The 60,607-nt window shown below is 40.5% G+C and overlaps 2 protein-coding genes across 7 annotated transcripts; both read right to left on the minus strand.

Moving 5' to 3' along the window:
• Positions 1–242: 242 nt before the first annotated feature.
• slc25a34 (solute carrier family 25 member 34) lies at positions 243–33,159 on the minus strand. Of its 2 annotated transcripts, none has more exons than XM_061932259.2 (6): positions 32,987–33,159; positions 23,881–24,534; positions 23,747–23,812; positions 8,829–8,981; positions 8,608–8,742; positions 243–1,070 (listed from the first exon to the last, which is right to left on the minus strand). In XM_061932259.2, the coding sequence occupies exons 2-6, from the start codon at positions 24,310–24,312 to the stop codon at positions 882–884; spliced, it is 975 nt and encodes a 324-aa protein (XP_061788243.1). In that variant the 5' UTR covers positions 24,313–24,534; positions 32,987–33,159; the 3' UTR covers positions 243–881. The 2 variants fall into 2 exon arrangements, with proteins under 2 accessions (XP_061788243.1, XP_072768735.1); XM_072912634.1 differs by lacking the exon at positions 32,987–33,159 and adding an exon at positions 25,935–26,088.
• An 802-nt stretch (positions 33,160–33,961) lies between these two features.
• fbxo42 (F-box protein 42) lies at positions 33,962–60,200 on the minus strand. Of its 5 annotated transcripts, none has more exons than XM_061932516.2 (10): positions 59,956–60,200; positions 57,184–57,469; positions 56,994–57,110; positions 46,404–46,553; positions 45,051–45,204; positions 44,858–44,977; positions 44,637–44,733; positions 44,502–44,558; positions 36,505–36,621; positions 33,962–35,502 (listed from the first exon to the last, which is right to left on the minus strand). In XM_061932516.2, exons 2-10 carry the CDS (start codon positions 57,458–57,460, stop codon positions 34,450–34,452), a joined length of 2,142 nt encoding a protein of 713 aa, XP_061788500.2. In that variant the 5' UTR covers positions 57,461–57,469; positions 59,956–60,200; the 3' UTR covers positions 33,962–34,449. The 5 variants fall into 5 exon arrangements, with proteins under 5 accessions (XP_061788500.2, XP_061788501.2, XP_061788499.2 ...); XM_061932517.2 differs by lacking the exon at positions 59,956–60,200 and adding an exon at positions 59,779–59,944 and having other exon boundaries at positions 46,419–46,553; XM_061932515.2 differs by lacking the exon at positions 59,956–60,200 and adding an exon at positions 59,779–59,944 and having other exon boundaries at positions 44,858–44,968.
• Positions 60,201–60,607: the final 407 nt, after the last annotated feature.

A 60,607-nucleotide genomic window follows, 5' to 3' on the forward strand; every position in this document is an offset into this window, starting at 1 on the left:
GTGGCCAAACATCATTTAAATTAAACAAGTTGCAGTTTTTGCTTTTCTTTACCTAATTTGAGTTCAATCTGCTCAAACAATTCCAAAAAATAAAAAAGGGAATAATAGATATTGTTACACTGTCGAATATTGTTGAATTACTCACTAAAAAGTCTGTTTGCCTAAAATCTTTGAGTGTTTAAATCGATTAAAATCATGATCAACGAACGAAAGGCATTATGACAAAAACCTCTCACAAAATGTCAAAGTAAAAAGTATCAGTATCGGTATCGGCAATACTGTCCCTTTATTCACTTGGTATCAGATCAATACCAAAATGTGCAGTATCGCCAGGACATATTCTTAGTCACGTGACAACCACTTCAAAATCTTTCTTATAGTCACTTTGGCACTAAATACAGTAAGTTCATAGCAAGTACCAAACTGTATCGGACTGATTGTAGGATACAGGTTGCCTACTGTACTGGTTCTAGTTTCAATGGCGCCCTGTGCCAGACCCCTCTTTGAACTCAGATTGAAACTCTTCTAACTTTTGTGACTTGCTTTGCTATCCGGCCCGCACAGGGCGCCAAATAAGCGCAGAATACCAATAAATATGAACTTTTCTTACCCCTCATCCTTGCGGCGCCCCCTAAATAATGCTACCAATGTGGTCCATATCTAAAACTGCCGTTGGAAAAAAAAAGGTACAAAATATAACTTTGTCATCATCCAGGCAGACGTTATTGCCACTGAATACATCATAACTTGACTTAATATCATCACACTTCATGCATTTTACAGGAGCTTCTCAAAGCCGAGCAGCATCATTAATTAGTTGGTCGAGAAAGTTTTTTCTTCCTTAAAAAGTACGCAATATTGATGTTGTGTTTGGGTCCCGTTCAGCCCGACCCCGGGCCCTGCTGTTCCTTTACGGTCTGTTCCCTCAATACGTCCCAGAAGAGCATGCTGAGAACTGTGTGAGGAGCCAAGCGGAGGAAGACCGGACCCATGCCTTTGTATAGACCCAGCAGGCCTTCAGCCTGGCACACCTTCAGCATGCAGTCCCAAAAGCCCCGGTAGAGGCGGCCCTGAGAGGAGCAGAGTGGACAAACACATTTTTGGAGCAAGGTGTGAGAACACAGAAGGGTACAGATGATACTGAAAGAGTGATGATAACCACAGAACCGTAAAAGGAAACAAAGTATTAGAGCCTATGTGTCAAAGTCAAGGCCCGCGGGCCCGAATGAATGATCTATGGCCCCCGGGATGATATTTGATTAGTATTAGAACCGGACCGCAGGCCACAGCCGCCTGCTGCTGTTTTGCACGCACCAATACTCCATAATTTTTATGACTTGATGGGGTGCCTGGGACCCCATCAAGTCCTAAAAATGGGGTCCCACAGTAAATTTTTGGGGTCCCGCTTTTTTGTAAGCGTTTTGAAAACAAATGATAAATGTATGCATTATCCTGTTATATCTCACATTCTATATTGTGTTTTGGAAAAAGGTTGCCATAAACGTTCATTAAAAAAAATGCTTTATACATTTGTAAATGTATTCAGTTATAAACATTCATTCACTTTCTTCTTTCCTTCATGGATCTAAACTTTACCGCTGCCGGTTATTTTTTTCTATATTTTTATTGTAATATTTTCAGAACATGTTTGTTCTATTTTTGGCCAAAGTAAGACAAAGAAAACAATCTGAGGTGGTCTTTATTTTTTAGTTTTAATGCCATGGTTTTAACAGTCCGGCCCGCGTGTGCACAGATTTTCCTCCACGCGGCCCCTGAGCTAAAATCAGTTTGACACCCCTGCATTAGAGGCAACCAAGGGCGTAGCACCAAATCCTGGCCCCTTTAAGGCCTCCCAATCCCACCCTAAACTCAACATTGTATGTTTACATGCACTAGAAAAAAATTTAGATTAAAAAAAAAAAAACATGTATAAGCTTTAATGACGTTTTAGACAAAAAAAAATTGGGATTCATAAACACTATATTGCCAAAAGTATTTGGCCACCTGCCTTTACTCACATATGAACTTGAAGTGCCATCCCATGGAATTGTCCAAAATGTTTTGGTATCCTGGAGCATTCAAAGTTCCTATCACTGGAACTAAGGGGCCAAGCCCAACTCCTGAAAAACAACCCCACACCATAATTCCTCCTCCACCAAATTTCACATTCGGCACAATGCAGTCCCAAATGTAGCGTTCTCCTGGCAACCTCCAAACACAGACTCGTCCATCAGATTGCCAGATAGAAAAGCGTGATTCATTACTCCAGAGAACGCGTCTCCACTGCTCTAGAGTCCAGTGGCGACGTGCTTTACACCACTGCATCCCACGCTTTGCATTGGACTTGGTGATGTATGGCTTAGATGCAGCTGCTCGGCCATGGAAACCCATTCCATGAAGCTCTCTGCGTACTGTACGTGGGATAATTGGAAGGTCACATGAAGTTTGGAGCTCTGTAGCAACTGACTGTGCGCTTCAGCATCCACTCACCCCTCTCTGTCAGTTTACGTGGCCTAACACTTGGTGGCTGACTTGCTGTTGTTCTCAAACTCTTCACTTTTCTTATAATAAAGTTGACTTTGGAATATTTAGGAGTAAGGAAATTTCACGACTGGATCTGTTGCACAGGTGGCATCCTATGACAGTTCCACGCTGGAAATCACTGAGAGCGGCCCATTCTTTCACAAATGTTTGTAGAAACAGACTCCATGCCTAAGTGCTTGATTTTATACATCGGGCCAAATGATTAGGACACCTGATTCTCATCATTTGGATGGGTGGCCAAATACTTTTGGCAATATCATGTATTTAGATGAGAAAATATATTAGCTCATCCAGGATGTCGTTGTGGCTTGTGCTGCCCTTTGAGACACTTGTGATTAAGGGCTATATACTTTGATTGATTGATTGATTGATTGATCCTTGAGCTACTACCTTATGGTGGTAGAGGATGTTGCATGTCCCAATGATCCTAGGAGCTATGTTGTCTGGGGCTTCTATATGCCCTCGGTCGGGTCTCCAATGACAAACAGGTCGTCAACCAGACCAAACGCAGCTCAAAGACTTCTATGAATAGACAGTATCGAGAACTGAGGTTTCCCTCACAGAGGTCCCCTTCTAGAGCCAGTTCTGGTTCCCCTGGTTCCCTAAATGGAGAACCGGAGAGGGCTGCTCAGGTGATTCCCTTGTTCTGCTGGGGGACTTCAAAGCCCACGTTGGCAGCGACACTGAAACCTGGAGAGGTGTGATTGGGAAGAACCCGAGTGGTATTGTGTTTTGTTATTGGACTTTAGTGCTTGTCACAGATTGTCCATGACAAACACCATATTCAAACATAAGGGTGTCCATATGTGCACTTGGCACCAGGACACCCTCGACCTCAGTTCCATGATCGACTCTGTAGTTGTGTCATCGGATTTGCAGTCTCATGTTTTGGATAATCGAGAGAAGAGCGGGGCGGAGCTTTTTACCGATCACCACCTGGTGGTGAGTCGGCTCCAATGGTGTGGGAGGATGCCGGACAGACCTGGCAGGCCCAAACGCATGGTGAGGGTCTGCTGGGAATGTCTGGCAGAGTTCTCTGTTTCAATTCCCACCTCCGGAAAAACTTTGAAAATGTCACGAGAGAGGATAATGAGTCTGAGTGGACCATGTTCCGTACCTCTATTGTCAAGGCGGCCGATCGGAGCTGTGGCCGCAAGGTGGTTAGTGCCTGTTGTGGCGGTAATCCTAGAACCTGCTGGTGGTGTTTGAGCGCTTCCGACCGGTAGGAGACCACGGGGAAGACCTAGGACACGGTGGAGAGACTATGTCTATCTGGCCTCGGGATCCCCCGCAAGAAGCAGGACAAAATAGCTGGGGAGAGGGAAGTCTGGGCTTCTCTGCTTAGGCTGCTGCCCTCGCGACCTGACACCACTGTGTTTAAAGTGTAATTCTCGGAACACAGCTCTTTTTATGGCAAATTGTAGAAACCAAATAAACAAAAAAAAATTAAAAGAAAAATAACAAACATTAACGCTAAAACAAAGGAAAAACTAACATTAATAAAAGTAATAATATTAATATTAATAATAATAATGATATTTTTTTGTTTGTTTAAAAAAGTGTTAACAAATTCAATATAAAGCGGACAGAATATTAATTGAATTAATCATATAACCAGTCATCATTCACTTAAATATGATTATAAATCTGTTGAGTTTTCCTTCACTTCACAGTTTAAAAAAGAGATTAGCTGATACAAGGATTATCATCAGTGGTTAATTCGAATTATAATATATCAATATGATTATATTACAAAACCCAAAACCAGTGAAGTTGGCACGTTGTGTAAATGGTAAATAAAAACAGAATACAATGATTTGCAAATCCTTTTCAACCTATATTCAATTGAATAGACTGCAAAGACAAGATATTTAACGTTGGAACTGGAAAAGTTTGCTATTTTTTGCAAATATTAGCTCATTTGGAATTTGATGCCTGCAACATGTTTCAAAAAAGCTGGCACAAGTGACAAAAAAGACTGGGAAAGTTGAGGAATGCTCATCAAACACTTATTTGGAACATCCCACAGGTGAACAGGCTAATTGGGAACAGGTGGGTGCCATGATTGGGTATAAAAGCAACTTCCATGAAATGCTCAGTCATTCACAAACAAGGATGGGGCGAGGGTCACCACTTTGTGAACAAATGCGTGAGCAAATTGTCGAACAGTTTAAGAAAAACATTTCTCAAGCAGCTATTGCAAGGAATTTAGGGATTTCACCATCTACGGTCCGTAATATCATCAAAAGGTTCAGAGAATCTGGAGAAATCTCTGCACGTAAGCAGCATGCCCGTGAACTTCGATCCCTCAGGCGGTACTGCATCAAAAAGCGACATCAGTGTATAAAGGATATCACCACATGGGCTCAGGAACACTTCAGAAAACCACTGTCAGTAACTACAGTTTATTGCTACATCTGTAAGTGCAAGTTAAAACTCTACTACGCAATGCGAAAGCCATTTATCAACAACATCCAGAAACGCAACCGGCTTCGCTGGGCCTGAGCTCATCTAAGATGGACTTGTGCAAAGTGTAAAAGTGTTCTGTGGTCTGACAAGTCCACATTTCAAATTGTTTTTGGAAATTCTGGACGTTGTGTCCTCCGGAACAAAGAGGAAAAGAACCATCCGGATTGTTATAGGCGCAAAGTTCAAAAGCCAGCATGTGCAATGGTATGGGTGCCCAAGGCATGGGTAACTTACACATCTGTGAAGGCACTATTAATGCTGAAAGGTACATACAGGTTTTGGAGCAACATATGTTGCCATCCAAGCAACATTATCATGGATGCCCCTGCTTATTTCAGCAAGACAATGCCAAGCCACGTGTTACAACAGCGTGGCTTCGTAGTAAAAGAGTGCGGGTACTAGACTGGCCTGCCTGTAGTCCAGACCTGTCTCCCATTGAAAATGTGTAGTGCAATATGAAGCCTTCCCCATACTTGAACAACTTAAGCTGTACATCAAGCAAGAATGGGAAAGAATTCACCCTGAAAAGCTTCAAAAATGTGTTTCCTCAGTTCCCAAACGTTTACTGAGTGTTGTTAAAAGGAAAGGCCATGTAACACAGTGGTAAAAATGCCCCTGTGACAACTTTTTTGCAATGTGTTGCTGTCATTAAATTCTAAGTTAATGATTATTTGCAACAAAAAAAAAAACGTTTCTGAATTTGAACATAAAATATATCTTGTCTTTGCAGTCTATTCAATTGAATAACTGTTTCTATTTACGATTTACACAACGTGCCAACTTCACTGGTTTTGGGTTTTGTATTATTAGCGCATATCCTCTGCGATGAGGTGGCGACTTGTCCAGGGTGTACCCCGCCTTCCGCCCGAATGCAGCTGAGATAGGCTCTAGCGCCCCCCGCGACCCCGAACGGGACAAGCGGTAGAAAATTGATGGATGGATGGAGTGCATATCCTGGGGGTTAAAGGTGCTGTTTGCAGCTTCCTCACAGTTACATTTATCAAAGCAAAAACTACAACAATAACACCACAGGCTGGCTTAGGTTACCATTAGTGGTTTAACAGAACATATTTGTTTGACAATTGTAAAAAAAATTTAACAATTAAAAAGTTTATGTTATAAGTTTTTTTACCGGCCCGAATAAAATGATTGGTGTTTACGGCGGTCACTCACCCGGTCTCCTCAACACGCGCAGAGAGCGCATGCACACAAAATTGGCAATCATGTTGTTGTTATGAGAGAACATACTGTGTATTCAATGACAGCTAACGCTAGCTATCCAAACTGTTATTAGCTAACAACCCTTAAAGCTAATGCGCATGCATGTGTTACTTAAGTACATATTTACGTCATTATGTATGAGAAGCCGTAAGAGGGCGGGACATTGGAAAGCTGGCACCCTCTAGGCCAGGGGTGTCAAACTCATTTTAGTGGGGGGGCCACATGGAGAAAAATCTACTCCCAAGTGGGCCGGACTGGTAAAATCACGGCACGATAACTTAAAAATAAAGACAACTTCAGATTGTTTTCTTTGTTTAAAAATAGAACAAGCACATTCTGAAAATGTACAAATCATAATGTTGTTGTGGTTTTTTACACTTAAATGTTGCGGTTAATAGTATTCTATCTTTATTTGTCATTATTTATACTTTCTGAATAAATTATGTGATAATGTTCATCAGTCAACTCATTGGTGTTTATTTTCAATCTATCAAGATAAAAAAAAAATAATATCAAAATAAAATTACAGCATGTTATTTACATAGTTTGCTCAATTTCCTTGACTGGTGCACCAACATGTGGTTTATTTTATTTTACATATGTAGCATAATCTACAAAGATACAAAGAATTGCTATTGCAACATCTAGTGGACACATTTAGAACAGCTGTTTCTTTCATTCAAAAATGTTGGCTCATTTTTATACTTAGCAAACTCATCCCGCGGGCTGGATAAAACCTGTTCGCGGGCCGTACGTTTGACACCCCTGCTCTAGGCATCTGTGTGAATGTTGCAAAAAGCCACTTTCAGCCTTCCACTGTCTTTAAAACCTGGTGATGCCTCTGCTTTTAACTTTAATAGAGGGTCCTTGGACGCACTACAGTTACGTGCAATGAGATGCAAAAGTGAAACTTGTACATAACTTTCTCCTATAGGTAGTCTAAGACATTATTAATTTGATTCAGGAAACTATATGATTTTTATATTAACATTTATAATGTAGTTGTTTTTTTTTATAACTTGACAGAAACATTTAAAAAAAAAAAAAAAAAAAAGCTTAATTACGTTTGGGGTCCCAGCAATGTTCCCTCTAATTGTTCATGTGTGTGAGCAAACGCAAAAACTCCCTGAGCATTCAGTGGAGCACATGTGAGCAACATCAGACGTGCACACTGTGGCTACACCAGCACCACACCTGTCCCAAACCTGACTAAATAACAAGTTCAAACTCCATCCATCCATCCATTTTCTACCGCTTGTCCCTTTTGGGGTCGCGGGGGGTGCTGCATTCAGGCGGAAGGCGGTGTACACCCTGGACAAGTCCCCACCTCATCGCAGGGCCAACACAGATAGACAGACAACATTCTCTTATTATTATAATCAAATGACAGCAGTCATTTCCATGAGATGATTTTCTAATATAAGTGTTTAGGCCCACTTACAATGACAATAACAAAAAATATTGTTTTTCATGAACTGTGTACTTGTATTGTTTGTCTGGGTGGAGGTCCTGCTTTGGAAATAACTTGTACCCCTTTCAGACATTGCATTTAGTTCCCATTAAAACATTCACATGTTGTAAGCAGGGGGAGCATATGTACATTCCTGCAACTTCCTGTTTGTAAAAAATATATTTTTATTAGTATTTATTTAATATACTAACAGCATTTCATGATTAATATTTATAAATTAAGATTCCTAATAAATGACACTAGAATAAGCACACATTTGATTGGTAAATCATAGTGTAACGACCTGGAATGACACTTTATGTGTGGTGTTGGAGTTGTCCGACTTTTTGTGTGGCTGTAAACGCATCACTGGCTAAGTGCCATATGTGCATGTGTTGGCGCAAGTGAGAAAGAGCGAGCGGCTGCTGTTGATATAACAAAGTTGCTTTTGGTCTAGTTTGTACTGCAGAAAATGACCACTTTTGCTAGATATAATTTTTTTTACTAATATTTTGGTGATGTGTTTATGGCCGACAATAAAGAGTTTTGCTCAGTAAAGTGATGGATGGAATTCATGTCCTCAAAGCGTCTCGACAGACGTTACAATATTTGAACAATGATGACGAAAACTGTTTTCTCTGTCGTGTCCGTGTGTCGAAAATTGTTATGCGCTTATTTTTTTATTTGATTTTGTGCGTAGCATAGATTTGCCGTGCGCAAAGGACACTTGAGTAGTGCGCAATTGCACAGGCGCGCACCTTAGAGGGAACGTTGGGTCCCAGAACAACATCCCCACTTTCCCCTTCCCTGCACTCTCCCTGTTCTGGCTGCTCAGCACAATATGGCTGAAGCGGCATAAAGTAAGTCACTGATCAATTAGGCAATTTCTTTTTACGCATGAATGTTGACGCAGCACAACCCACCTCGTGAAACTCATCCACCGGCTGATTGTAGAGTCGCGTGCTGATGACGTCAAAGGGTGTCATGGCGACGGCCACGGCGACCCCGCTGATGCTGGCCGCCATCAAAGCCGTGAGCCAGCTGCCAGGGCCGAACCACTGCAAGGACGAAGGGAGAGATATTAGCTAGCAGCCGCTCAATCACGTGCGCTCCAAAAATGGCAGCCGTTGAGCCCGCCGCCCACCTGTGAATGTGTGACCCACTCCTTGGCCGAGGTGAAGGTTGCCAGTTGAGCAGCTGAGCCGACGGCGACTCGAGGCACGGCTCCGTTCACACCCCTCCAGAGTCCGAGTAAACCCTCTTTTCTGTATATGGTGACAAAGGCACTGGACGCTCCCTGCAATGTGCAAAGAGAGGATCTTTGATGTGCATATTTTTATTTATTGCAGAACGTCTTAAAAAGTAGAATATCATCAAGGATCTTTGGCTAGTGTTGTTGCTGTAGGTCGGGGGTCAGCAACCCACGGCTCTTTAGCGCCGCCCTAGTGGCTGCCTGGAGCATTTTTAAAAAAGGATTGAAAATGAAAAAAGATGGGGGAAAATATTTTTTTGGTTTTGGTATGTTTTTTGTTTGAGGACAAACATGACACAAATCTTCCCAATTGTTAGATAGCCCACTGTTTAATATGTTTGTGTGTATGCTTCACTGATGAGACTATTTGGTGAACATCGTTTTGTCCTACTAATTTCGGCGGTTCCTGAACTCACCATAGTGTGGACCGTGATGCAATAGTTTGTTACATGTAAAATCTTCCACTCCTTTGTCTCATTTTGTCCACCAAAAGTTTCATGCTGTGCGTTAATGCACAAAGGTGTGCTTTGTTGATGTTATTGACTTATTGGAGTGCTAATCAGGCATATTTGGTCACTGCATGACTACAAGCTAATCAATGCTATCATGCTATTTAGGCTAGCTGTATGTACATATTGCATCATTATACCTCATTTGTAGGTATATTTGAGCTAATTTAATATCCTTTACTTTTATCTTCTTTGTATATAATTTAGTTTTGCACGTCTCATGTCACATTATCTGTATGTAATATTGGCTGCATTTCTGATAAATGTTTGTGTGCCAAGTTGTTCCAGACCACAGCAAACATTACTTAGCTTGCCAAAGATTGTAATAAATCTATTAGAAGAAGACAGCCTGTTGTTTCCTTTAACTTGGACACACATATCTACACCTTTGGCCATTAAAAGCCAGTAATTTCCAGGATTTACTAACGGTTTCTAATGTTGTAAAAATGTGTAGAATAAATATTAAATTTCAACATTTCTGTCAATGAAGATTTGCTTCAGCCTGCAACACATAGTCATTTTGATAGTAGGCTATTATAGCTAATATAGACACATACATCATGTGTTGCTTTCATTATAAGACATATATACAGCTTTTCATTTTTTGCGGCTCCAGACAGATTTGTTTTTTGTATTTTTGGCCTTACAGCATATGGCTCTTTCAACGTTTTTGGTTGCTGACCCTTGCTGTATGTACTTAAAGACAGCAGAGTGCTCCTGCCATATAGATAATCTTTGTTTCGGGTTTTTGCAGTGTATTCCTTTAAAAAAAGCAATGCGTTACTGACCAATGGATGATCTTCGACCAGCGCTGTTGCAGTATACACATGAAAAAATCAGAGCCCTTTGACTAGCACTTTTTCCGTAAACACCTAAAAACCAACTCACTTTTGTCTGTAGGACCTTTTACTAGATTTTGTTTTAGCGTGTGTGCTTAAAAACAGCCTAGCGTTTCCATCATATGGTCTTTGAATGGCATTTTGCAGTAGAGTCCATAATTAACAACCGCCGTCTTGTATAGAAGATCTTTGACTAGCACTTTTGCAGTATGCACTTAAAAGCAGGCGACCCCTCCTGTCATACTGAGGATCTTTGACAAACGTTTTTGCAGTAGATTCCTAAAAAGAGCAAAGCACTCTTCTTATCCAGAAGATTGTTGTCTAACATTTTTGCAGTACAACCGAAAAACAGCAGGGTACTTATGTCGTATGAAGGATCTTTGGCTAGTTTTCTTGCATTAGATACCTAAAAACAGAAAAGTACTCATCTTATTTAGAAGATCTTTGACTAACATTTTTGCATTAGGCCTTAATAAGCAGCAGAGCGCTTCTGTTAAATAGAGAATATTTGCAGAATATTCTTTAAAAAATGAAATCATGCCTCTTATATAGAAGGGTAAGCACTTTTGCAGGAGTCACTTAAAAACAGCAGACCACTTTTGTCATATAGAGCAGTGTTTTTCAACCTTTTTTGAGCCAAGGCACATTTTTTTCATTGAAAAAATACGGAGGCACACCACCAGCAGAAACGTTGAAAAATGAAACTCTACCAGGTTTGTTTTTTTTAGTTTGTTGTTTTGCTGTGTGTAGTGCTTTAGTTCCTGTCTTGCGCTGTTATTTTGGTGGCTTTTCCTGTTTTGTTGGTGTTTTCCTGTAGCAGTTTCACGTCTTCCTTTGAGTGCTATTGAGGGGCGGTATGGCGTGGTGGGTAGAGCGGCCGTGCCAGAAACCTGAGGGTTGCAGGTTCCCTCCCTGCCTCTTGACATCCAAATCGCTGCCGTTGTGTCCTTGGGCAGGACATATGCTATGATGATGATAGGTGGTGGTCGGAGGGGCTGTAGGCGCAAACTGGCAGCCTCGCTTCCGTCAGTCTACCCCAGGGCAGCTGTGGCTACAAATGTAGCTTACCACCACCATGTGTGAATGAATGATGGGTTCTCACTTCTCTGTGAGCGCTTTGTGTATCTAATAATAGAATAGTGTGATATAAAATCTAATACATTATTATTATTATTGCCTGACCTGCTTTGTATTGGCAATCAAGACTATTTCAGTTGTGCGGACGCTTTCCTTCTTTGTGGGGACATTGTTGATTGTCATGTCATGTACGGACACACACTGTAAGTTTTTGCTGTCATCCAACATTCTGTTTTTGTTTACTTTGTAGCCAGTTCTGTTTTACTTACGTTTTGCATAGCCATCCCTATGCTTCAGTGCCTTTTCCTAGCGGGACTTGCCTTTTGTTCATTTTTGTTTTAAGCCTTACATACCTTTTTACCTGCATGCTGTCTCCCGCTGTGCTCTGCATATTGGGATCTCGACAAACCATCCTTGACGCGTCCCGACTTCTACAAAGCAATTAACTACCTGCTGCCACCTACTGAAGTACTACATGGTTACCCTGCCAAGCTCTATACGGCACAGACACTAGACAACGGCACATTATTTGCAGATTATAATTATTGATTTGCAAAATTCAATACATTTTGGATTTTGGACCAATTAGGTGAAGTTGCATAATTTCCCACGGCACACCAGACAATATCTCACGGCACACTAGTGTGCCGCGGCACAGTGGTTGAAAAACACTGATATAGAGGATCTTTCATTCGTCTTCCTGAGGTAAATTCTTAAAAGCATCAAAACACTTCTCATACATAAAAGGCTTTTGGCGAGTGCTTTTGCAGTATGCACTTAAAAACAGCAGCTCATGCTAGTTATAGATCATTGACAAGATTTGTTAGGGTAAGTCCTTAAAAAGAGCCTACCGTATAGTCTCACAGTTGTATAGTCTTTCAATGATATTCCCAGAAACCAGCAAAACACTCCTCTTATATAGACAATGTTTTACAAACATTTTTGCAGTAAGCCTTTAAAAACAGCACAGCGCTCCATTCATATAGTAGATCTTTGACTAGTGTTCTTGCAGTAGATTCCTAAAAACAGCAAATCACTGCTCTTACATAGAAGAGTTTTGACTAGCGCTTTTGCCATATGCACTTAGCTACTCACTCGTGTCATATACAGTATTTAAATCATCTTGTAGAGTAGGCCCTTAAAGACAGCAGAATGCTTCCGTCATATAGAGGATCTTTGACTCGTGTTCTTGCAGAAGATTTAATAAAAACTGCAAAGCACTCCTTTTATATAAAATCATTTTGACCAGTGCTTTTGCAGTATAAATGTGAAAACATGAAATTACTCCAGTTATATAGAGGATCTTTGATTAACGTTTTCGTAGTACATTCCTAAAAACAGCAAAGCACTCTCTATAGAAGATTTTTTACTAACATTTTTGCAATACGCACTTATATACGGCACAGCGCTTTCATCATATTATGAAGAATCTTTGACCAGTGTTCTTGCTGTACATTCCTAAAAACAGCAAAGCATTCATTTTATATAGAAGGATTTTTACTAGCACTTTTGCAGCATATCCTTAAAAACAGCAACTCACTCTTGTCATATACATAGATCATTAACACGATTTTATTGAAAATAGGTCTTTAAAAAGAGCATAGCGTTCGGTTATGCACTAGTAATGTATTGTGTACAGAGAGAAATACTAGTATAAATATAGTAGTAGTGTAGTGTGTACATAAAGCTATAGTAGTAGTGTATTGTGTACAGAGAGAAATACTAGTATAAATATAGTAGTAGTGTAGTGTGTACATAAAGCTATAGTAGTAGTGTATTGTGTACAGAGATAAATACTAGTATAAATATAGTAGTAGTGTAGTGTGTACATAAAGCTATAGTAGTAGTGTATTGTGTACATAAAGTTATAGTAGTAGTGTTTTGTGTAAATATAGATATAGTAGTAATGTATTGTGTACAGAGAAAAATACAAGTCTGGATATAGAAGTAGTGTATTGTGTACAGAGATACTGAAAATACTAGTATAGACATACTAGTAGTGTATAGTGTACATAATAGTAGTGTATTGTGTACATACTAGTAGTGTATTGTGTACATATAGATACCGTTTAATAGTAGTATACTGTGCACATAGATATACTAACAGTATTGTGTACAGAGAGAAATACTGGTATATATATAATAGTAGTGTAGTGTGTACATAAAGCTATAGTAGTAGTGTATTGTGTACATATAGATATAATAGTAATGTATTGTGTACAGAGTGAAATACTGGTAAAGATATAGTAGTAGTGTATTGTGTACAGAGATACTGTAAATACTAGTATAGACATACTAGTAGTGTATCATGTACATAGCAGTAGTGTAGTGTGTACAATTTAGATATAGTGTTGGGGAATGTGTACATACATACAGTATATAGTAGTAGTGTACTGTGTACAGAGTGAAATACTAGTATAGATATAGTAGTAGTGTATTGTGTACATATAGATATAGTAGTAGTCTATCGTGTACAGAGAGAAATATTAGTATAGATATAGTAATAGTGTATTGTGTACATATAGATATAGTAGTAGTGTATTGTGTACAGAGAGGCATACTAGTAGTGTATTGTGTACATATAGACACAGTTTAATAGTAGTATATTGTGTACATAGATATACTAATAGTGTATTGTGTACAGAGAGAAATACTAGTATAGATATAATAGTAGTGTAGCGTATACATAAAGCTATAGTAGTAGTGTATTGTGTACATATAGATATAGTAGTAATGTATTGGTGTACAGAGTGAAATACTGGTAAAGATATAGTAGTAGTGTATTGTGTACAGAGATACTGTAAATACTAGTATAGACATAGCAGTAGTGTAGTGTGTACAATTTAGATATAGTGTTGGGGAATGTGTACATACATACTGTATATAGTAGTAGTGTATTGTGTACAGAGTGAAATACTAGTATAGATATAGTAGTAGTGTATTGTGTACATATAGATATAGTAGTAGTCTATCGTGTACAGGGAGAAATACAAGTATAGCCGAAGTAGTAGTGTATTGTGTACAGATAGACATACTAGTAGTGTATTGTGTACGTATAGATACAGTTTAATAGTAGTATATTGTGTTCATATATATACTAATAGTGTATTGTGTACAGAGAGAAATATTAGTATAGATATAATAGTAGTATAGTGTGTACACATACCTGCCAACTTTTGAAATCAGAAAAACCTAGTAGCCAGGGTCCAAGGGCCGCAGCAGGCCCCGGTAGGTCCAGGACAAAGTCCTGGTGGGGGGTTCCTTCGCCCCCCGACGCAAAATGATTATTAGCATTCAGACAGGTTAAAATGTTGCTAAAACCATCACTTTTCTATCAGTCACAGTGACTTTTCAAAACAAAAATATTACAGCAAAAATCATATGGGTTGATTGACATGTTTATTCTGTAAGCTAACTTCAATAGTTTGAAATTATTTTGACAGTTAATGCCAGTTATCCTGTCAATCTTTCACAAGACTTCAATTTGTTAATTGAAAGTATAAACAGTATAAACACTTTTTACAGTAAACAAATGGTAAAACAGTACTAAACAATTCCATAAAAAAAAAATTGGTGTCATTATTAACTTTCTGTCCAAGCTTGTATAATCTACTGCCTTGTTCAATTGTAAAAAATATTCTGTGCCTAAAATTCACATTTCTATCACAATTATCATACTGTAAACATGGTAAGCTAACTTCATTAAAATTAATAGTCCTGTCAATAGCATGGAATTACAATTCAAATGTAGTTTTTTTGTAAGCCTTTCAAAAGAATTCAAAATATGAAAAAATAATGAAAATTAATTTAAGCCATCAGACACTTGAAAAGTGGCACATCACATCTCTAATGTAATCATTTTAACTTTTCAACAGAAATAGCACTGCAAAAATATTAAGGACATACTTCTGTATTTTGGTAGTTATGCTGTCAACATTTAACAAGATTTCTTCAACTTGGACTTGAAAGCATAAATAGTATAAACACTTTTAACAGTATAACAGTACTAAACAATTCCAATAGATAACATTGGTGTCATTACCTTTTTGTTTGCTCAATTATTGCCTCCGTAAATAAAACTTCGGCATTTATCACATCCAAAGAATCTGTTTGGGCGACGAAAAACGTTGAAAGTTTTCCACTTGTATCGCTAGCAACGGCATTAGACTTGTGTTTTTTTGTCCCAACGTGGTCTTTTACATCGCTAATTCCTCCGTGTCCGATCGAAAAATCTTGTCTGCACAAGGTGCAATTCGCGTAGTTTTCACCCTTTTTGGAACGGATAATTATTCCCGGATAGGCTTTTGAATATTCTTCACGGAATGACTGCAGTTTTCTTTTCGGTTTAAGACTCGTATGCGATTTTTCTCCGGCTGATTCCATGATCGTTCGCTCGTTTGGAAACAATAGCAACTGGTGCCTCGTGCTTGGCAGCGGTGCTATAAATAGCCTCGCGCATGTGTAACAGGTACGTTAGCTATTATAGTAGACGTTCTCAATATTTGGGCTAATCAGAAGTCTAGATTACGACTCGGAGAGAGTAGGACAGACACAATTAAATGCTTTAAATTATACTGGTGTTATTTAAATATGTACAGTGCAACAAATAGTGGACATACATTGATAGGAATGGCCATTCAAAACAAAAGAAAAAAACAGCAAGGGTTCAGGTAATTCATAACAGGTAGTATCAAAAGTTCTTAAAAGGTCATATGAGACTGATCGCAGTCCATACGCGCATTCAGAGTTCATACAGCCACACGGTTTGGGGTTGTGGGTATGGCAGTTTGTAGTGAGAGTTCAGTTTATGGGCAGGGTGTGTATGAGGTAGTGCAAAGGGCCGCAGAGCAATGAGGTGCGAGGCAAGGGGTTCGGCTATAAGCCGCCTACCGGCCCGACCAGAGCAGGTGGAGTTCAGGGGTTGAGAGGTGGAGATCCTTGGGCTCAGGCGAGGCCTATCTACAGCTCGCCATCCAAGACTTAGGGACCTGGCCTGCGTAAGCACAGGACCCGAAGTTCAATCAATGTGCGCACATAACATCAACATTAAGTCATCTATCGTTCGACCTTCAATAAATAAGTTACACTTATTATTATCATTATTAGCTATAATACTGCTAACATTAACAATATTTAAACAATCCCATGCATGTATAAAATAAACACGACAGTACACAGTGTTGTCATTATGACGGGAGTAACATTAACAATAACAGTGACGTCACTATGACGGGTGTAACCGCACACCAGCGGCAGTATTCATTCATTGTCTTTACCATAGCATAAAAAGTGCAAATGGCCTTAAAACGCCACAACACTCAGTTACCATATGTAAATACTCAAAATAAAGACTCGACATAAATATAAACTCAATAGGATCAGAAACATTGGAGGAAACGGGATTAAAACCCGATGCTAACCGCCCATAGGAAATACATGGGTACGGCTAGTCGCTACTATTAGCAAACAGATTCACTTACCAACTCGGCTTAATATCTTATCATCGACACACTCTCTCGTCGCAACACGTCCCTGATGTTCGGCACCTACAATTAGTTGTAAAATGTTGGACGGTTGTTTTTACAATATGCAAGCAAACGACAACTTTAAAACCAGTGTTGGGTTAGTTACTGAAAAACAGTAACTAGTTACAGTTACTAGTTACTTTATTTCAAAAGTAACTCAGTTACTAACTCAGTTACTTACACCAAAAAGTAATGCGTTACTGTGAAAAGTAACTATTTAGTTACTTCTTCTACTTTTTTTTTTTAATGCTCCCATTAATGCCCTTTTAGCCTTCATTTTAGTACTGTTATTGCACTGGAGAATAATACAATCTGTTGATCAACTTGACATACATTTGCATCACTGAACTCTGCTAAGCAATGTGCTCTACATACAACACACAAAGACAAAGATATGTTTCAAAGGGCCAATTTATTTCAGGCCAGAACAAATTGACAAAACTATTTTAAATAGCTGCAAAATAACATACATAAGTAACAAACAGCATAATAACACTAACACTAACACTAACACTAACCACGTTAAACCCAGATTCCGAACTAATAAAGGTCTTAACTCATTCTCTTTCTATGCCACTTCAATATGGAATGCACTCCCAACAGGTGTAAAAGAAAGGGCATCTCTATCCTCCTTCAAAACCGCACTAAAAGAACATCTCCAGGCAACTACAACCCTAAACTAACACCCTCCCTTCCACATAATACCTCTTCGGATTGTAAATAATCAAATGTAGACACTTTTTCTTATACTTTCTGATCTCTCTCTCTGTGTCCACTACTTGCTGTACATATCCTACCAAGTCAGTCCTACACTGTTCCAATGTCCATTTCTCTGATAATGCAATTGATGATGACTGAAGTGTTGATACCAACCAAACCTAACCCCCCCCCTCCATATCCCACACCCCGGATTGTAAATAATGTAAATAATTCAATGTATATACCCTGATGATTATCTTGTGTGATGACTGTATTATGATGTTAGTATATATTTGATAGTATATATCTGTATCTGGACCCCGACTTAAACAAGTTAAAAAACTTATTTGGGTGTTACCATTTAGTGGTCAATTGTACGGAATATGTACTGTACTGTGCAATCTACTAATAAAAGTTTCAATCAATCAATCAATCAATCAACAACATAGCTGTAAAGCTGGCTTCACCTAAGGAAGGCACACGTGACATACACAGAGCCTAACCAGGCAGATTTGAATTGTTGTTTTGGGCAGTAGACGGGATCTTTGATCCAAGACACAACTTACATTTAACTAAAATGTTCTTTTCTTTGTGCTCGACAAAAGAAAAGAAGTGAGAATATCTCATACTTGCCAACCCTCCCGAATTTCACTGCCTCTCCCTGGGACAACCATTCTCCAAATTTCTGCCGATTTCCAGCCGGACTTAAGGGACGCCCCCTCCCGGTCTGTGCGGATCTGAGTGGGGACAGCCTGTCGTCACGTCCGCTTGGCCAACCAAAAAGTAACCACAGAACATTATACCGTATAGGCGTATAGTGTTCTGTGGTTACTTGTTGGCCAACGGTTGTATTGCGCACCCCCCTCCCCTCCCCTCCCCTCCCCTCCCCTTCCCACACTCAGACACACAGTCACACAGAGAGCGCAGAGGAAGAATCAGAAGCACGTCACTGCTTCGCTGGAATAAAACACACTCAGCTCCTCAGTTTCTAGCCGATAGTACATAAAAAGTAACGTAAAATAACGCAGTAACGCATCATGTAGTAACGGTAACTGAGTTATTGAATATAAAAAAATAACGCGTTAGATTACTAGTTACCGCCGAAACTAACGGCGTTACAGTAACGCGTTACAAAGTATCGCGTTAGTCCCAACACTGTTTAAAACATACCGGCTTCATATGTCCCCAGGCTTAGCCACCGCACCTGGCAGCCATCTCGGAATGCTGGATTTTATAGAGCGTGATTGGCTGCAGCGGGTCACGTGAGCGCGTGTGTTAAACTCGCGAGATTAAACGTGGAAACGGCGCAGGTAATATGAGGAGATGTCATGAGAGGAAATATGGCTTATTTCCCACCCGTGTTACACATGGCATTCGGAATGGCTCGATAGGAAGTTACGAGAAGCAGTGTCGATTGTCATTGTTGTTACGCGATTTCGTGAATAAAACTTTAAAAAAAAAAAAAATTTTTAATTAATGAAAAACCGTATTTTTTATCACTGCAACCGTAACCCGGAATAGGTTGATGAAAACTGTACTAATTACGGGAAAACCGGAGTAGTTGGCAGGTATGTGTACATAAAGCTCTAGTAGTAGTGTATTGTGTACAGAGATACTGTAAATACTAATATAGACATACTAGTAGTGCATTGTGTAGTAGTATAGTAGTAGTAGTAGTAGTAGTAGTAGTGTGTATGTTATTAATAGTGTTGGGGAATGTGTACATACTGTATAGATATAGTAGTAGAGTATCGTGTACAGTCAGACCTGGGCATTCCGCGGCCCGCGGGCCACATCCAGCCCTTTGTACGTCTCTGTCCGGCCCGCGTGAGGCCAATCATAAATTACAAAATACATTTTAAAAAGTATCTATCTCGAGTGTGCAATACAACAGTGCTGCTTTTGTTTTGAAAAGCGTTATTTGTATTACTTCCGTGTGGATGTATGCTCGTGCGCGATTGTGAGTGAATGTGAACAGCGGCAATCACAAATTACAAAATACATTTAAAAAAACATCTATGTCGTGCGTGCAATACAACTGTGCTGCTTTTATTTTGAAAAGTGTTATTTAAGGGCGTAAGTCCGTGTGTAACCTGTGAGTGAAGGTGCACAGCGACAAGTGATGCCCGGTTATCCCCGAGACGCTAAAAAAAGAAAAATTGATGACGAATGGCGTGTTTTCAACAAGACATGGACTGCCAAGTATTTCTTAACAGAAATTAAAGGTAAAGCTGTGTGCTTAATTTGTGGTACACAGGTTGCTGTGTTTAAAGAATATAGTGTAACGACCTGCTGACGTTGATGTTGTGTTCTTGAGTTGCGGAAATGAGGAGTGAGGATAGACATGCGTGTGGAAGGAATGAGATAAGTTGAGCTGTGTTAGTATAGGTTGCTCAATAAAAGTTTAAAAAGAGTGTCAGACTTGGTGTGCACTTCTTCTGGACGCTACAATTGGTGTCAGAAGTAAAACTTTGCGCATACTGCCGCTGCTTGTGTGAGCATACTGCGCTGCTTGTGTGCTCAGCCTGCTACGTCATCGGAAGGTACGTGCCACGGTGTTTCCTAACGACTTTGTCAAGATTGAACGAGGGGAAGGACATTGAGTGGGGACTTAAGGTGCCGGCAGCGACTGCAGATGTCTGTGTGAATCCCGGACGTGAGGAGCTCGTCGCAAAGAGAGAGAGAGAGGGAGGAAGAAGAGAGGCAGCGTCTACAGGTGCAGCGCACGCTGCTTGGCATGGGGGAATTCCGCCCTCAATGAAGACTCCCAGGTTTGATGGCAAGGCGAACTGGGAGGCATTTCATCCCACTTCTGACACCAATTGTAGCGTCCAGAAGACGTGCACACCAAGTCTTACGCTCTTTTTAAACTTTTATTGCGCAACCTATACTAACACAGCTCAACTTATCTCGTTCTTTCTACACACACGTCTATCCTCACTCCTCATTTCCGCAACAGCAACACTTCCTCCTTCTTTGCCAATCACCTTACAGACGTGATACGTTCACAACAAAGAGGATGCAGGATAAAGTGACAGAAATTGACATTTTTGCATTGTATTATACACCAGGAAGTGTTGTGTAAGAAAGTGTTAAAAATAAAACCATCAAAAGCCATCTGCTTTTGTATAAAGATAAGTTAGGTTAAATGAAAATACTATTATTATTATTATTTATCTTACGGTATATCAAAAATAATTTGAGCAAAATTTTATTGAAATATTGTCGGTGTGGCCCTCCAGCAGTGCTCGGGTTGCTCATGCGGCCCCGGTAAAAATTAATTGCCCACCCCTGGTGTACAGGGTGAAATACTAGTATAAATATAGTAGTAGTGTATTGTGTACATATACAAACCCTGTTTCCATATGAGTTGGGAAATTGTGTTAGATGTAAATATAAACGGAATACAATGATTTGCAAATCCTTTTCAACCCACATTCAATTGAATGCACTACAAAGACAAGATATTTGATGTTCAAACTCATAAACTTTATTTTTTTTTTTTGCAAATAATAATTAACTTAGAATTTCATGGCTGCAACATGTGCCAAAGTAATTGGGAAAGGGCATGTTCACCACTGTGTTACATGGCCTTTCCATTTAACAACACTCAGTAAACGTTTGGGAACTGAGGAGACACATTTTTTAAGCTTCTCAGGTGGAATTCTTTCCCATTCTTGCTTGATGTACAGCTTAAGTTGGTCAACAGTCCGTGGGTCTCCGTTGTGGTATTTTAGGCTTCATAATGCGCCACACATGTTCAATGGGAGACAGGTCTGGACTACAGGCAGGCCAGTCTAGTACCCGCACTCTTTTACTATGAAGCCACGTTGATGTAACACGTGGCTTGGCATTGTCTAGCTGAAATAACCACTGGCATCCATGGTAACGTTGCTTGGATGGCAACATATGTTGCTCCAAAACCTGTATGTACATTTCAGCATTAATGGCGCCTTCACAGATGTGTAAGTTACCCATGTCTTGGGCACTAATACACCCCCATACCATCACAGATGCTGGCTTTTCAACTTTGCGCCTATAACAATCCGGATGGTTCTTTTCCTCTTTGGTCCGGAGGACACAACGTCCACAATTTCCAAAAACTATTTGAAATGTGGACTCGTCAGACCACAGAACACTTTTCCACTTTGTATCAGTCCATCTTAGATGAACTCAGGCCCAGCGAAGCCGACGGCGTCTCTGGGTGTTGTTGATAAACGGTTTTTGCCTTGCATAGGAGAGTTTTAACTTGCACTTACAGATGTAGCGACCAACTGTAGTTACGGTACTGACAGTGGGTTTCTGAAGTGTTCCTGAGCCCATGTGGTGATATCCTTTACACACTGATGTCGCTTGTTGATGCAGTACAGCCTGAGGGATCGAAGGTCACGGGCTTAGCTGCTTACATGCAGTGATTTCTCCAGATTCTCTGAACCCTTTGATGATATTACGGACTGTAGATGGTGAAATCCCTAAATTCCTTGCAATAGCTGGTTGAGAAAGGTTTTTCTTAAACTGTTCAACAATTTGCTCACGCATTTGTTGACAAAGTGGTGACCCTCGCCCCATCCTTGTTTGTGAATGACTGAGCATTTCATGGAATCTACTTTTATACCCAATCATGTCACCCACCTATTCCCAATTGGCCTGTACACCTGTGGGATGTTCCAAATAAGTGTTTGATGAGCATTCCTCAACTTTATCAGTATTTATTGCCACCTTTCCCAACTTCTTTGTCACGTGTTGCTGGCATCAAATTCTAAAGTTAATGATTATTTGCAACAACAAAAAAATGTTTAACAGTTTGAACATCAAATATGTTGTCTTTGTAGCATATTCAACTGAATATGGGTTGAAAATGATTTGCAAATCATTGTATTCCGTTTATATTTACATCTAACACAATTTCCCAACTCATGTGGAAACGGGGTTTGTAGATATAGTAGTAGTCTATCGTGTACAGAGAGAAAAACAAGTACAGACGAAGTAGTAGTGTATTGTGTACAGATAGATGTAGTAGTAGTGTATTGTGTAGAGATAAATGTAGTGGTAGTGTATTTTGTACAGAGAGACATACTAGTAGTGTATTGTGTACATATAGATACAGTTTAATAGTAGTATATTGTGTAAATAGATATACTAATAGTGTATTGACAAATACTAGTATAGATATAATAGTAGTGTAGTGTGTACATAAAGCTATAGTAGTAGTGTATTGTGTACATATAGATATAGTAGTAATGTATTGTGTACATATAGATATAGTAGTTGTGTACTGTGACATATAGATATAGTACGGCGTGGCGCAGTGGAAGAATGGCCGTGCGCGACCCGAGGGTCCCTGGTTCAATCCCCACCTAGTACCAACCTCGTCATGTCCGTTGTGTCCTGAGCAAGACACTTCACCCTTGCTCCTGATGGGTGCTGGTTAGCGCCTTGCATGGCAGCTCCCTCCATCAGTGTGTGAATGGGTAAATGTGGAAGTAGTGTCAAAGCGCTTTGAGTACCTTGAAGGTAGAAAAGCGCTATACAAGTACAACCCATTTATCATTTATTTATTTAGTGTAGTGTGTACATATAGATATAGTAGTAGTGTATCGTGTACAGAGTAAAATACTAGTATAGATATAGTAGCCGTGTATTGTGTACAGAGAGAAGTAAGTAAGTGTAGAGACATACTAGAAGTGTATTGTGTATATATAGTAGTAGTGTGGTGTGTACATATAGATATAGTAGTAGTGTATTGAGTACATATAGATATAGTAGTAGTGTATTGAGTACATATTGATATAGTAGTAGTGTAGTGTGTACATATAGATATAGTAGTAGTGTATTGAGTACATATTGATATAGTAGTAGTGTAGTGTGTACATATAGATATAGTAGTAGTGTGTTGAGTACATATTGATATAGTAGTAGTGTAGTGTGTACATATAGATATAGTAGTAGTGTATTGAGTACATATTGATATAGTAGTAGTGTAGTGTGTACATATAGATATAGTAGTAGTGTGTTGAGTACATATTGATATAGTAGTAGTGTAGTGTGTACAGAGAGACATACTAGAAGTGTATTGTGTACATAGTAGTAGTGTATTGAGTACATATAGATATAGTAGTATGTGTGTGTGTATTGCATAGTAATTAGTGTGTTTTTCCTACCAGATGGTTATGCTGATGGCCGACTGCAATTGCTTCCACTGTTTGAGCCTGCAGGTGCGTCTTCACCTTCCAAAGACAAAACATTAAAAAATGTGCACATAAGAGGTAGAAAAATGAGCGGGAAACCAACTTACCAGGTAAGCAGGAGAAGCAACGAACGCTCCGAGGGCTCCGGCCCCCGCGCCTGACAGAACACTTCCTCCATGGTACGAGGTGACGCCCAGGGCTTCGCAATAAGAATATGAGCCCAGCCTCACTCCGTTCATCACTCCCTGGTACACCAACCCCACTGAGAGCCCCTTCTGCAGACCCCGCAGCCCGTCTGTGCACCCCACCACCCAGAGAGCCTGGAGGACCCCGCGGTAGTGCCTCTGGTAGGTTCCGGCTGCACGCAGCTCCCCCTGAAGCTGCAGGCGCGTCTTGACCACCTCTAAAGGGTTGGTGAAGACGCAGGCGGCGCAGCACGCCAAGGCACCGAGGGCAAAGTCCAGAGGAGGCCAGACGGCCGGACGGGGCGGCGAGGGGACGAAAATGCTGGCTGTTACAGGCGACACGGTGGACGCCATCGTGTGACGAAAGGCCTAAGAAATCAGCGGGAGTGGACTTGTTGTCATCTCATACAGCTGACACTTTGTCCTCCTGGTGATAAGCGTGTGTGTGTGTGTGTGTGTGTACGTATGTGTGTGTGTGTGTGTGTGTGTGTCTACACAGGGAGGGAAGCCAAACAAGAATACTGTCAGTCATACTGCTTTGCCACCATGGCTTTCCGTCATCAAGACAGGCGTCCTCTGCAAGACAAAGTATTGCTTTCATTGTCTCCATGCACAAAAATATGTTCCAAAAAAAAAAGTTACAGCTGCCTTAAAGCCCCACTAAAGAACTTTCAGTTTTGGTTGATTTTTGGTGGCACCAGTGGACCAAAGCGGTAGTGTTTTGCCAGAAGGAAGACCACATTTCCCATGATGACTAGCGCAATGAGTGTCAGACTGACATGAAGTCTGCTGTAATATTGGCACAAATATGACATCGCTAAGGCAGTGTTTTTCAACCACTTCGCCGCGGCACACTAGTGTACTGTGAGATACAATTTCACCTAATTGGCTTAAAAATATTTTTTGCAGACCAGTAATTAAAATCCGCAAATAATGTGTCGTTGTTGAGTGTCTGTGCTGTCTAGGGCTAGGCAGAGTAACCATGTAATACTCTTCCATATCAGCAGGTGGCAGCAGATAGCTAATTGCTTTGTAGATGTCGGGAACATGGTTTGTCGTGATCACAATATGCGGGAGGCAGCGTGCAGGTAAAAAGGTATCTAACACTTAAAACAAAAACAAATAAAAGGCTAGTGCTGCTAAGTGCCGCTAAGAAAAGGCATTGAAGCTTAGGGATGGTTTTGCAAAACGAAACTAAAACTGAACTGGCTGCTAAGTAAACAAAAACAGAATGCTGGACGACAGCAAAGACTTACAGCGTGTGGAGCAGAGACGGCGTCCACAAAGTACATGCGTACATGACATGACAATCAACTATGTGCCTACAAAGAAGGATAGCGTCCGCACAACTTAAATAGTCTTGATTGCGAAAACAAATCAGGTGCGAGGAATCACGTTAAAGGAAAATACCAACAAAAGAGGAAAAGTCACCAAAATAGGAGCGCAAGACAAGAACTAAAACACTACACACAGGAAAACACCAAAGAACTAAAAATAAGTCACGGTGTGATGTGACAGATCGTGACAGTGCACCTACTTTGAGACAAGAGCTATAGTGATGCATGCTTGGTTATGGTTTGAATTCATGTACAACAATTGCGAGAATTACTTTTTACTGTCAATATTGGCTACTGAGTTTCATTTTTCAATGATTTCTGCTGGTTGTGTGCCTCTGGATTTTTTCAATGAAAAAAATGTGCCTTGGCTCAGAAAAGGTTAAAAAACACTGCTCTAAGGGCTTTGCTGATGTTAAATAGCAGACACTATCAAGAAATGAGACTGAATTGCGCAACTTCCAAGAATGTATCAGGGCAGAGGCAGAACGGAAGCAAAGAAAGACCGGCGAGAAAGTTTTTTGAAGGAAGTAGTGTGGAACTGCGAACTATCAAGTCGGTGGCTTTTTATTGCTCCCACGCAAATTTCCGATAGCTAACATTAGCATTAGCATTTTGATTTGAGCTTCAAAAGTCACTTACGAGTTTAGCAGGAACAGAGCCACGGCAGCATTGGCCGAAAAATCCCTCTTCATCTTTGAGCTCACGCCAGCGAGTGAAAGCTGGGCCAATGTTGATCCCAGACTGTCCTTTTATTAGGTTCCTTTTAACAGGAGTAAACAGAGATAGGGTGCAGGTATATAAATGATAAATGGGTTGTACTTGTATAGCGCTTTTCTACCTTCAAGGTACTCAAAGCGCTTTGACACTACTACCACATTTACCCATTCACACACACATTCACACACTGATGGAGGGAGCTGCCATGCAAGGCGCTAACCAGCACCCATCAGGAGCAAGGGTGAAGTGTCTTGCTCAGGACACAACGGACATGACGAGGTTGGTACTAGGTGGGGATTGAACCAGGGACCCTCGGGTCGCGCACGGCCACTCTTCCACTGCGCCACGCCGCCCCTATATGCAGATCTTCTGGTAAACACCTTGCAATAGAGGGAATTTGGTAAATAAACATTTTTAAAAACCTTGGCCAAGTTTCAAACGATCAGCCTAATTCCAATAAGAGTCCCACAATCATAAAAGTTTGGTAGCCCAAAGTGCTTCTTAGGGTTAAGAAGTTTTTTTTTTTATGTCTCAGGCAAAACTTTTCGTTTCTTTGGTTGTTTTGGAGCTTAGGCCATGATAGCAGTATAGTGGGGCCAATGGGAGATCCTCTACTTTGCCCATAAAACCCAATAAGTAACCATCCAAAAACCACCAACAACACTCCATTTACATTTCATGACTTGAATATTAACCAAGTATTAGTGATATTGGTATTATAAGCGCTAATGCAGACAAACTATTTATATTGTGTGCCTATGTTTACATCATCGAGTGGTGTGGTGCTTCCTCTGCTCGTGAAAGTTTATTCTAGATCATAAATCATGTCTCTCACCTAGATAGTAGAAGAACAAAGTTGGTACACTTTGACAGCCAATTTAGACACAGAATTGGTGAGAACGACACGAAAAGATGCTTTGTTCCACCCCTCTTTGTTTTGCTAGGATTATGAGTTGTTCTTCATCTAAATAGGAATATATGAACATCCAAAAATTGGTAACTTCTGAAAATAGTTTTTTTTTTTTTTTTTAATATAATAACGAGACAAACTTTTGAATGGCTTTGAAAGGAACGTCTCTTCAAGATCCAGGCCCTTTCGGAGAGCCATCAATCCCATATCTATGGCCTAAATTGGCCTAGTTGCCCTCTATGGAAACTGGTCCGCTAATCGCTGGCTGGCAACAAGAACACTAATTGCTAGCAGGCAATGTGCGCACTAATGGCTAGCTGACAACAAGAGTGCTGATCGCTAGCTGGCAATTAGCATGCTAATTACTAGCTGTAAACTAGTGCCAGGGCTGTACAGTGCAAGCCTTTTAGTCACATTTAAAACTAAATATAGGCAGTGAGAGTACTGGGAAAAAAAAAAGAAAAAGAGTAGCACATGTGCGAATATAGATTTTACCCTGTAATTAGCGTTTTGCTCTTAAAATAAATCCATCTAAATTTGATCAAACTTAAGTAAAAATTTCTGCCATCTGTATAACATGTTTGAAATAAACTTAAATCATAACCACAACCAAATGGACAAGTGATTGATATGGAAGTGTCACTGATCACTCTGTACACGCTGACAGCTGTGTGTTCGTCCCTCTTCCTTCATGCAAAGAGGGGAGCAGAGTTTTAGATGTAGCGGGGCTGTGTGCGAGCTCCAAGTCGTCTTCCAACATTCAAGAAAACAAGGTCTTAGTTGGAGGAACTGGTCAGTAAAAGACAATGGGCCCCATTCACCAATAAGTTCCTAACTTTTCCTCCTATCTTTCTTCCTAAGTGATTTCCTAAGAGGAGTCCATTCAAATTCATGACGTGTTCTTAAATGGCCAAATTGTTCCCACCTGCTGTTCTTAAGTTGCTGAATGCCAAATGGTTAGCGCGTGCGTGTCTATCATAATTTGCATATAAACACGCCCTTATTTCCCCAATATGCATAAGTAAACACCCTTAATTCCGCAATCTGTATAGGCAAACGCCCTTAATTCCCCATAACACTGACATCAAACACACGGAGAAAACACAAACAGATTACAGAAGAGAAATTCGTATTATCCCACGGGGGAAATACATAATGTCAAAACGTAAGTTTAAGAAAGGGGGGACTGCTGACGTAGTCTAAAGCGTTCAAATAAATATTCGTCACTTCGGGCAAATAGGTCGACATGGTCGTGAAATATGCGCTCCATCCCCAGGGCACGATCTGCGGCATCTTGCAGTAGCAGCAAAATCATCGTCATTGTGTGCACACGGTACTTTGAAATGTCTATATATTGCTCATTTTGCTATATGTCTGTCTGTCTGTCTTATCTATATCTATCTATCTATCTATCTATCTATCTATAAATGATATTAATTTAACATTAGACAATAGAAGTAAGGGAACTTGTCACACTTAAGAACAAATAGGCCACCCTATGGGTGCTCTGGAGCACTCGTAGATTTTGTTCTTACCTACGAACAAATCCCAGCTAAGAAAACATTGGTGAATACAAACCTCGTTTCCATGAGTTAGGAAATTGTGTTAGATGTAAATATAAACGGAATACAATGATTTGCAAATCATTTTCAACCCATATTCAGTTGAATATGCTACAAAGACAACATATTTGATGTTCAAACTGATAAACTTTTAATTTTTTTTGCAAATAATCATTAACTTTAGAATTTGATGCCAGCCACACGTGACAAAGAAGTTGGGAAAGGTGGCAATAAATACTGATAAAGTTGAGGAATGCTCATCAAACACTTATTTGGAACATCCCACAGGTGAACAGGCAAATTGGGAACAGGTGGGTGCCATGATTGGGTATACAAGTACATTCCATGAAATGCTCAGTCATTCACAAACAAGGATGGGGTGAGGGTCACCACTTTTGTCAACAAATGCGTGAGCAAATTGTTGAACAGTTTAAGAAAAACCTTTCTCAACCAGCTATTGCAAGGAATTTAGGGATTTCACCATCTACGATCCGTAATATCATCAAAGTGTTCAGACAATCTGGAAAAATCCCTGCACGTAAGCAGCTAAGCCCGTGACCTTCGATCTCTCGGGCTGTACTGCATCAACAAGTGACATCAGTGTGTAAAGGATATCACCACATGGGCTCAGGAACACTTCAGAAAACCACTGTCAGTAACTACAGTTGGTCGCTACATCTGTAAGTGCAAGTTAAAACTCTCCTATGCAAGGTGAAAACCGTTTATCAACAACACCCAGAAACGCCGTCGGCTTCGCTGGGCCTGAGCTCATCTAAGATGGACTGATACAAAGTGGAAAAGTGTTCTGTGGTCTGACGAGTCCACATTTCAAATTGTTTTTGGAAACTGTGGACGTCGTGTCCTCCGGACCAAAGAGGAAAAGAACCATCCGGATTGTTATAGGCGCAAAGTTGAAAAGCCAGCATCTGTGATGGTATTGGGGTGTATTAGTGCCCAAGATATGGGTAACTTACACATCTGTGAAGGCGCCATTAATGCTGAAAGGTACATACAGGTTTTGGAGCAACATATGTTGCCATCCAGGCAACGTTACCATGGACGCCCCTGCTTATTTCAGCAAGACAATGCCAAGCCACGTGTTACATCAACGTGGCTTCATAGTAAAAGAGTGCGGGTACTAGACTGGCCTGCCTGTAGTCCAGACCTGTCTCCCATTGAAAATGTGTGGCGCATTATGAAGCCTAAAATACTACAACGGAGACCCCCGGACTGTTGAACAACTTAAGCTGTACATCAAACAAGAATGGGAAAGAATTCCACCTGAGAAGCTTAAAAAATGTGTCTCCTCAGTTCCCAAACGTTTACTGAGTGTTGTTAAATGGAAAGGCCATGTAACACAGTGGTGAACATGCCCTTTCCCAACTACTTTGGCATGTGTTGCAGCCATGAAATTCTAAGTTAATTATTACTTGCAAAAATAAAATAAAGTTTATGAGTTTGAACATCAAATATCTTGTCTTTGTAGTGCATTCAATTGAATATGGGTTGAAAAGGATTTGCAAATCATTGCATTCCGTTTATATTTACATCTAACACAATTTCCCAACTCATATGGAAACGGGGTTTGTACAAAAATCTCCTTTAAAGCTCCATAAGTGGGCCTAAGAACAAAATTTGTTCTTAAGAACGGTTGCTGAATGGGGCCCAATGTTTTTTTCACCACCTTAAAACTTGACAGAAACTACGATTGAAGTGACAAACTTGTCATCCAAACAATACCCCGTTTGTTGACAAGAACCTACGGCTATGGAAGCACTTTCAATCTATTTATTAAGCAGAGGTAACACAAACCAGTGAAAGACTCAAATGAGCTGCCATCAGAGCCGACAAACTGCTAATCAATGAATCAATCAATCTTTATTTATATAGCCCTAAATCACAAGTGTCTCAAAGGGCTGCACAAGCCACAACGACATCCTCGGTACAAAGCCCACATACGGGCAAGGAAAAACTCACCCCAGTGGGACGTCGATGTGAATGACTATGAGAAACCTTGGAGAGGACCGCATATGTGGGTAACCCCCCCCCCTCTAGGGGAGACCGAAAGCAATGGATGTCGAGTGGGTCTGACATAATATTGTGAGAGTCCAGTCCATAGTGGATCCAACATAATAGTAAGAGTCCAGTCCATAGTGGGGCCAGCAGGACAATGCTAGCCTGTTAAGCTAACAAAAACAGCTCAAGCTATGCCTGTGAGACTCAGACTGAGCGTGGACTCGCTGACATCACACGTCACGAGGCAACAGGCACTGTCTTTTAAAAGGCACACGTACAGACGCTTACGCAACTGGTGCACTAATCGCTAGCTGGCAACTAGTCCGCAAATCGCAAGCTGGCAATCAGTCTGTATATCTGTAGCTCGCAACAAATGCGCTAATTGCTAGCTGGCAACTAGTGCGCTAACCACTAGCTGGCAACTAGTACTCAAATAACTAGCGAGCAATGAGAGCGCAAACTGCTAGCTCTAAAGTACAGCACTAATCACTAACTAGTAACTAGAGCGCTAATCGCTAACTGGCAACGACAGCGCTCTTCGCTTGCAGGCAACTGGCACGGTAATCGATAGCTGACAAATAGTCTGCAAATTGCTAGCTGGCAACTAGAGCACAAATCGCTAGTTGGCAACTACAGTTCTAATCGCTAGCTATTTTAAAGGGGAACTGTACTTTTTGGGGAATTTTGCCTATCGTTCACAATCGTTATGAGACAAGACAAAAGGGTTTGGTTTTTTTTTTGCATTATAACATGTAAAAAATGGCTCGTTCTCGGTGGCTAGTAATGCAGCTAATCAATTCTACCTCTTAATCATTTTAAAAATGCCTTCAATACTTCATTTACGTTCCATAACCTATATAATAACCAAGCTTTAGCGACATTGTTATTGTAAGAGCGAACACTGAGAAACTATTTTTTATGGAATAAGCCATAAAAGCTAGCTACGGAAAAAGACAAGCTGGCTTCTACGACTACACAAAACGTGTTTGACTTTATAATGCACAACACTGCGATAAGACACCAATTTGTACGGACTGAAAAACATGAACACTCATATTACAGTATCTGTAAAGTATTAGCCCATATTTCATGTTTTGTTTGTACACAGCTAGCCAGACAGCGTATGTACTGTAGTTTCAAAAACACGCATGACGTTCTGCGTGTATCATGATCGATATTAAAGTGTGACTCACTCAATGGGACAGTTGTGCGTTTGTTCCAGCTGGCCGGGGATGTTTTTTTCCAGTTTATTTGGGTAAGCACTTCATTTATGTCAAATTAGCATGGCTCCAAGTTCCACATTTATAGCATCAAAGTCAGTTTCACTTTACTCTCAGCTTTTGTCTGTTCCAACATCTCACCTTATCTATAAGCAGTAGTTCATCCTCAGTATTTTCAGCTTCAAAAATATAAAGTTGTGAATCCTCATTTGTCCAAAAATAGTAATTTTTGTTGTCTGTTATCGATTCTGCTATGGCACACACACACACACACACACACACACACACACACACACACACACACACACACACACACACACACACACACACACACACATGCGCACAAACACACACACGTTTGTGTCCGAAAGTAGCAGCACGCATCTGGAAACAGAAATCAACACGCTGAAGAAATCAGAAACTGGCTTTGCATAAAATGATCAAATTACGGTAAACATTGAACATATTTCACATTGTTATGAACAATTTAGTTACTACATACTTGCAGTGTGTATTGTTTGTAAAACGTTGGGGGGTTTTGAAGTTGGTTTTAGAGGGCTTTGAAGGCTACAACGGTGACTCCCATTATTGCATCTTTCAAGTGTTTTTTTAGTCATATTTAAAATCCTTAAAAAAAACATGCGTGTTCTTGTCTCTCATAATTATTGTGATAGACAGAATTCCAAAAAAAGTGTATTTCCCCTTTGAACATGAACACAATCATATGGTTATTTTATGTTTTCATTTTAAAACAGCAAGATAGGCTCCAGCACCCCTGCGACCCCGAGAGGGACAAGCGGTAAAAACTGGATAGATGGATGTTTTGAAGTGATATACAAATAAAATAACATTCTTACACCTTTTACCCTCCTGTCCCAAAACAGTCCACAACTTTAAACTAAACCTTCGGTATCATTTTTAAGAATAAATATTTTTATGTATTTTATTTTGTCATTAGAACCCCTAATTTTTTAATGTTATTTTATGAGTTCCTCATAAGAGACACATTCCCTATAACAGGAGTAAACGGAGATAGTGCAGGTATATGCAAATCTTCTTGTAAACACCTTGCAATAGAGGGAATTTTGTAAATAATTAAAAAAATTAAAACCCTTGGGCCGAGTTTCAAACGATCAGCCAACAAGAGTCCCACAATCATATTGGGACCCAAAAGTGCTTCTAAGGTATTAAAATACATTAGCAGTAAAAAGCAATTCAAACTAGCGACCAATCACATGATAAACCACACGTCCTCTCAATGCTTACTTGGCGATCATGTCAAATTGTCCATTCTTCCTCTCTAATGTGAACATGTGTCCACTTCCAAAGTCATTGTCACTGGCCCGGCCCACCACCTCGGGAAGCAGCCAATAGGCATGCATCCCTGTCGGTCACCTCACCCACCCATCAATGTCAACCAATCAGTGAGCAGGATGCTCAAACGAGTCCCCTTCTCTCACTGGGTAAAAGGTTACCGTTGGTCGGGGAGGGGGGGGGTTGTCAAGTGTGAAATTAATAAATGAACGCAAATATTATTTATTTTGTCTGAACTATCATTCAACTATGCGGTTGACTGATAAATTGTCCTCATTGCCAATAAAGCTGATTCTGATCAAAAATGTTTCTGGAGCCCGGTGTATTTTTTCCAGCCACTAGAGAGCGATGCTTAAAATAAATCCATCCATTCATCCATTTCCTACCGCTTGTCCCTTTCGGGGTCGCTGGAGCCTATCTCTAATCAGTTTTCTATATTAACAGATAACTACATCAAATAATAATATATAATTAAACATTAAATTAATCGCAAGATGAATCAATGGAAATTCAGTAATAGTTAAGTTTTTCCTCATTTCAAAGTATGAATAAAAAGTGTTCAATTTTTTTTAATGTAAATCACTATTAGCGTTTCAGTTCTTGCTATATTCAAAATTCCAATATTAAGAACTTTCATTAATCAAGTTTGACTAATTTCTATTCAAATTAATTTCACATTAAAGTAGATACTATTTAAAATGCATTTATTCAAACATGTTAATGACTATTATTTTGCTTGAATTATTGAAATCAAATGTATCATTATGGCAGTGACTATTCATTTCTATATTTCGTTCGTAACTTTCTGAGTTTTTTATAATTAAATAAATCAATGTTGCAGTACTTTGTTTTTTTGGCTTCTATTTAAATTAAATGAAGAAATAGTTTAGGGACCCTTGATTCATTATAAAAAAAAAAAAATCAAAAGACATGGAGGACTTTTATTGTTTTACCATGTTTATAGTGCCACATCCCTCACAACTTTTAACCGCCACTGTGCATTAACACGCATACTCACTCGCACACGCACACGCACTCACACTTTATTCTCACAGTTTTTGATGTAAACATTGCAGGCTTTAAGAGTGATACCAAAAGCAAGGTAGTCTGAATTGTTTCTGTCAACAGCGTCGTTGTTTGTGTCTATAAGAGAATGACAGAAGCAGCAGAAATGTTACGGTCTTGTTCATCAGCCTAACAAGAGCTAATCAATGTCCTCTTGGTTAATTTTTTTTTTCTTTCGTATATCAAAATGTGGCAAATATGTTGTATTTTGCAGAAGCAATTAGGGGTGGGGAAGTTGTGAAGTGGAACATCTAACAAAGATTCCCCATAAATCCTTCCTATTGGAAAAAGGCAGAGTGTGTCAATTCCCTTGTTTGGTCACAGGCTGAGGCCCAATCCTGCCGACTCCATTACCTTTTTGCACGCACAAAGTACAAGGCGTTGGTTTTAGGGTAGTACTTCACGTTCTGTTTTTTGTCCATTAGACCCCCGAATATAATAAGCTCTCCCCTGCCCTGCACGACAGTGTGGAGGCTGGTCTCCGGCGGGCCCGGAACAGCGGCAGGAGTCCCGTTTCCATAAACTCTCCAAGACACTGTGCCGGTGGTTTTGGCGCGGGACACATCCAACACGTACATCTGCATCGGCTTGCAATTCAGGGACTGATACAGAGGTTTACCTACGTTAAGACTCTGAGGGGGATGGTGGCCGAGGCGCCGCGCAATCGGAGGAATGGCGTGTCCGTCTGCACCTGCGGCCTGTGGTGGGCTGGAGGACGGAGGGGTGACAGGGGGCCCCACTCCAGCGCCCACGCTTCCTCCACCGGGAGACGCTCCCTGCGTTTGAAGGGAAGGCAATGATAATGAAGATGGTAAAGACGAGGAAGATGTGCTTTTGACTGCCTCCAGGCCTCGTCGTAAGGCAGCGGGGGACACTGCCCCCGGCGGGGTGCGCGGCGACCCCATGGGAGGTGTGTGGACGCCGTTAGTGCTGGGCACTTCAGGGAGGTGAGCGGCTGAAGGTGTGGACTCCCAGCCATAGTCTGTGGAGGTGGGTTGGTGGGGGCGAAGGGGCGGAGATGCAGCCTGCGCCGGACTGGTCCGCGGTGAAGGGGAGGAGCCGTTCAGTAAGGGCGGGTGCGGCGCCAGAGGGTGGCTGTCAGGGCATTGTGAAGGGGACTGCTGTTGGGAAGAGGACGGGCTGCCGTCTCTGGCGCCAACTCTGCCCGTAGGTCGAGGTCTCAAGGTGCCCCATCGCCCGTTAACACAGGGAGCCTCTTCCACAGCTCCCAGAACCACACCGGCCGCTCCACTGCGGACGGGAGAATGTGATCGCAAAGAAGGCGGTTCTGGGCCCAGTGGGGCGGGTATGGCACTTATGGGCGAGGGCCGGGAGTTAAGACTTGGGCTGAGTGGGGCGCGGCCAGATGGAGCCTGTGAGAAGACCACCACACACTGGCCCACCTTGAAGGAGAGGTGAGCAGTACTTAATAAATTAAACACATTTTTACCTCATAAAAACACAATTATCTCCAAAAAGTGAGTACTTTTCTGCAACCATTTTATTATTCATCTTCTCAAAGGCCAATAGTGATACCCGCTAATGTCACCAGACCAACTATGTTGGTGAACAAAGTAGGATTTATTCATTAGAAATCTAATATTTTCATAGCTAGAGCATAAAATACTGTTAACGACCTTCTAAATACAATTCTTATTATGAGAGCCTTTTAAAAATAAAATAACACCCACATAAGTAACTTTTACATTCTTTTAATGCAACATAATAATGCTGTCTGAAGCTGAGCCAATCAGTAACCACGATACGGAATAGAGCGCGCTGATTGTTTTGATGTCATCTTGCGGCCAACACTTATATGCTTTAAAATATATGAATTTACCCACGATAGAGTAAAGCCGATTAAGTTTAGTGTTATCAAAAGGTGCCCCGCCTAAGTCAACATAAAAGATTATCTCGTTTGTGTCCGTGTTGAGGTGCTGCTAACTTATCTACTTACACGGTATAGCAGAGCAATCTATTGTTTAGTGCAAAAATATCTTCAAAATACAAGCACAGCCGCATTAACCCGAGTTCTACACCCATTTGGTTTTGTTATAGGTTATCCACCAAAAGAAAGACTTGTGCATGTGAACAAACGCCTTAAGACTTGTCATTTGAAAGTATATAGTTACTGTTAACTTAAGTCTTATAGTATTTACTACACCAGTGATATTTTGTTTACTGCAAAATGATGTATTTGCTGACAACAAGCAATACAAAGACATATTTTGATAAGAAAAAATACCAAAAACATAACAACGAACTGTAACTGTGGACCCCAACCAAGGTACTGTGGGTTACCTGTACCTTTGCACCCCTACTTTTCACAGCATTGTCCCTTTAGAAGATTTGGTAAAAATGTGTATACTCACATTCTTTAGCAAAAACTGTAATTCCCAACTTACTCTACAAGCAGGGTGACACCAAAGCTCTGGTGCTCCATGATCCTCGTTTTCCACCTGGAGCTGCTGCCATCTCCATGCAGGTGCGTCCATGTGAAGCAGCCAGGCATCTTTGAGAAGCTGAGACATGACACCGGGTATCATAACGATATCATGCACAGCAACAACCTGTTCAGCCCAAAATGATTCCTATCCCAGATCTTATCAGACAGGTTTGTGGAAACATTATACTCCGCTCAGACATTGAGAGCGTTCACATCAACAACATACTGGACTTGACATACAACACAAACACCCTGAAAAATAAGGCCTAAAGTTGTCTCCACCTTTTAAGGAGACTGATATATATTATATTTCAAATTTAGATTGAACTGTAGTTTGTGCACACGTTTCTTTGCGACTGGATTTGGGCCAGCTTCTTAAGCAGCAGACGTCTTTATAGGATTTCAAAACACTGTCATAGCATTGCTGGTGTATCAGGTGGCTGGGGAAGATCGATGTGTGGAATATTGATGTCTGCAGGACATTTGGTGAAAATAGCACATGAAATGTCTTCCTCTGAAACAGTGAAGTCCCACACAATCAACGCCATGTTTGCTTCCAATGAGCTCAGAGGGAGTTTACGACAGGCAGGAATTGAAAAGGAGTGCTTGATTTTTGCCCCCTTATCCATCTATAGCACAGTAGAGATCTTGGCTAATTTTTTATAAATAAATCTTTTATCAGAGCTATTTTTTTTAAGTTGTGGGATTTATCAAAATGATAATTCCTTATATTGTCCCGATAATTATCTGTCCGATACTTATTGTGCACCCCAATATTAGTGATGGGTAAACAATGCCTCAGTGGGAGAGTTTCAAATTGGCACCATCAGATGGATAAAAAAAATTACTACGTGGCCTGCAAATAAAATTTAAGTTACACACATACACACCGGTTTGTGTGTGTGTGTATGTATATATATATATATATAGAAACTGTTTATTATTTACCGTCCAGACCTGTCATCCCTCAACAAGCGCAGCGAAATTGTAACAGCATGCCGCCAGACGGAAACACCTCCTAGGTAACACATGAGCCAATCACCACACCCCTACGCCAGCCTGTACCCACCCACTCTGTGCCCTATATAAACCATGGTATGTGAATGCTCCCATTAAAATCTCCTGATGATTGAGGGAACCCCCCCTCATGAAACAGGCCTGTAGAGATGAAATAGTCTTGTGATTTTTTCCCCCACACATATATATATATATATATATATATATATATATATATACACATATATATATATATATATATATATACATATATATATATATATACATACATACATACATATACATATATATATATATATACTATGTATACTATACTATATACACAAAATACCTATTCCTCTCCAATATTGTTCACATTCTTTGCCAAGATAATCCATCCCACCTCACACTTGTGGCATATCAACATGCTGATTAAACAGCATGATTGCACAGGTGTGCCTTAGGCTGCTCAAATGTGCAGTTTTGCTTTATTTGGGGTAAATTGCCCCACGCAGTGAGACACATCTCCTTTGTATAGAGTTGATCAGGTTGTTGATTGTGGCCAGTGGAATGTTGGTCCACTCCTCTTCAACGGATGCGCCAAGTTGCTGGATATTGGCAAGAACTGGAACACACTGGCTATGCTAGAACTGGGATGTTTTCAGCTTCCAGGAATTGTGTACACATCCTTGCAACATGGGGCTGTGCATTGTCATGCTGTAACATGAGGTGATGGTCTCGGGTGAACGGCATAACAATGGGCCTCAGGATCTCGTCATGGTGCATCCAAAATGCCAACAATAAAATGCACTTGTGTTCGATGTCCATAAAAACATACACCTGCCCATACCATAACCCCACCATGGGCCACTCCATTCACAACATTGAGATCAGCCAACAGATCTCCCACACGACACCACAGACGCTGTCTGCAAACTGCCCTGAACAGTAAAAACCAGGATTCATCCGTGAAGAGAACACCTCTCCAATGTGCCAGACGCCATCGAAAGTCATTATTTTCCCACTGACGTCGACTACAATGACAAACTGCAGTTAGGTCGAGACCCTGATGAGGACGACGAGCATGCAGACGAGCTTCCCTGAGACAGCTTCTCAGTTTGTGCAGAACTTATTTGCTTATGCAAACCAATTGTTGCAGCAGCTGTCCGGGTGGCTGGTCTCAAAGGATCACGGCGGTGCACCTGCTGGATGTGGAGGTCCTGGGCTGGTGTGGTTACACGTTGTCTGCGGTTGTGAGGCCGGTTGGATGTACTGCCAAATTCTCTGAAACGCCTTTGGAGACGGCTTATGGAAAAGAAATTAACATTCAATTCACGAACAGCTCTGGTGGACATTCCTGCAGTCAGCATGCCAACTGCATGGTCCCTCAAAACTTGCGACATCTGTGCCTTTGTGCTGTGTGATAAAACTGCACATTTCAGAGTGGCCTTTTAGTGTGGGCAGCCTAAGGCACACCTATGCAATAATCATGCTGTTTGTTCAGCATCCTGATATGCCACACCTGTGAGGTGGGATGTATTATCTTGGCAAAGAAATGCTCAGTAACAGACTTAGCAGGGCTTGTGAACAATATATAAAAGGAATAGGTAGTTTGTGTATAGTAAAAGTTTAAGACCTTTGAGTTTAACTCTTTATAAATGGGAGCAAAAACAAGTGTTGCGTTTATATTTTTGTTCAGTATATATACATTAGAGATGTAACGATAAACGGTATAATAATAAACTGCGGTAGAATTCCTGACGGTTAGTAATACCGTTTACATTTTTAATTATAAAAAAAAATCTTTTATTAATGCATTTAGGCAACACTGCTTACTTCCTGGATACAGAGTCAGGGCAGCGCTGGCGCACATGCGTCGTTCGGCTTGAAGAAACATGGCGGGACACAACGGCGAAGACTTTGCTATGGAGATTTCCCCTCGGTAGTAAACAGAGCCGAGCGCTTGGTTCAACTTCATTTTCCCTCGCTTCATTTCCATAGAGTCTCACCGTGCGTTTAAGAGCGCTTTGCTGTTTTAAGATGACGATAGGTGTGGACAATATTGGAGACAGACTCATTTGTCCCACACTAAAAGTATACAGCGAAGGAGAAAACTATTTGATGTTGCTTTTATTTTCTCAATACAGCATCCATCAGCTGCTGTGACAGAGTTAATGACGTGAGGAAACATGCAACATCCAACTTGTTTATAAAGTCCTTAGTTTGTTTATTGGGATGCTCACTCGTCCTTTATTTAACTGCAACTTTTGTCAGTGTTCAAATAACATCAATACTAGCTATGTTTTGTCATTTAATCGAATTGAACGTAGGTTGTGAAGATTGTGTATTCGCTGTGCAAAGTATCACTCCTGTTTACTTTTGTTGGCCAAATTGTTGCACTGAAACAAGAGGAGGCGTTGTTAGAGAAGAACAAAGCTTGTTTATTAGAATTCATCGTCATTGGCCAAACTGCTTCGTGTTTTATATTGTTATCAAAAAGTAAACACCATGTTTTTTTATATTACTTGTGTTTTTTTAATGTCACAAAGTTATTACTTTAAAAACCATTCATGTGACATAGCATTGTATTAATGTTTTATTGTGTATAGTTAATTCCTATACGACATATTTCTGCTCAAACTCTTAATGGATCTGTCCCGATACAGCTTGTACACATACATATAAATGTAAACCCCTTAAAAAAATACCACTCTATCAAAATGTAAAAATAGAGATAAAGGCATCATGTAATGAGAAAAATATGACGCGTTGATAATATTAATGAAAAATAAAAATGTGTCTTTAAATATATGGATAACGTTTACCGAGAGCTTTTTTATTAGACATTACAAATTACATGATGGTGTCACGTTCACGCCCACTCCAACTGTTTTACCTTACATAATCAATAATCGTGATTTTAGTATTGACAACAATAATCTTAATTATTATTTTGGCCATAATCGTGCAGCCCTAGATGCATGAACACTATTTTTATCTACATGGACAAAAAGTGCAGTTACGTCTTCACCAGGTGCCATCTTTCAAAATTCTTACAATTGTTGTGATTTTTGTATGTCTTATGTACATAAAGTGCTATCTTGCACAATTTTTACATTTATTTTATTTATTTATGTTATTTTTCTTTCGGCCATGTCACTTTGTTTATAATGCTTGTTGCTTTCATATGCACATATAATTTATACTTGAGGGCCATGAAACAGTGTTTTTATCTACAATAATGTTTCTTCTACGAAATAAATCATTTTGAATGTGTTTTTTAAATTAAACTTGGTTAAAATATTTTAATATATGTACTTCTTGAAAATTTTGAGCACATTTGAAAATACCGCAATAATACCGTAATGTGATCAGTTTGGTCACAATAACCATGATAAGAAATGTTCATACAGTGACATCCCTTATATACATATATAGATAAATATACATGTATACATACCCATATACAGATACATATACCTATGTACATACACACATATATATATAGATACAGTCATGGACAAAAATATTGGCACCCCCGCATTTCTGTCAGATAATGCAAAACTTCTCCCTAAATACTTGAAATTGTTTAAGTTGCAGGCCCTGAATCTATAATCTATGAAAGTTTAACGTTTTGAATGGAATTATGGAAATAAATAAATTTTTCCATGATATTCAAATTTTTTGGAAAGGGTCTGTACAGTTGTGGTCAAAAGTTTACATACACTTGTGAAGGACTTAATGTCATGGCTGTCTTGAGTTTCCAATCATTTCTACAACTCTTATTTTTTTGTGATAGTGATTGGAGCACATACTTGTTGGGTCACAAAAAACAATCATGAAGTTTGGTTCTTTTATGAATTTCTTATGGGTCTACTGAAAATGTGACCAAATCTGCTGGGTCAAAAGTATACATACAGCAATGTTAATATTTGGTTACATGTCCCTTGGCAAGTTTCACTGCAATAAGGCGCTTTTGGTAGCCATCCACAAGCTTCTGGCAAGCTTCTGGTTGAATTTTTGACCACTCCTCGTGACAAAATTGGTGCAGTTCAGCTAAATTTGTTGGTTTTCTGACATGGACTTGTTTCTTCAGCATTGTCCACACATTTAAGTCAGGACTTTGGGAAGGACATTCTAAAACCTTCATTCTAGCCTGATTTAGCCATTCTTCTAAATTTATAAAAGAACCAAATTTCATTAATGTTTTTTGTGACAAACAAGTATGTGCTCCAATCACTCTATCACAAAAAAAATAAGAGTTGTAGAAATTATTGGAAGCTCAAGACAGCCATGACATTATGTCCTTCACAAGTGTATGTAAACTTTTGACCACGACTGTACATATGTACATATACACATATATACATACTGTATATACAGGTTGATTCAAAAAGAGTATGCCAAAATCATCACTCGATAATTCAAAAATTAAAAACAATAGAAAACCTTGAAAACATGTGTTGTACATAACTTCAAGTATTTATTTCATGCTTTACAAGTGCTCAATATGGCCACCACCAACAGCACAGAGAACATCAAGACGATATGAGAATTCCTCCCAAACACGCCCCAGGATGTCGCAATCCACCGTGTTGATTGCTGCTGTTATTCGATCTTTCATGTCATCGAGGTCTTCCAGGACTCTTTCCTTTACACAAGCAGCCAGTCTCTTTAAACTGTTTAACCCACCGTCGAATGCTGTCACAATACGGTGGATCAATGCCAAATTATGTTCTAAAATCACACTGCACCGTGACAATGGCATTTGTTTTCGCAAACTTAAGCACACAAAAGGGCCTTCTGTTGAGAAGTCTCCATTTTGTGTGTAAATAAACACGTGGTCTTCCTACAATTAAACGGCGCTGAAAGGATTACATGACCAAAACGGTGAAATTGTAACACAATAAAACATGGATAACTATTGTATCAAATTACCATTAATTCAGTTTATTACAATGCTTTACAACTGAATAAATGCGAGATGATTTTGGCGTATGCTTTTTGAATCACCATGTGTGTGAATGTGTAAATATGTGTGAGTGTGTGTGTGTGTGTGTGTGTGTGTGTGTGTGTGTGCAGAAAGTAATTGCTTGTATTCCAACACGTGACTTCTTCCCAGAAGTGAAAGCCAGATGGCTGTTGTACAGCAAGCAGCGTGCAAACTATCTGAGGACAAAAGAAACTTAAATCTTCCTTCAAAAAGCCTGACACGAGCAAAAATGCTCACTCTGCAATATAATCTATCCCTCCATACTTAATCAAAAAAAGATTTGTCGAGTAATATCAAGGATTATACCTTTTCGCGATTTGAACGATTCGTACAGCCGAAAACAACGCAAGCATAGGACATTTTTTCTTCAAGAAAGGCTAAATGACGCCTCCTACCCATTGAGAACAGAGATAGCTTGACCACAACGTACATTTAATGGGCAAGATATGAGCCGAAAGGGACGTCAGAAAAATCCAAGCAAAACTAAACGTGCATAAAACATAAGCCAAATACTAAACAGGAATATACCTTATTTGGCGCCATAATATTAAATTAGCCTACACTTCTGAATTTTCATTTTTTCTGTTCCATTTCGATCGCAACCAAAAACGATGGCAAACATTGCACGCCACTCCTCTAACTTCTTTCAGTACGCGTCATAGCTCATGAGCCGAAAGAAGCTATTCCTGATAAACAGCTTGGCGAGTCACAGATAAACGACACAGCAGTTCCATCATGTTTTTTTTTCTTAAAGTGACTCAGTATTGCTCTCTTTGTTTCATATTGCATCGATGGTTAAGTATCGTTTCACCCATCATTAACTAATAGTGTTATTTTTCCCCACTTTTCATTGTGTTAACAGCAAACAAGACAAGTCATGTTTGCTGTTGTCTTGTTTCATACTGCATGTCAATTCTACACCGCAAATGTAGACTTTATTCAATCTTAGATGAATTAAGTCTATCCTGTGCTAATAAATGTTGGGTCTTTTTCCACTGTCTTGTATCATTTCTATTGAAAAGATACCCATTTAACAATTCATCCATCCATCCCATCCAAGTCCGAGTCCATGGTTCTCGCCCGGAAAAGGGTGGAGTGCCATCTCCGGGTTGGGGAGGAGGTCTTGCCCCAAGTGGAGGAGTTCATGTACCTCGGAGTCTTGTTCATGAGTGAGGGAAGAGTGGATCGTGAGATCGACAGGCGGATCGGTGCGGCGTCTTCAGTAATGCGGACGCTGTATCGATCTGTTGTGGTGAAGAAGGAGCTGAGCCGGAAGGCAAAGCTCTCAATTTACCGGTCGATCTACGTTCCCATCCTCACCTATGGTCATGAGCTTTGGGTTATGACCGAAAGGACAAGATCACGGGTACAAGCGGCCGAAATTAGTTTCCTGCGCCGGGTGGCGGGGCTCTCCCTTAGAGATAGGGTGAGAGGCTCTGCCATCCGGGGGGAGCTCAAAGTAAAGCCGCTGCTCCTCCACATCGAGAGGAGCCAGATGAGGTGGTTCGGGCATCTGGTCAGGATGCCACCCGAACGCCTCCCTAGGGAGGTGTTTAGGGCACGTCCGACCGGTAGGAGGCTGCGGGGAAGACCCAGGACACGTTGGAAAGACTATGTCTCCCGGCTGGCCTGGGAACGCTGCCCCCGCGACCCGACCTCGGATAAGCGGAAGAAGATGGATGGATGGATGTATGTATGTACATGCTGCACTAAGGCAAGTTGTTTAACATTGTATATAGTTCCCAATAAAATAACTAAGATATTCTGAAATTTTTAACTTTGTGTTGGCAAGTGGGAAGCAGACTGTAATACATTTTCCATTTTCTCTGATTTGGTATTTAACAGAAAGCTTATGATTAATTAAATGCCAAATGGGAGGGAAATAAAAGTGTAATTTACAGCAAAGTGATAATGGATAAAAATCTTGAATTTGAAAGTGACTCAAGTATAGAGAAATAAACACTCACAGCATTCGGGCCTCCACACCCTCCCAAGATGAGTAGCGTCTGATCATCAATCACAATCTGGCGGAAACATTTCATTACAGCCATAACTTATATTCCATTCAAGGATTATTTTTTATTTAACTGAGGATGTCTTACTTGTGACTGGCCACCTCTCGGGTGTGGGGATGGGCCAGATATAGCTGGTTTGGACCAGGACCACTGTTCCAGGTCCAAGATCCAGACGTCATTACTCCTAAAATGTACATATGAAAATAATAATACAGTAGTTAAGAAAAAAAGGTTCATGTTGTAAAAGACATAAATGATGAGGTGTAAAATGTGAGCAAAGGGCAAATAAATACGAGGTATTTGCATACATTTGCCGTGCCACTAAAGAGCCTCCAAAGACCACCATGACGTTTCCAATGACCGATGAAGAGTGGCCTGCCATGGGTGGCGGGCCGTGTGTGGTTACTATGCAGTTCCACCTAGGGCAGCAGCAATGCAGATAAACAAAAATAAATGTCAAATGATGCTTAATTTCAAACAGCACATTTTCTTCAAACTCACCAGTTCTTAGATGGAGAGTAGGTGTGGATTTCATCAAAAAATCTTTCCGGTTGGTGCAGTGGGTAAGGACTGGGGCGGGTCCAGCCTCCAAACAGCACCAACAGATCTTTGTGCATCACAAGAGTTGCTCCAGCTTTGGGTGAGGGATAAGAACCTGCAGAGGAGAATCCTTCCAAGATAACTTACATTTGAATATAAAATAATAAAGGCAAGTGGAGACAATAGCAGTGGGACAGACATCACTGTGATACAAGGTCAAGTTGTTTCTACCCAGCTAAGCAGAAAATAACATCACATGAATTTGATCTTGACGCAGTTCAAAGAAGCGACAATAATGCATGTCACATTTAAGAGCCATGGGCAAAAGGGCCTTACCCGTGATTACATTTGAACCGATATGTTACCACTTACTGGTACCTGGAAATTGATACGGGTAATCAAGATTTACTATTTTCAGTACTTTTGTCTGTGTTCATGTGGTTATGAATGTTACTTTTTTGATCATAGAATCTATTTTTTATAATTCAACATCTAACAGAGATGATCATGATAATGGTGCTGTTCATCTTGTTTTCTTAAACTTCTGAGTCTTATGCATTAATTTCATTTTGTCCTCAGTGTATTGCGTAGTCAAGAAGTAGTCTTTGCTGTTAAGTTTAACGTGCAAGTCTTGTCGAGCCAAATATTGTACTTATTACCCACCAGCTGTTTGATTGTAACATAAAATGTAAATGTCAATTGTAAAAACACTAATTCTAATCAGTAACATGTATATGCCATATTCAAAATAAATTAGCATCGAGCTAGCACATTTTAAAAAGTGGAACTTTTACGATTGAGCGTTTTCTATCAGGCATGTTTTCTTTGTTAACATGGAAAATTGCAACATTACAGTCTGGCTGAGGACACTATGAATATGCCTCTTTGCCAGCCAAGTACTTGAGTCGGGGCTGAGTCTGAAACCGGAAGTGACTTCGCGTGCAACAAAAGGTATTGAAATGTGTTACCATTTGATTTCATGTGAATCGGTACCCAGTAGTACCGACGGAATTTAGTCGATACCTATAAAAGCACCAAATCCTGTACCCATTCATACCCGTGATCCTGACTCACTCAAGCAAGGCCACCACTTGTGATGGTGACTGATGACATGCAAATCAATACAACTCTAAAAACATCAGCTTGCTAAGAGACTGCACCAGTTGTTTAGTTTCAACTCAAAGCAGCGAGAAAATGTATTTCTCGACTCCTTGAGCATATGAGATTGTTTGTTAAGGGAGAAACAACATTTCCTTCAGTTTTACTTTCCAAGGAAAGGACAGAAAAACATCTTGTTTTTATTAGTGTCCGCACCTGAGGTAGTCATACCTGAGGCTAGAGGGCGAATCCACTCTTTGCTGTTCAGGTCTAGTCTCCATAAATCGTTAAAGGCAGCATTGCAGCTACTTTGTGTGCATCCTCCAAACACGTACATTGATTGGTTGGAGTCATAATAACAAGCACCTGCAAAAACAGCAGATAGAGAACGAGACAATTAAAGACTCAATGATCAAAAGAATGATTCAATAGGGCTGCACGATTCTTGCTTAGAATTGACATTGTGATTCTCTCTGAAATATATTTCTTAGCGTACGTACCCACACAATATGTTAAGACACGTTGGCATTTTTTTTTTATAAACACACAATTTTCTTATTACTATTATGATCAGAATACTCATGGTTTTGTTCTGCTTTAAAAAACATCCAATGGGCTGTGCCGTTCTTCATCTGTAATGATGCTGGCTCGTTCATAGAGTGTCACTACTGATAGCTTGTGTGCTGTGGGATGTTCGGAGGTCCACAGTAGGTAACGGTAATGTTTTGACTGCCGTCATCTTTGCGGTGTATTTTCATGTCCAAAAAAGTTATGGTCCTGTTTATTTCCTCTTCATGTGTGAATTTGATGTTTCCAGTCTTAGCAATACTATTGAGGTGGTGTGTCGCATTTTTTTTCTTCCAAAATGTCATTTACGTATCTTCTCCAGAAGGTGGGTCTGCATTTTAAAGTGCCGTGTTGTTGGCTACCCTACTAGCCCAATAGTAGACAGTATTAAGTTCCGTTACATATAATTTATCAAAAGCGCTCATTGAAATAATAAAACCCCTCGTTGAGCTCACAGAATACCACTTTAAAAATTAAAAACTTGCACGGGGATCTCAACACAAAATTGGAACCAGATGAAATGTTTATTTTACATGACGTCATTTCATTGTTCACCAAAAGCCCAGTAAATGTCATCTTGCACATCGTCAATAAACACATCACAAAAAACAGGACTCTAAAAGCAAGAACAAACATCACACCTGAAGACATACACATATTACTCAATTTCGTTGCAAAATCCAAATACTTTCAATACAAAGGAATGATATACAAACAAAAAGAGGGCTTTGCAATGGGAGACCCCTCATCAGCAATAATTAGGAGTTTCTTCATGGAAGACCTGGAAAATACCGCCGACAACATAGCACCCATACACTGCAGACTGGAGAATATATGTGGATGATATTCTGGAAAAAATAAAAATGGGACACACAGGATCTTACAGACCACCTCAACAGTATTGACAAGACTGGAACCATCAAATTCACAAATGAAGAGGAAATACACGAGACGGTCGTGAGAACACTATGAACGGGCCAACATCATAACAGAAGAAGACAGAAAAAAAAGAAGAGAAACATCAAAATGCACTCAAAAACTGCCAATATCCAACCTGGGCCATCAAAAAAGGGGAAAAACAAGTAAAAAACAAAGAAATGAGAACAAAGAAGAAACCCAAAGACAAATCTGAAATAAAGAACAAAGAGGTCATAACCTTACCATACATTAGGGTAATAACAGAACCAATACGACGGGTCATGAAAAAACAAAATAAACACAACAGTTAAAACTCACACAAAAAACAAGAGTTACTTGTAAAACCAAAGGACATAATAAAACAACAAAATATGCAATGTGATTTATGAAATCCTGTGTAAATCATGCAAAAAAATCATACATTGGAGAAACGGGGAGGACATTCGACACAAGGAAGAAAGAACATCAAAAAGAATGTGAAAAAGAAACTGGAAGGTTCACAAGAAGTCTAAAACAAAAATCTGAACAGGATCTTATTCGAATCGTGAGGTGCCCAAAGATTCCAGCCTCTAATTGTAAGTACATTTTATTTATAAAGCGCTTTTCACAGATAAATTCACAAAGCACCGTACAAAACAGATTCATTGAAACAACAATTCAATTAAAACAACAGGAGCAACATCATAAAAAGGATAAAAAGTGGATTAAAAATGATAGTGAAAAGGTTCATTAACTATTGATTGGCAACACTAAATTGGCCCTTGTGTGTAAATGTGAGTTTGAATGTTGTCTGTCTGTGTTGGCCCTGCGATGAGGTGGCGACTTGTCCAGGGTGTACCCCGCCTACCGCCCGAATGCAGCTGAGATAAGCTCCAGCAACCCCTGCGACCCCAAAAGGGACAATCGGTAGAAAATGGATGGATGGAGGTTCATTGACTAAAAGCTTTACTAAAAAGAAGTCTTTGAATGTTTTTTTTATAAGTGTCAACACAGTCAAGCTAATGGAGGGACTGGTGCAAGTTATTTCGGAGTCTGGTGGCTACAGCATGGAATTCCAGGTCTCCACGGGTTTAAAAATGACTTTTTGGGATCTTTAGGAGAACCTGGCCTGAAGACCGGAGGCTGCACCCTGAAGTGTAGGGACATAAGATATCAGTGATGTACTGAGGGGCCCCACCATGCAACACAAGTGTCTTTAGCGTTTACTTGTTAAAAAGAGTGAAAAGAAAATTGCAATAGTCAATACGAGACGAAATGAACGCGTGAATGATAATTTCGAGATCCGATTTTGGCAGCAAATTTCTCACTTTAGAGATATTTCTTAGGTGAAAAAAGCCGTTTTTGGTCAGTTGACAAACAGTGACCCTCCAATGACATTGACTGATTGAACACAACCCCAAGGTTTCTGAGTCCGGTTTTAACAGATGCACCCAAAGAACCATGGGAGTTCTTGATCGGGGATCTTTTTATCTTTCTCACTGGCACTCATCGAGGGCGGACGCTCCCATTTCCTCTCCTGCTTGCTTCTTTGTCTTTTCTTGTCTTGTCTTAACTTTCTCGTTGCCTCTTTTTGCACTGCTCTCTAAATCTAAACATTGGAACTATTTAACTGGCCTCAACGAAATTGACAAGATCTTGGGTTTGGGGGAATCTGCTTGTCGTGACAGAGCGGTTTTTGCTGGACATACGACGGACTCTAGGGAAAAGAAGAAGCCGCGTGCCTGGCAACCCTTTCAGTCGAGGACGTGAAGATATCCACCTATTCGGAATTATGACAACAGGACATCTACTGATTGGAGTAAACATTGCTCTGGTTTGTCGACAAATTGGAAGTTGCTGGCAGTCTTCCAAGTACCCCAAAGCTGCCACGAATGTTTGGAGTATGCGGGAAGAACTATGGACACTTGTGATTTGGATAACATCGAACTGTCTACCCCGCAAGATGAATTTTGAGGATCACTCATAGACAATTCAGAGTGAAAAGCAAATGTTATTTTCACTCTCATACAAAACATTCTAACTTGGATAGTTTCCCTGGCTTCCATACTTTCCCGTAGGACAGTGCGGCGAAGACACAACAAACTCCCTTCTTGTCTCTCATGGACACACACCTGTTGTTGTTGACTTTGGACTAGCGACGGCACGACATCAAGGCCACGGAATTGAGACATGCGGCAGGCTTACACATACATCCACAAAAATATACGCCACACACACATACCCCACCCCCCATCCAACGCCCTTGACGCCTGAAGAGCTGCAGCCTGCCACCGTGGCCCGCACTCCCTCCCCTCTGTTGCAAGTCTCAAGATGTTGTAATATGTATATGTGCTTTGCTATGGAGGTTTTTTCCCACTCCAGACTGGGCCCCCTTAGAAGCCCAGTCTAGATTGTATTTTGTTACTCATCCTCCCTCAGCGTTTACCTTTTTCCCATCTTTTACGGGGCGCCTTTTGGCGACCCATCAGCGTTCCTGTTCTGTAACCATGTACACTGTTTATTTGTCTAATCTTGAACGGGTTTGTGCTGAAAACAAAATTTTGTTGTACAAACCCCGTTTCCATATGAGTTGGGAAATTGTGTTAGATGTGAATATAAACGAAATACAATGATTTGCAAATCATTTTCAACCCATATTCAGTTGAATATGCTACAAAGACAACATATTTGATGTTCAAACTGATAAACTTATTTTTTTATGCAAATAATCATTAACTTTAGAATTTGATGCCAGCAACACGTGACAAAGAAGTTGGGAAAGGTGGCAATAAATATTGATAATGTTGAGGAATGCTCATCAAACACTTATTTGGAACATCCCACGAGTGAACAGGCTAATTGGGAACAGGTGCGTGCCATGATTGGGTATAAAAGTAGATTCCATGAAATGCTCAGTCATTCACTAACAAGGATGGGGCGAGGGTCACCACTTTGTCAACAAATATGTGAGCAAATTGTTGAACAGTTTAAGAAGAACCTTTCTCAACCAGCTATTGCAAAGAATTTAGGGATTTCACCATCTACGGTCTGTAATATCATCAAAGGGTTCAGAGAATCTGGAGAAATCACTGCACGTAAGCAGCTAAGCCCGTGACCTTCGATCCCTCAGGCTGTACTGCATCAACAAGCGACATCAGTGTGTAAAGGATATCACCACATGGGCTCAGGAACACTTCAGAAACCCACTATTAGTAACTACAGTTGGTCGCTACATCTGTAAGTGCAAGTTAAAACTCTCCTATGCAAGGGGAAAACTGTTTATCAACAACACCCAGAAACGCCGTCGGCTTCGCTGGGCCTGAGCTCATCTAAGATGGACTGATACAAAGTGAAAAAGTGTTCTGTGGTGATACAAAGTGAAAAAGTGTTCTGTGGGCTGACGAGTCCACATTTCAAATTGTTTTTGGAAACTGTGGACGTTGTGTCCTCCGGACCAAAGAGGAAAAGAACCATCCGGCATGTTATAGGCGCAAAGTTGAAAAGCCAGCATCTGTGATGGTATGGGGGTGTATTAGTGCCCAAGACATGGGTAACTTACACATCTGTGAAGGCGCCATTAATGCTGAAAGGTACATACAGGTTTTGGAGTTAAGTGAAGTGAATTATATTTATATAGCGCTTTTCTCAAGTGACTCAAAGCGCTTTACATAGAGAAACCCAATATCTAAGTTACATTTAAATCAGTGTGGGTGGCACTGGGAGCAGGTGGGTAAAGCGTCTTGCCCAAGGACACAACGGCAGTGACTAGGATGGCGGAATCAGGGATCGAACCTGCAACCCTGAAGTTGCTGGAACGGCTGCTCTACCAACCGAGCTATACCGCCCCGAGCAACATATGTTGCCATCCATGCAACGTTACCATGGACGCCCCTGCTTATTTCAGCAAGACAATGCCAAGCCACGTGTTACATCAACGTGGCTTCATAGTAAAAGAGTGCGGGTACGAGACTGGTCTGCCTGTAGTCCAGACCTGTCTCCCATTGAAAATGTGTGGCGCATTATGAAGCCTAAAATACCACAACGGAGACCCCCGGACTGTTGAACAACTTAAGCTGTACATCAAGCAAGAATGGGAAAGAATTCCACCTGAGAAGCTTAAAAAATGTGTCTCCTCAGTTCCCAAACGTTTACTGAGTGTTCTTAAAAGGAAAGGCCATGTAACCCAGTGGTGAACATGCCCTTTCCCAACTACTTTGGCACGTGTTGCGGCCATGAAAGTCTAAGTTAATTATTATTTGCAAAAAAAAAATAAAGTTTATGAGTTTGAACATCAAATATCTTGTCTTTGTCGTGCATTCAATTGAATATGGGTTGAAAAGGATTTACAAATCATTGTATTCCGTTTATATTTACAACTAACACAATTTCCCAAATCATATGGAAACGGGGTTTGTGCTTGTGCAATGACAATAAAGACCTACCTACCTACAGATTATCAGAGTTTCCGGTTTGTTAGAATTTATCTGGAGGAAATTGTAGGACAACCAGTTTTTGATACAGGATACACAATCCAAGAACTCAGATAAAAAGTGAAACACTGAATCATTGAAGGAGCAATACAGTTGCAAGGTTTACCCTACATGTAAATTATCATGGCGCAACGCTACAGCAAGATTACTGCTGCCACACCTTCAAAACAAGTTTTTTCTCTTTTTTTTCCTCCATGAAAAAATTTCTTTTAACATGAAAACCAATTTAAAGGCCTCCTGAAACCCACTACTACCGACCACGCAGTCTTGATAGTTTATATATCAATGATGAAATCTTAACATTGCAACACATGCCAATACGGCTGGGTTAGCTTACTAAAGTGCAATTTTAAATTTCACGCGAAATATCCTGCTGAAAACGTCTTGGTATGATGACGCCTGCGCGTGACGTCACGGATTGTAGAGGACATTTTGGGACAGCATGGTGGCCAGCTATTAAGTCGTCTGTTTTCATCGCAAAATTCCACAGTATTCTGGACATCTGTGTTGGTGAATCTTTTGCAATTTGTTCAATGAACAATGAAGACAGCAAAGAAGAAAGCTGTAGGTGGGAAGCGGTGTATTGCGGCAGGTGTTGTGCCGGATAACGCACCCCCTGACTGTTGTGCCGGATAACACAGCCGGTGTTTCATTGTTTACATTCCCGAAAGATGACAGTCAAGCTTTACCATTGGCCTGTGGAGAACTGGGACAACAGAGACTCTTACCAGGAGGACTTTGAGTTGGAAACGCAGACGCGGTACCGTGAGTACGCATGCAGCTGCGGCTTCCTAACATTTGATCGCTTGCCCGTACGTGCGTGCCGCTATGTGCATGTCACGTACGTAACTTTGGGGAAATATATGTGCTGTATGAACTTTGGGGAGGTGAACGGTACTTTGGGCTGTGGGATTGAGTGTGTTGTGCAGGTGTTTGAGTTGTATTGGCGGGTTATATGGACGGGAGGGGGGAGGTGTTTGTTATACGGGATTAATTTGTGGCATATTAAATATAAGCCTGGTTGTGTTGTGGCTAATAGAGTATATATATGTCTTGTGTTTATTTACTGTTTTAGTCATTCCCAGCTGAATATCAGGTCCCACCCGCCTCTCACAGCATCGTCCCTATCTGAATCGCTCCCACTGCCCTCTAGTCCTTCACTCTCACTTTCCTCATCCACAAAACTTTCATCCTCGCTCAAAATAATGGGGAAACTGTCGCTTTCTCGGTCCGAATCGCTCTCGCTGCTGGTGGCCATGATTGTAAACAATGTGCGGATGTGAGGAGCTCCACAACCTGTGACGTCACGCTACTCGTCTGCTACTTCCGGTACAGGCAAGGCTTTTTTATCAGCGACCAAAAGTTGCGAACATTATCGTCGATGTTCTTTACTAAATCCTTTCAGCAAAAATATGGCAATATCGCGAAATGATCAAGTATGACACATAGAATGGACCTGCTATCCCCGTTTAAATAAAAAAATCGCATTTCAGTAGGCCTTTAAGTGCTGTATTGTATGAATGGATATACCGTATAGTCTATTATTTATATACTGTTGGCTATAATAAGTTTGAAAAACAGTTAAAAAAACAGCACAATTATCATAAAAACATTCCTCATTGCTTTGCCTGTCAGAAGCACACCAGCAGCTGGTAGCGCACCTAAACAGATTTGACACCCGGCAAAAGTAAGGAGAGAAAGTTGAAGAAAAAGGTATTTTAAGCTAATTAATGCATTTCTTGTTCAAGCCAGTGTAAACTACCTTAAATCTTGTGACATTCCTACAGACAATAACGTCTCGTCTTCGAACTTCCATTTGAAAATCGCTGTGAAGAGTGTGCATTTGTACACGTGCGTGTGTGGGTTTTATCTGGGCACTCCAGTTTCCTCCCACATTTCGAATATATGCGTGTGAGCTTCATTGGAAACTGCAAATTGTCCATAAAAATGAATGTGAGTGCGAAATATTGTCTATCTGTGCCCTGTGACTGGCCATGCTAATTAGTTAGCTTGTCTATGAGCTAGTCCTTTGTAGCATTAAGCTAGCAGAATTACAGCTCAACCTTCATCCTGCATAATTGTATTTATTTTTTCAGTTTATTCCAAATTATATTATTAATCTAACGTGATTCCTGCATGTGTGCATTTCATACGTATATATAATGTACTTTTGTTTAGTGGGGTTAGTTTTACAGTGACTTCATTGTGAAGAATATCAACTAAACACATAGTATTTTTTTCCAAATCTAACTCAAAGGACTGTTTACATATGTGGCAAACTAAATTGCAACATTAAAGTTTAGCCTGAGATACCTTTTACAATTAGCAGCAACAATTTAAATTGCATTGAACAAAAAGAGCAGTCTAACAAGTCAAATTATTTGTGTTAAACCTGATTGTGATACTGATTCTGATTACAGCAAAACACATGTCAATATTAAAATTATTAATGGTATTATTAATCATTAATACCACTAATATTTGATTAAAATACATAAAACCTTTGTTTAGTCTTTTTAAAGAAAATATATGCATCATTGCATATCAAAATTATGTCATATATATGATGTCATATTGACTATGCCGCTAGACACAACCCCATCACCTCGTATAGTGACAATTAAGGGGAAACCCTGAAATGAACATCATCTGCATAGAAATGATAACAAACATTTTTTTAAACTACGAATCAACCTACCAAAAGGCATCAAAAGGCATCAGGTACAACAACAATAACAGGCCGCAGAACAGAACCCTGGGCCACACAACATGACAGGTTGGACACATTGGACATTAAGTCATTAAAAGCAACATTAAAAGTTATTCCATTTAGATAAGAAGTAAACCACTGGAGAAGAGCACCAGAAAACACCATCGCAGATTTGAGTCTATTAATCAGTATACTGGGCAGCACGGTGGAAGAGGGGTTAGTGCATCTGCCTCACAATACGAAGGTTCTGAGTAGTCCTGAGTTCAATCCCGGGCTCGGGATCTTTCTGTGTGGAGTTTGCATGTTCTCCCCGTGACTGTGTGGGTTCCCTCCGGGTACTCCGGCTTCCTCCCACCTCCAAAGACATGCACCTGGGGATAGTTTGATTGGCAACACTAAATTGAATGTGAGTGTGAATGTTGTCTGTCTGTCTATCTGTGTTGGCCCTGTGATGAGGTGGCAACTTGTCCAGGGTGTACCCCGCCTTCTGCCCGAATGCAGCTGAGAGAGGCTCCAGCGACCCCCCGCGACCCCAGAAAAGGACAAGCGGTAGAAAGTGGATGGATGGATGGAATCAGTATACTGTGATCCACAGTATAAGAGGCAAATGTCAAATCAAGTAAAAACAAAACTGTGTAGCGACCAGAGTCAGTAGCCATCATCACATCACTGGAAACATTGACATGCTTTCACTTTGACATGTAACTTCCTGCTGAGAAGCAGGAAGTTACTTGTATTGGCTTGAAAAACAACATAATCATCATCATTGTGGATGTTGTGCATACTAGTTGTACCAGTAAGAGTATTATTGGTTGTATTCTGACACGTGACTTCTTCCCGGAAGTGAAAACCAGTGGTCAACCAAGCTACGGTGGCTGTTGTACAGCAATAATCGTGCAAGCTATCTGAGTACAAAACAGGCTTAAATCTTCCTGCAAAAAGCACATACGAGCAAAAAATTTAACTGTGCAAAGGAATAGATCCCTATACTTGATCAAAAAAATATTTGTCGAGTGTTATCAAGGATTATACGTCGGTTGCGTTCTCAGACATATCAAACTATTGTGCTACAAACGACATTCTACACGACAAAACCGATGGAAACTTGGAAAAGCATGCAGGTCTACAACTTCTTTGTGTGTGGTTGGGCCAAGGAAATTGGTATGAAGAGTCTCCCGCATATTTCATGCCTCGTTTTTGCATTTCATAATTTAACTTCACGTCTACTGATGTTTGCTGCTGTTGCACGCGCCGTTTATGAGTAGCGTGTTTTCCCCATCTTTATCAAAATATAACTATAGATGTCAACATTGTGTATGTGCTGAAAGCTTCATTTATGGTTGTTGCCTTTCATAAAAGCTTAACTCTTAAGTTTTGCTGACATTTGCATTCTTATATTTAGACTCGCCGAGTTGGTGCTTTTCAAAACACTCTTAGCAAAAACGTGTTTAAGAAATACAAATGCTATCAAGATAATACTTGAATGGGAAATAATAAACAATAAAAGTATATCAAACAAACCTTAAACGGAATGATCACTGCAAACTCATGTATTATTCTACTCTGGAGTGTTAGCTGCATGCTTTTCTCGTCGTCGTTTCGTAAAATCTTGCACTATTCCTCCCTTTTTAATTATCTCTTGAGGAACTCAGAAATTATTTTTATCCTTTTCGCGATTTGAACGATTTGTACAGCCGTAAACACAAGCATAGGGAATTTTTTCTTTGAGAAAGGCTAAATGGTGCCTAGTACCCATTGAAAGAGCTAGTTTGACCAACACACGTATTTATTGGGCGGGACGTGAGCTGGACGTGACGTCAGTAACATCCCAGCAATTTAAAAAAAATATGATCAACTTAGCAATACAACTTTCTTAAGTGGTTCATTTATCCTTACGCATGTATGACAGCTAAGAACGTTAAAAATGTGACTTCCCTTAATAAACATTTTACGGTGATCACAAGCCTGGAACGGGATAATTCACATTACATAATTTGCTATGGCAAGTGTTTTACAATATGAACAAATCAAAGGTCAACCAGAACCCCTGAATGGAATGTGCTTGACCTTCTGATCTGCTGGTTCCATTTTGCAAATGAACAACTAAGTTGTCATGGATGACTGATGTGCGTGTATACTGACTGTGTGAAAAGCGCTGAGTAATTGGAGTTCCAGGATATGGATAAGTCCGACTTTCCCATTGGATGTTTCCCTCCTGGACGGCTCTCAAGAAGCCATGGTAGCACTGATAAGCAACACCTAGTCATTGGGGAAAAAGGTCAATACCCAATTTGTTAACAAGTACAGTATATCTCAAATAACAAGCAGCTACCTTTAATGAGGCGATACCACTGCTTGCATACAAGCGCAGCTGTCTTGTGCTCCTGGTAAGGTGACAGAAAAGACAGAATGTACTCCAGAACTTCTTCTGGCAGCTCTACCATGGTTCTCCCTCCAACTTTGGCACAAGTGTCCATGTTGCCTTCTCCTTCTCCATAGGACCCCATCTTTGCCTCAGCCACCTGTGTTATTCCAGCAGGATCAGCGGCATTGTCTTCTGTATCCATGGCAACGAAACAACCATCATCATGGTCAGTTGTATGGGACATAATTGTTATCTGTTAGGACAGAAGACAAAATGGGTGATGCAGTGAAAGCCACTGATCTGAACACATCTCGAGCTGACAGGTTTACGTTGACATAGGTCATCGTAGAAACTGAAACCAACCTCTGCTTGCACATAGTGTGCCTTTAGCCAGAGACATAAAGAGAATGGCTAATAAAGGATTATTGCATTTTTACGAATAATCTTTTGTTTTAATAAGATATTGTAGTGACGAAAGTATTGATTATGGTTCTAAGCTGTGATTCATTTAGGGATATAAGTGGTTGAGGTGTTTGCTTGCCAGTTAGCACAAGATCAAGAGAATAGTGACTGAGCTGCGTTGGCCGCACCAAGGTTTGCTAATACGATTTGCTTTTAAGGTAAATACAGTGCTTATCTGTAGAAGTCAATAAAATGCTGATTTGTGCACAGCCATCCTTCCTTGTCATCATTTTGCCTACATGACAAAATTGTATATCCTTATGTGCAGCACTAATGTGCTTGTAGGTCTAGACTACAATGATAAAGCTTTCGTAGAAATCTATTTTTCAATCAAAAAATGTTAATAAAATGGTGTAAAATCTAGGTTAATTTGACCATTCTTTTATTTTGAAGCTTACTTTGCACTGAGTAGGAAGTCACCTTGTGCATGTTTCAATGTTGAGCAACGAGACACTAGCTACATTGTCACAGAAAACAATTAGTGATGATTTGGAAGCTTAAAACAATAGAACACATGTCGACATACAGATTATTTATTTTACAGGAATGATGACCCCTATGGGTCTCAATTTTGATGTCCACAAAGGCGGTCGACCATGTATGTAGACTCAAGCGGGCACTTTTTAGTGATAACAACTCTGTGGAACTGGACTTGATGAATTGTTCAACATGGATGGCTTGTTGACTAAATCACTGACTGCGGTTACATGGGCATTTCCAAATGTTTTTGGTCCCCTGCTGTTCAGTTTTCCCTCGGAGGTCATCAGTTTTCCAATTGTTAGGTTTACGGTGTTTACATGCGCTGCGAGAACTGTTTACATGTGAAGTAGGGGTCGAAGCCGACATCCACTCTGCTTGACTCCTCTGCTGCCAAGGTCAGCGGTATATTCCCCAATAATTCATCCATTAGGTCGTAATGGACAAAACCGTCAGGATTACAGTCGCTGGTGTTGTTCTGTTTTTTAGCCTCATAGTATGCCGTCTTGAGCGTCTTCCAACGATACTTAACCTGCTCGGTTGTCCGAACATAACCAGCATCGCGCAAGTCTTCACACACTTTTTTTTTTAATAAATGTCACCGTTCCTGTGCTTTCTTCCATTTATACACGCCATAATGTTAAGAATGCTATGACAGACCGTAGTCTCCTCGTCACACCAGTAATGCTGACTTTTGCTCGCCACGCTGTTTGTTTGTATTTCTCTTCTTCCTCGTTCTCATCTCTCCCGCCCCGCTTTTGAAGTGTCACTCGACGTAACACCGTAAACGTGATGACGTTCCGTCCGACGTCAGAGTAAATAGGTCTCGGGTGGATACATGCGTGTTTAAACGGTTGTGGACAGGCGTAGCCCAGCAGTGCAAAGCGGTTCATCTGCACATACTGTAGGTGGGGGTCCGGAACGGTTGATTTCACGCGTTTACATGTGCAGTGCAAACCTTTTGCCCAAGGTAAAACTGAACAGCAGGGGACCAAAAACATTTGGTACAGCTCACTGTATTTGAAGCTGATGTTATTGACGCTACTAGGAACAGTATCGTATGGATGTGTGTAAAACATACCTCATAAAATGAATCATTTGGGTGGTGTGTTAACAGTACAGACTGCATCAGCATCATTGAAGCCAGCACAGGTGCAACAAACCATTTTAAGCGTTTTATTATAAAGTAAAATACATTGCTATATTAAATGGCAGCAACCATCTTGGACTCAGGAGAACCTTTCTTAATCATGTTAAATGTTTTCATTGTTCGAAACGCCCTTCTTCTGTCTTCCACATCCATCCTACTATATAGTTAGCCACATTAGCCTAGCCTATACCATCATAACGGGTATGTTGGGGTGCCCTTTGTAATTAGCGAACAAAAAACAACTGCAGAGCATATTCGGTTGATTTTGTTAAGTTTTCAGTTAATTACGAAATTGTGCGGGGTGGGGGAAAGCAGCGTCATATAAGGCTTTTTAAGGCTCAAGCCTCAATAGTGTTATGCTAATTTAGATGGCTAGCCTGCCGAGCATCGCAGCTAACACCTGGGAATATACGTACAAACGACATGACACTAAATAAACATTTCCCAATCAGTTAATAATGCGATGTTCTGACCATTCGATGATATCGATGACATGGCGATGTCTAGCGAGAGAGTAGACGGACGCTCCCTTCCTTCGTTCCTTGCCTTGCCGTGCCGCTAATGTACGCTACCGTTAGCTACTAATTAGCTCGCGCATATTTAGAGGAGCTTTCCTAGCGTGACGTTGTCACTTTCAGCCCCTTTTGTACCGTCGGAGCGTCGACAGGTCTGCCTTTAAAGACGTGCTCCTCCGTGGTGGCGTGTTAAAGGTCCGCTCGTCCACAGTTATCAGCTCCGGTGGGTCCTCGACAGCCACTGAACAGTCGCCATCTTGCGCTCTGCAAATGCGCGTCTCTCAGCAGCACAGTGACACACACCGCCAGCGGGTGGGTGAGTGGGCTACGTGCGGCCCCACCCCCGGGTAGGGTGGGTCCTCCTCCGCCTGGGACCCTGCTGGGGGATGTCTGAAGAACCCTTAAAAAAAATAATACTGAACATGGAAAAAATACTAAACTCTTGTCTAAATCAATAATAATGTAATTCATGACTATTATTTTTTTCTGTTATTTGACAACTATACAAAAAAAAAATCTAAAACAAGAAGTCATTACTCAAACAAGCGATAATAAAAGCAAAATCATCAACATATTTTTATCTGTCTATAATCAGAAAACAAAACAGCCTTTAGAGCACGGGTGTCAAACTCAAGGTTCGGGGGCCAGATTTAGCCCGCCACATCATTTTATCTGGCCGGCAAATACCTGGAAATGATGTGTCAATAAAGTACGTAATATTTTCTCACTAAATGTAGTTTATTTTTTTCATTTTGACAGAAAAAAATATAAGTACTGCTTGAAATTG

Source organism: Nerophis lumbriciformis, linkage group LG38 (assembly GCF_033978685.3).
Source record: "Nerophis lumbriciformis linkage group LG38, RoL_Nlum_v2.1, whole genome shotgun sequence".
Taxonomy (NCBI): domain Eukaryota; kingdom Metazoa; phylum Chordata; class Actinopteri; order Syngnathiformes; family Syngnathidae; genus Nerophis; species Nerophis lumbriciformis.

Excerpts from the sequence above, each read along its gene's own strand:
- slc25a34 (XM_061932259.2), bottom strand. The coding sequence starts at position 24,312 with ATGGCGTCCACCGTGTCGCCTGTAACAGCCAGCATTTTCGTCCCCTCG. Across the intron at positions 8,743-8,828 it reads AGTGGGTCACACATTCACAG|TGGTTCGGCCCTGGCAGCTG; the intron begins GTGGGCGGCGGG and ends TCGTCCTTGCAG. Across the intron at positions 1,071-8,607 it reads CGGTGGATGAGTTTCACGAG|GGCCGCCTCTACCGGGGCTT; the intron begins GTGGGTTGTGCT and ends TGCTCCTCTCAG.
- fbxo42 (XM_061932514.2), bottom strand. Across the intron at positions 57,111-57,183 it reads GTGGTATCGCCTCATTAAAG|GTGTTGCTTATCAGTGCTAC; the intron begins GTAGCTGCTTGT and ends CCCAATGACTAG. Across the intron at positions 45,205-46,403 it reads CTCAGGTATGACTACCTCAG|GTTCTTATCCCTCACCCAAA; the intron begins GTGCGGACACTA and ends TCTCCTCTGCAG.